This window comes from Mytilus galloprovincialis, chromosome 12 (genome assembly GCF_965363235.1).
Source record: "Mytilus galloprovincialis chromosome 12, xbMytGall1.hap1.1, whole genome shotgun sequence".
NCBI lineage: Eukaryota > Metazoa > Mollusca > Bivalvia > Mytilida > Mytilidae > Mytilus > Mytilus galloprovincialis.
In genome coordinates, this window is record NC_134849.1 from 24,560,411 (window position 1) to 24,632,499 (window position 72,089).

General features: G+C 31.7%; 2 protein-coding genes and 1 long non-coding RNA gene across 3 annotated transcripts in view; 1 reads left to right on the forward strand and 2 right to left on the reverse strand.

Moving 5' to 3' along the window:
• Positions 1–9,840: 9,840 nt before the first annotated feature.
• Positions 9,841–11,855, reverse strand: LOC143055375 (uncharacterized). Its single transcript, XM_076228509.1, has 3 exons — positions 11,786–11,855; positions 10,883–11,191; positions 9,841–9,987 (listed from the first exon to the last, which is right to left on the reverse strand). Exons 1-3 carry the CDS (start codon positions 11,839–11,841, stop codon positions 9,942–9,944), a joined length of 411 nt encoding a protein of 136 aa, XP_076084624.1. The 5' UTR covers positions 11,842–11,855; the 3' UTR covers positions 9,841–9,941.
• A 141-nt stretch (positions 11,856–11,996) lies between these two features.
• LOC143055264 (uncharacterized) lies at positions 11,997–34,499 on the forward strand. The gene is made up of 11 exons (XM_076228394.1): positions 11,997–12,102; positions 18,101–18,249; positions 18,925–19,154; positions 20,951–21,096; positions 28,753–28,922; positions 29,236–29,314; positions 29,464–29,592; positions 30,295–30,461; positions 30,851–30,923; positions 31,686–31,820; positions 34,489–34,499. The coding sequence occupies exons 1-11, from the start codon at positions 12,009–12,011 to the stop codon at positions 34,497–34,499; spliced, it is 1,383 nt and encodes a 460-aa protein (XP_076084509.1). The 5' UTR covers positions 11,997–12,008.
• Positions 34,500–70,280: 35,781 nt separating this feature from the next.
• Positions 70,281–72,089, reverse strand: part of LOC143054056 (uncharacterized) — a 4,510-nt gene continuing 2,701 nt past the window's right edge. The window contains exon 3 of the long non-coding RNA XR_012971552.1: positions 70,281–70,376. This is a non-coding gene — a long non-coding RNA (uncharacterized LOC143054056). The remainder of the gene's footprint in view (positions 70,377–72,089) is intronic.

Genomic DNA, 72,089 nt, shown 5'->3' on the forward strand with positions numbered 1-72,089 from the left:
GGCCACAGAAAGCTCTTTTAGTAAGAGCCTAGGTGGTCGAGTGGTCTAGCGCATCGATCCTAATGCAATGCAATTTGGGGCTACGATATCTCAGTAGCATGAGTTCGAATACAGGTTGGGCATGTTATACAATAAATTAAAATTCTGGATTTGTAAGCATTTACATGCTTTTACATGAATTATTTCTCCACTTTTAAATTTGTTTGATTTACCCGTTTAAAGATAGTTATAGTTATCTTTACAACAAATTCCACATCTTGGATCTCTACATGTTTTCAATGAAAAAAACTTTCGATTGAAATTTCGCTCTTGTAAAATTGAGAAAGGAAATGGTGAATATGTCAAAGCGACAACCACCCGACCATAGAGCAAACAACAGCCGAAGGCAACCAATGGGTCTTCAATGTAGCGAGAATTCCCGCACCCGTAGGTGTCCTTCAGCTGGCCCCTAAAATATGCATAATAGTACAGTGATAATGGACGCCATACTAAACTCCGAATTATACACAAGAAACTAAAATTTAAAATCATACAAGACTAACAAAGGCCAGAGGCTCCTGACTTGGGACAGGCGCAAAATTGCGGCGGGGTTAAACATGTTTATGAGATCTCAACCCTCCCCCTATACCTCTAGCCAATGTAGAAAAGTAAAAGAATAACAATACGCACATTAAAATTCAGTTCAAGAGAAGTCCGAGTCCGATGTCAAAAGATGTAACAAAAGAAAATAAATAAAACGACAATAATACATAAATAACAGCAGACTACTAGCAGTTAACTGACATGCCAGCTCCAGACCTCAATTAAACTGATTGAAAGATTATGTCTTCATCATATGAATATCAGGTACAATCCCTCCCGTTAGGGGTTTAGTATCAAATTCTTTATATTTTTTTTAATAATTTTCCTCATCTCTCGCTTTCCATTAAAAAATAGACATAATGTAATTATGTGTTTTTAAGCGTGCGAAGATGTTATATTATTATTTTATGCACAATATTTTTTTTTTAATTGTCAGCAATCTAACTCAACAGTTTTTATAAACCGTATGGGATAATGATCCTTATTTTTGCTATGTTCCGTACAATAATTTCACCGCGAAATTAATCATTTGCTAACATATCACTGTCCATTTAAATTTCAATTCAACGTGCAAAGATGTGAAATGCGAAATATCAACATGGCAATACTTTACATACACCTTACATCTCGAATAAAACACGACTGCCAAATTTCCAGATATACATTAATATATGTTTCAATCTAAATGTGATAATCACAACAAAAGCAAAACACGTATTCTATAACTAATACCATCAGTTACCGTAGCAGACGTTTTATGTTAAAACTGCAAATCGTGCCTTTTGTTATAAAAAGGGAATGATGTTAGCTATGTATGTGGATTCGTTCTTTTCTGAACGTGCTTTTAAATGTTTAAGGTTAGTACATACTTTTGCCTAAAAACTCCCAACGTTGTTAAAAATGCGTGTCATGAATAATTGAATTAAATGTACAACACGGGGTGCGGTTATAAATTATACCATGGCGGTCAGCCATCTTTCAATGATAAACAAAATGTTATTAAAAATATATTTACCTTAGGATCATTTATCTTTTGTTTTTATTTTACGTGTGACGCATCGGTACTCATAAGAATGATGTACTGTGTTGGCAAATATTCCATTATTATTAAAAACAGTATAGTTCACATTAAGGGTTATGTGAACTATATTGTTTTCAATAGTTATTGAATATTTGCAAATATAGTACATCCGAACGTATCGAGTACCGATGCGTCACACGTAAAATAAAACAAAAGATAAATGATCCCGAGATAAATAGCTGTTCAATAACATGTCGTTTATTGTTGAAAGATGGCTGCACCCCGTGTTGTAAATTAAATTCAAATATACATGACACACATTTTAAGCAACGTTAGGAGTTTTTTGCTTAATAATGTACTAACTGTAAGCATTTAAAATCACGTTCAGAAAAGAACGAATCCACATACATAGCCAACATCATTTCTTTTTTATAACAAAAGGCACGATTTGCAGTTTTAACATAAAACGTCTGCTACGGTAACTGATGGTATTAATTATAGAATACGTTTTTTGTTTTTGTTGCGATAGTCACATCTACATTTAAACATAAATTACTGTATTTCCGGATATTTGGCAGTCGTGTTTTATTCGAAATCTAAGGTGAATGTAAATTTTAGCCGATTTGATATTAGATATTCAACGAGGATTTGTTTTCTCTCAATCGATTTATGACTTTTGAACAGTGGTATACTACTATTGCCTTTATTTGCTCATTGCATTAAAAAGGACAGTGACATGTTAGCGTGTGGTTCTTTGCGCTGTAAAATTATAGTACGGAACATAGCTAAAAGTATACACCTTTCCAAAAAATATACGTTGACATTATTTTATAGAACTATTAGCCTTGTATAGTTACATCTATATATTGTTATTAAGACATATAAGTAATTTTGTTTTGGAAAATCAGTGAACTATTGTTAGCAATATATATATATATATATCTGCACATGTGGACTTTATTATAAATTTATTGTTTGCAATAGTGTAAATTATTAAAAACTAACGATTTTCTTATCCAAGGCAGATATTACCTTAGCCGTATTTGACACAACTTTTTAGAATTTTTGGTCCTCAATGCTATTCAACTTTGTTATTGTTTTGGCTTTCTTACTATTTTGATCTGAGTGTCAGTGATGATTGATATATAGACGAATAGCAGGTCTGGCATATCAAATTATAAGCTTGGTACCCTTGATAACATATTGGGTAACGAATTTTAAATGAATAGTTGTCTCATTGGCATTATTTCCACATCTCCCTATCTTTGTATAGTAGTTCATCAAAATGTCATCGAAGGTTTATTTCTTTTACTTTTGTGTCAGGATCTCTCATGCGCTGGTTATATGTTTTCGGTTACCTTTTATGTGTTTCGTCTGAATATGAACTGTAAAGCTTTGCCTGAAATGTCTGATCAAATTCGTATCAAATAACAGAAAAAGAAGACACCTTGGAACAGCACCAGATTAAGATTATGACATCTCATACTTGTATAAGAATACAAATATTTCCTTAGTTATATTTTTGTGTTTTAATTGTGTATTAATAAACCTTAAGGATACGTATATTGAAAGGATAAATGCACTTACAAGTATGTTTCTAAACTAAATGGATCCAAAAACCACATACTTGAAACATTAAGATGTGGTACCCGTTTTTAATAAGTTTATATTTACATCCATCTGTTTACTGAAGCTTTTAAGTAATACGTGGTAACGAAATCCTTGACATAATAATTTACCAGAATTACATATGTAACGTTCTTCAAAATTCATAACGTCAAACATACACATACATAATGTATATACGGAACAATAAGGACCATAAAGCTAAAGGAACAATATCGACAAAAAAGGGAAATAAACAAGAGAGAACGAATACTGTGTAAATTGTTGTATTAAAATGCCAACCGAAGTGATACCGTATATTCTATAAAATTCCAGATATGTCAGGATCGTTTTTACCCTTAGGAAAAACACCGTACAAGGGTCAAAATTATCTCTTAGAAATTATGTTGTTTGGTTCAGAAATAATTTAAAACAAAAATCTGGATAAACAGGATAGAGATCATCCTTCTTTTAAGTTCTTTATACAGATTAAAACATGGTTAATAAGATATGCATTTACATTACTTGAAATATTGAACATGCTGATGAAGTTTGGACAGGGCTTGTTGTTAGAGCAGCTGAATATACTTTGAATATTAATGTAAAATATCTTTTATTGGTAGCAATTACATACATACCTCTGATTTGATTGAGGGACAACAGAACACCAAAGAAAGAGAACCATTTCTCGTTATTTGTTTAATTGCAGCATTTTCAAAGCTCATGCAATATGAAATAATTTAAAAGATCCAGATCAGAAATTTTTTTCTGAGTGCAGATATTCACCTATTGTTATTCTTTTGGTCGATATAAAAAAGAAAAGAAAAGTAGGTAAGGTTTTTTTTCAAATGGGTAATTGAAAGGATTTCCCGAAACAGACAGACAAAGACGTATTTGACATCTTGACCACTACAACTATAACCATAACTACATTGATATATCAGCAGGAAGAAAAAGTCCTAAGTTATGGGGAGAAGAATAGTTGAACTAAATCTATCAAATACAGTAGGGCCAAAGTTACTCGGTCTTAGCAGTGTTTTAATTATCTTCCCTTCTCCTAGAAAGAAAAATGGCCTAACGAAAGAGAAATGACGTCATGTGGTCTATAAGAAATCCAAAACGTATGCCAGTCCTGTCTTTAAACTTCTACAAAATGATCTGAATGACTTCAATCAGAACTTTGAGTATCCTATTGTAGTAGTTAGTCTGACTTTTTTACCACATTTTTGTTTTAGATACGCAGAGAGGTTACAAAATACGCCTCATGTTTGTATCAACATAAAAGTAAAATCGCCTAACAATTAGAAAATAACCATTAGATTCAGTCCAAAAATAGTTATCAAAGGTACCAGGATTACAATTTTATACGTCAGACGCCCGTTTCGTCTACATAAGACTTATCAGTAACGCTCAGATCAAATAGTTATAAAGCCATACAAGTTTAAAGTTGAAGAGCATTGAGCGTCAAAAATTCGCCAAAAGATGTGCTAAATACGGCTAAGGTAATTTATGTTTGGGATAAGAAAATCCTTAGTTTTTCGAAAATTTCATAGTTTTGTAAACAGAAAATTTATTAAAAAAAATGCCTATCTAATTGATATCCATGTGAACAACGGTGTGTCGACTACTGGGCTGATGATATCCTTATACCTTACTCAAATCATTATACAGAAACTTATAAGAATTTGGCAATCTAACATCTATCTAAATAAGAACAACTATGTCTTTCAACAGTCGTTTTTAACTTTATCGTGACAGTGTTCGGAGATAAGCAGGTGTCTTCTATACCATCCGTAATAAATGGGGAAAGAAAAATCTAAATTTAAAAGCATGGTTGAAACGGAAAACACACATGTATGATAAAAATATAACATGTCGTTTCTGATTTATCAAATTATAATTTTGTAAGGATATCAAAATTTTTTTTCCTTTAATTGTGGTTTTGTGTATTTTTTCGAAATTTGAAGGTAAGGTTTCCTTCTCATGTCTCAATTCAAGAAAAATGACTGAATAGAGTATAAGGGGGGGGGGGGCATCAAAATAATTTGCTTCTTGTAACTGCAATTTAATATTTGTAGGAATGAGTGCTGACATTAGTTTATACTTACAATTTGATAACCATTTTAAGATTGGTTTGTGTTAAAAAAAAAAAAAAACCAATTGTATCACATTTTCATAACCTCTTTTGGAAAAACTTTTTCAGTTACATACGTTACGAACTTCATTATACATGTGGATCTCGCATGGTCATCTATATTCTGGTTCAAATATTCAAGAGCTGTGGTTCTTTGCTCCAACAGATTCCTTTTTGAATCGTATATCAATTTTATTGGTAAATCTGTTGACGAACAACATAGAAAATCTTGATAATGTAAAACTTTCTGCCAATTTTTATGATTTTCAATATGTATACCTTGTAAGTTTGGAGTCTCATAATTTAAAGAGCTCGTATCTCAAGAAACAAAAACTGTTATTCACTTTTTTAATTTTGTTTTCTGGTGTGCTTTACAGGCAGTATTCGTTTGTAAATAAAAAAAACCCAGATCTGTGAAGTAGTTAATTAGATATACTTAGCCTTAAAAGAAGCATTAACGTTTTGTCTTGATAACAGATAATTTGTGTATTTCATATTCATGGAATTTGTTGTAATATCATTATGTTTGTATTTCCTTACGAAATATCGACTCTAAATAAAACTTTGAATTCAAATGATTGGATTAAAAAGTAAGCAAAATATCTCAGGCCTAGGTCAAAATCCGTCGTCATTGCCTGTTCCATTTTTTCTTTAAAAAAAACATATTCGTCCTCGCGGTAAAAGTTCAAGGTCATATGACGTTCATAATTGAAAAGGTGCGAACGACATAATAATGATACATCGATATGCCATAGATTTGAGGCCTATGTCGAAAGACGAAAGATGTATGGCCTGGTAGTGTTTCTTGCGAAAAAATACATTAAGTTGATATTGAGGTCAAATTTGAAGGTTACATGAAGGTCATCATGACACAGGATATTTAACCTCATGAATAGACATCAACATGGTAAATACCTAAGGCATAGATCAAAAGACAAAAAAGCTATGACCCATATGTACTATATCAGAACGGAACTTACGCTATTTCTCTTTAGGGTGAAGATGTATTATAAACTTTAATAGTAAAAATCCTGGTGGTAAAATGTTTATAAATTAAAAAAAAGTGTTTGCAATTCTATCAGACTGATATAGCACTACAAAAGGTATTTTAAAAATGCAAACGACACATTTAAAAAAAAAAAAGAAAGAATGATCTCTGAATGACTCTGATATCCCCCTTTTATGGATCCGACAAAAAGTTTAAATCTAGATTAAAAAAAAATTACAAGTAAAGGATATAAACTATGTTATTTTCAATTTAGTAGTAACTTTTTAAATATAAACAAATGTACCTCTCTAGTATGCATGTCGCCTTTTTCTTAAACTGACAAGTTTGACCGATATTAGCATGTAAAGGACGCATATTTCCATTGCCAAATCTTTAAAACTAATCGTACAAATATTTTGAGTATGAATGAGATGTTTAGCGAGGCCTATTTTTTCAGTGTGAAAATAAAACAAGAAAAATTAAACGCCAGGTTTATTTTGGATGTAAAGAGTTGGTTATCCCCTTAAGATATTTTGGTTTCTAGTTCTCTGAAATAACTTGGTGTGAAGTGTTTTATTTTTAATTGATACTTTTGAGTCTCATGAAGAGAATAAAAAAGAAAACAACATGCTATATATGGGTCCGGTGCGCTTGTCTGGATTTGTATTTTTCAGGAACTCTCTACGCTAAATATTTAAAAACCAAGAATGTATAATAATCGAAACAGTTGAAGCGCTGTATGACCAACAAGGACATAAAAAAATAACCAAATTGATGTAAGATCAACTTAGACTGAGGGGTTTGAAAATTTAATTTCTTCTAGTTTCAAAATTAACTAACAGACAGGTTTGCTATGCATCATGTCAATAACGAATTAATAATAACTGAGATGACGATACCCACGGTGAATGAAAGTCGACTAGCAAAGGAAACATGGAACTGTCGTACTTTTAAAAGTGTCTTATTCATTATCAGAATAAGTTTATCAACTTTAACGATATATCACATTATATCTTTCTTATAACTTTTCTTCATTTTTCATAATTAAATAAAGCTTGATTGTCATATCTGAATTTTAATGACCAAAGATCTCACTATTATAGCATTTGTATTTTGATTAAATTAACATGTCTGATAATCGGTTAAAAGAAGATGTTAAACATTCGGTTCACCTAACATAAAAGTAATGTTCAGAAAAACTAACAAATAATGTTTAACAAAGTTACACTCACAAATTATAAATCCATGTTTGTTGGATGACAGGGTCATCGGATATATTTTTCAATCACGATACCCTTTCACAAATTGTGGCTTTGTTTAATTCTGTGTGACCCAGTAGAATGAATGGGGAACATTTTTGTAAAGGTTTACACAAAATTACGAAAAATCGTGAAAAACTGACTTCTATAGATAACAGATCAATGTGATAACAATAACAATGATAATTCAATAATATTTAATAGAAGTATTAGTATATTGATTATAAATAGTATTTATGTTAGAATTGTACATTTAATTTTTTAAATCACAAAAGCACAAAGAATATATATACGTTTTCTAAAAGAATTGAACAAATTCAGTGTTAAATATTTATAACAGGCTATACAATTGTTACATCAATGACACCTTTTAATAGTTGAATTCAAAATGTCACATTTCATACATTATAATGCTCAAAGCCAATTATCGTGCTTCTTTCATATCAATACCGCTTAGTTTAAATGTTTAATTTATGCCAAAAAATATACAAGGGACTCCTATTAAGAAAAGAAGGAATCTTCTTAGCAGTGAGCTACGTAAATCTAATTTTACAACCAATATTGCTGAAAAGGGGCTAATTATACAAAATAAGCATCATTTTCAAGTTTCCATTCTTATTGTATCAAAAATTACTACATTCTATAAGCTCCAAAATACGCTAGAATTTGTTTCCTGGAATAAGATAGTTTATGTGATAAATCTTAATTGCGTCTGTATTGAAAATCTTCGAACAATGATATGTCCACAAATCAACAACTGTTTTATTAATTAGACGCGCAGATTTGATATAGCGTTTCCTGTTATTGCTTGACGACAAAAAGGAGACAACTTTATTTTAGCAATGTTTGTTACACCTGACGGTCATATTCCTAATTTTAATGCTTTATCAGTACAAGTCGATCAATCACCTGTCTTGTCCACTGACAACAACTAGTGACAAAAAAAAAAAGTGGCTGTCAGATAGCAACCATTTATCTGAGACATTGTAAACATTTTCTGTTTTGTACATAAATTTGCTTAAACATAGCTGAAATGGTTTTAACAAAACAAAAACAACACAAATAAGTTTTTTTAATCTTATTTTCATAAGTTCACGTGTAACACATTTTTTAAATCCATTTTCCTTAATATCGCGAGCTGTCCCGATACAATACAAATGTAATGTCGGAATTTGTTAGGTACACAATGTTCACTTTTACGTTTCTGCCCTTTTAGACAGTTCAAAAAGTGTTCCAAAATATTTGAAAGCGACTTTCTCATTGTGTATCAAACGAAAGAAAATCAAGTAAATTCATTTCATTTTACAGCCATTAAAACTGTGTAACCCGTTTGACTAAAACAAAAATAAAATGAATTAGATGATAATTGTATGCGACCAAAACGGGATTAAAAAAAACATTTTAGATCAACATTACCTGAGGGTTTTGGAACCTGATCAAATGATGTCTGAATTCATTCAAATCCTTTTATAATTCATATTTTACTTATTTTCTTTTTAATCTTTTCTCCATTCGAGTACAGTTAACTATATACTCTCACCCATCTTTAAAATAGAGGAAAAGATGCCCGAAAATGAAATCTTTCCAAGCGTGTACAATTAAAACTTTCCGACAGTCTCAACAGCCATTCCTACAAGATTTTACGGAACAAAAATGTTTTAGGGCGTATTTTCATCTAAATGGTGTAAATGCTTGATGAATTTTTGTGCGTTTTTAAATCGTTCTCATTTTTCTATTTATCTTTCGTAATTTGGCTTTACCTGAGATTTAGCGTAAACGACTTGTGTTATCAAATCACGGGTTGCACTGAAATCCTGGCATCACAGCTATTTTGGAAGATCTCAAACCGATATTAGAAAGAAAAAAAATCAACACAAATACCAAACTTTAAAAAAAAATGTATATGTCACTTAAACCTGAAAAATCCGAACGCCCAACTGTATCAACTGAAAAGACATTTCCAACTATAATTCATGTAAACACCTTTACAAATACTTCATTGTTAAATGGATAATACTCGGCATAACGTTGATTTTGCAAGTTTATTATAAAATTACGTAACGTTTGTACATAACTCACAAAATAAGAGCAAATATTGACTGAGTACATAAAAACAATCTAGTGTTCTCAAAATTCTTAACAGCTAGAAAAGTCAAAAGAAAGGCATATAGAAAACGAGACATGAAAAGATTATTAAGTTACTGAATATCTACTATTTGATAGAAATATAGATGCTATTGCGTAATAGATAAAACGCATAACATTGTTGACATATTATATGTTTTCAGATTGAAAGTCCGTTGATATTTTCAGTAAAAACTTATAGAGTCACAGGTATCCATTTAATATTGGTTACCTCAAATCTGAGTCTTGATCTTCATCCGAATCGTCCTCCTCCCTATTTTAAAAATGTGCAAAAAATAAAATATTTACTCAGTTAATTTCTACCATAGCTTTTATTCAATAATCGAGATACACTGCTTGCAGGAAATATAATTTGCAGTAACTAAATAATCATTGGGATTATGATTTGCATAATAATATCGTTATAAAACTCTTGACGTTTCGTAGAAGATTTAAACTCTGTTGTAATATTTACATTCAAGAGAGGCCAAATGAAGCGGATATTTAAAAATATAATCCTCTATTTGTCTTATATTTGACCATCGTTAAATGTAATAAATTATGATAATCTTTTTTTCCTAATTCTCGACAATACGTTTAGAAGATTATTGTATGAATTTAAGGATCATAGCTATTATCAGCTCACTGGATGAATAAAAAAAATTGTAACAGGTGTTAACGAAATTGACAACTTTGTGAAAATCACTCATAGTGGATTTTGATTTATCAAATAATGAACATTGATTTTGTAAGGATTCGAATAGATTTTAACATAGTTACTCTGGAGTTATCGGATTTATCCAATCTGTACATTTAAAGTTCGGGAATCTAACTAATCCACCGTTTTTTTAAATGTAAAAATCTATATGAACATCATCTACAATTTTATTTGATGTATAAGAGATAAATTGTTGTGTAGTAAATTTTGTAAATTTATTTATGATTGTAAAATTATTGATTTCTCTGTTTTTAAATAGTCGAAAAGGTTGTTATGTCCTTTATCAAGAGCGTTTGTACTAGCTTCGAATGATATTATATATATTGTTTAGTATATTGTATGGTAATATTTAACATATCTTTATACCTAGGTATGTAAAAAAATAATGAAAATTCTCAAACGCAATATATTTTTTTTAACTCATGCAAATGTCGAAGCAGTGACTACGTACCCAAATTGATTTCCAAGTTCCAAAACTAAAGCTGCTATCCACTTAGCTTTTCCTTTTGCTTTTACCATTTGTAATGCCATAGACATTGAAAGGAGAAAGCTTTCCTTGTCTGCCTCCATAAACCGCATAAAAGAATGATGTTCTCCACAGTCCCAACGCCAGTTGCAAATTTGGTCGTAATGAGCGTATTTATTTGCATCGTTAAATGTCATATATTTCACAACACTACTACATCGAATGTATCCTGTTTGTGACATGTATACTGGAGTGTTATCAGCTGAACATGACCATTGTTTGATTTTCTTATCACTGAAAAAATAATAGAAATTGTTTTTCTTCAAATAGTGCTGTAGACAAATATTGCTGTCTTAATCAAAACAGAACCAAAACGATATACAACTTTGTTGATTTTCCAGATATGACATTTATAGACTCGTAGAAATAGCGACATCGATATGGTACAAAAAACATACATGTGAAAGTTCCAATTCAGGGATTACGCCCTGATAGCAATTGTAACTTTAATTTTGTCTGTCTTTTATGCGAAAAAACCCCACCCAAACATGTCCATTTTAAAGATGACAACTCATTAGTAAAAATAAAAATAAATTGATGTGGTAAGATTTCGAATTCTTAAACAAAATTATAAAAATATTTTTCGGAAGCATATGACCGAATTTAAGTTATGCTTTTTTATTTTACTTCATTAAGACCAGAACATATTTCTTTAACCATCGATACAATTATGCAACACACATGTATAAGAAAAAATATAGAATGAAAAATATTTTAAAGAAAAACATTACAGAACAGATAATCATTATTATTTGTATGTAATATACTTGTAAATATTGATTATGTATGGCCGAATTGAAATACATTAAAAAAAAGGTGTAATCTTACTTGCAACAGTCTTTGCCTGGACATTGAAAATTTTCAATTTTAACCCATGTAGTCATATTGGCAGTAGACAAGTTAAATGAATTTCTTGTGATTTATTTAGTATTAAATGCATACAAGATAGCATTTAGTTGTTTACTTTTCTTCCAATGAATTTAAAGAGGCGTGTTTTATAAAACCTATATAATAAAGACCGCGTTAATTACATGAGTTCAGTTTTTTAATAATGTCTCGCTACAACAATAGCAGGAACCAAGATTCAATGATGGATTGGACAGGCCCAGTTCAAACGCAGAGTCAAAAACAGCGTTCTATGGAAGGTAAATTGTTTTATATTACTCAAAATTGAGGTAATTTCCATATGATAAGACCTTTCGGAATATATTGGCATGCATGTAATTTATAACTAATAGTAAAGTTTGAATGAACAAATTTCCTTTTAAAGTTATTCAATTACTTTCATATTCGATATTGTGAAAAAAATATAAAAGGAGGTAAGATTTCTTATATAAAAAAAATATAAAATCAAAATAAACAAACTTTTGTACGAAAGAAAATTATAACATCAACTTTGTTAATACAACTTAGGATTACGACAGTTGTTATCCATTCATTTGATTTGATTCAGTTATTGATGTTGCCATATTACTTAGGACTTTCTGTTTTGAATTTTCCTCGTAGTAAGGTATGTTTGTTATTTAACGTTTCATGTAAATATTTTCTCAACAAGAGTGTATTGTTTCAGTGTTTACAAAACATATAAATTCTATATCAAGACAATATATACCAGCGTTCTTTTTTGTAATTGATACATCAAGACCGATCCTGCTCAGTTATTATTTCTTTAAAATGTTGTTCTCGTTTATTCGTTACAAATGTTTTATTGACAAATATGTAACATGATTGTGTATCACTAATATCATACCTTTGTTTATTGTGTTGCCTTTGGTTGTTACCTGCGTTGTGATTTGTTTGCTTCAGTTGTTTATTTTCATACCTTAAGCAAGCTTTTAGTATTTGTTATAACTTCATTTACATGATCTAGTTAACGATATCTATAAACAGCCGTGTATTTATGGAAATGATCTACTTCTTCCGAATCAGTTATTATTTCTTTAAAATGTTGTTCTCGTTTATTCGTTACAAATGTTTTATTGACAAATATGTAACATGATTGTGTATCACTAATATCATACCTTTGTTTATTGTGTTGCCTTTGGTTGTTACCTGCGTTGTGATTTGTTTGCTTCAGTTGTTTATTTTCATACCTTAAGCAAGCTTTTAGTATTTGTTATAACTTCATTTACATGATCTAGTTAACGATATCTATAAACAGCCGTGTATTTATGGAAATGATCTACTTCTTCCGAATCATTTAAAAATACATTTCCATGTTTCCTGACAAGGTGCTTTATGTGCTTTCTCGCCTTTCGCTTTTCAAATGTGGGAATTACATTTTTTTTTTATTTTTTTTTTTGCTTTTATTGAAAATTTTCGATTTCTGTTGTTAAAAGTAAAAACAAGATGTTCGCATATTCTTTGAAATTCTCCCGAACAAACCAGTAAATCAGAAAAAGTAATAATCAGGTAAACGATATAGGACATTGTTTCCTTCCGATTAACGATAGGAAACGTGAAAAAATCTATATGGAGCATTCGGTTATGCCGTTAACTCTGCAAACAGCTTGCAGCATCTCATAGATTCAAAAATGGAAACTACAAGTATATTACTCTTGTTTCGTTTCTTTTACATTGACAGTCTTTGTAATTGTACCGTCATAGATTATCTATGCTTGATTCGTTTAGCGAACATCATTATGTTTTTAACAACTGATTTTGTTATTTTGTATTTAAGAAAGAGCAAATTTTATCATAAGGAATTTATTTCCATTCGCTGTCCGTAATGCATTGCTGTTTTGATCTGAAACAAGCATGAAGCCAAAACATAAAATCGTCTACTGTTATTGCTTATATGTATGAGTTTTTGTCATGTATATATATATATATATATATACTAGTAATATTGTTAAACGTTTTAATAATGACAACTTTAATCTTATGCTGAGAATGCGCATATGTCTTATAGAAAAAATGCACATATGCTAAGAATAAAAGCGCATATGTCTACTAGTATTTAAAATTCACTAATGTCCTATTAAAAAGCACAAACAACTAAACTTTTGTATATTGCTTCCATGAACAAGTATAGGCATACCAATACGGTTTGCAATTTTGTACATAAAAATGGGTCAACTGTAATCTCCTGTCTATATTCAGTTGATAATTTATTTCAAGTAAAAATGCCCCCTCTTCCGCCACATAAAAAAAAATAATACACGGCCAACATTCGGCTAACTGAGAGATTGGTCAGTTAATCTATATTGAGTATGCGGCTATATGGGCGATTGGTCTGTTAATCGGGTTGGTTATACGTCTGTTAAGAGTAAAACGCTTAATTTAATGTTAAACTCGATTAAATTTACAGATTTTTGGCATGTTATAAGAACCAAATAAAAAAAAAAGTGTCTGACAAAATGATATCTATCATAGAACATTTTGCACTTGTAAAAACATTTCTTAGTCTGCGCAGTTTTCAGGAAAACTAAAAGGCGTCGCGCAATTATGTAATATTTATGCTTATACGCATATCATTTAAAGGACAAAAAATAGAACTGTGGTTTTAAAAAGTAAATTGACAATAGTAAATATTTCATAATTGTAAAATAACGTGAATGATATCACGTTTTAGTAAAAATTATGGGAAAAAAGTCTGTTAATGGGTTGGACAATTGAAATTGTGTCAGTTAAGATTTATTCAGCCACGACAATAATTTTGCTACCTTTATATTTTCCACTTGAAAAATTGAAGAATGAGATGTTCCTGAGTAAATAAATTGGACAATACGGTGCCACAGTATCCTAGAAAGAGCATTTTTATTTGACTTTCTTTGCATTTTATTGAAGGGTGTGTCACTTCAATATGGCGTGATATGGATTGGCCTCTGAAATATGCATGAATTTTTTATTGACGTTTTCAATCAGCCTTAATTTTTGGTCTGTTCGAAGTAGCACGTTCTCAATTCCGACTGAAAGTGTCTTTCTAATATAACACAGGATACATATAACGTGTTCTCGTTTACATATGAACATGGTATGATTTTTAATTTTAGTTTCTTGTATATAATTCGGCGTTTAGTATGACGTCCATTATCACTGTAATCAGTATACATAGTTTTAGGGGCCTGCTGAAGGACACCTACGGGTACGGGGATTCTCGCTACATTGAAGACCCATTGATGGCCTTCGACTGTTGTCTGCTCTATGGTCGGGTTGTTGTCGCTTTGACACATTCCCCATTTCCTTTCTCAATTTTATTTTATGATATTTGTCACTGGACGTTAAACCCTAATTTGTCAGCATCATCCAATTGGTTCTTTTTTTCTATTACTTAATCATATGTTGTTTACAAATCACTCAAAAGAAGTAAACGGAAAGGAGCGAATGCAGCTACATTTGGTTATTTTAAGTTTCAATTCATTTTATTCCGTTTAGTTCCTTTCTACATAAGTGCAGAGGAGAACTACAGTTGTCTTTGGTGGCCCGTGAAGTCCATTTCGCGTTTTCGCGATTTCGCCTTTCATATTCTGCAGGGCGAAAACGCGAAATCACGAAAAGGCGAAATCGCGAAGTCGAAAACACGAAGTCGAAAACGAGAAATCGGTTTCGCGTTTTTGCGTTTTCGACTTTGCAATTCCGCCTTTTCGCCATATAGAATATGTAAGGCGAAAACGCTAAAGAGCTAAAACGCAAAATGGCATTAACCTGCCACCATAGTTGTCCGCATGTAAACTTCTAGAATTTGTCACCAAAATAAGTACATCGCAATCCGTTACTTTTTCAACAGCCATCGGTGTTTCATGTATGTATTCTTAAACGAAGTATTATTTTTCTCTCGTTTTTAGCAATGTATCACCCTCTACTGTCCTTATATATTATTCTATATTCTGCGTTTCCATCCAGATTCACGTGTATACCATGAGGGTCCGGATTGGGGGTATTGTTTATTTCTGTATTCTTTAAATTGTTATGTCATTTTGTTCTACATTTTATTTATCTTACTCATTATCCTTTCTTTATTTTTCATATTTTGTCATCCCAATATATTTTACTTACTGATGTTTAGTTACATTACGACGTTTATCTCTGATTTATATATTGTTTACGAATGTAGATGACAAATTTGTGTCATTCACGACAATTAAACAGAATCAACATGAATCATTCTTGGATAAAATTAATATTACTTTAATATTACACTTTTTGAAACCATTTTAACAATTTTCAATTTCATGTGTTGTTTCCGTATATGTTATATTTCATTGCTCATGTGTTGTTTTCGTATATTTCAGCCGCTCGTCTTGAGCCTACTCATTTGATCCGATAACACCCAATATAGCAATAAAATTATACTTTTATTGCCATTTATAACTCTTAACAGACCAATTAACAGACCGGGTTTTATACATCCGACCCATTAACAGACCAAGTTTTATATAAAGATTGATTTATGCCACCAAAATACAGATTTTCGTGTAGATTTTTCACACAATGATATCAATATGGTTAACAAACATAATGCCTTCTTTTTTCGATGTTCAAAATATTGAATGCAAGTAAATTTAACCAATGTGTCATTTTGTGAACATTTTATGTGTGTAAAATGTGTATAAATTTTTTTGATGAGTAACCCGCCTTTTCATTTTATAGATCGCACATCGAAGCTAGAAAAATGATAATTACACCACTGAATTCAGTACATTAAATTGGTTTGTTAGACATGAATACTTTTTATGATGAAAATATATTTGGAAAGTTATACAATGTAACATGCTGAACTTTAAATGATTTTCTCGATAACACCTGATTAACAGACTTTAGCCAACCCGATTAACAGACCAACCGCCGATATAGCCGCATACTCAATATAGAGTAACCGACCAATTTCTCGGTTAGCCGAGTGTCGGCCGTGTAATAGCTTAGAGTATAACCAACATGAATATAATAGTGACAATACATGGTAGTCTCATGTCAAGTCTATTTCAATACCATATTCCATTTACACGGTATTCAAGATATTGCAATTTATAATAAGACTTTGTAAAACGTCACCAGTATCTGAGCAGGAAGTTGCTACCAGGGGTATGCCAAAGAACATCTTATCGTTCGTCGTAAGGTACCAATACCTTGTTGATAGATATTCCGTATCAACGTCACATATAAAACACGATAGTCTTAAGTATAGATTATGGTTACTGATGTTGTGCATTATCTCAATAAAGTGTATTCTTTTATTTTTAATTATGAATATTAGTTTCTTCTATTTTTTTAGTGATATCCATTTGATGTTACTCTGTACTTATACATCCCGTCATTATGTTACTGCTCTTTGATATTTTTGTATGCTTGTCTTTCAATTTGTGTAATGTGTTTTGTATATATGCCTTTTTGTACTCCTTTTTTTGTTACATATATTTTGTAGTGATTAAGATTAAAAAACAATGTTGACTGCTGTACCCCTATTTTTGACATTTTGATCTATTACTTAGTATGTCTGTTTGTTTTGTTTGCAGATCACTATCAATATAATTATGCGACATTCATACAAGTAACACGCTTAACTAACTATACAAATATGTTCAATCAATCATTTCTACATAAGACAATGCATGTACCAAGTCAGGAATATAATTGCTGTTATCCATTCGTCTGATGTAATTAAGCTTTTGATTTTGCCATTTAAATAGGTACTTACCGTAATAAATTTTCATCATAGTTCACATTTTTATAATTTACTTTTCATATCAAGGTTTATCAACCTTGATAATGACCTTGTGAATGAAGCTTAATCTGGAGAAATTGAAACTATTGCTTTTTTTTAACCTTGAAAATTCCAAAATGATATAGTACTCATACAGGGAATGGTTTGTTAAATGTCAATACAATATAACCATTGAACGCTCAGAAAATGAACATAGTGTGAATATGTCAATAAACCTGTACAGGTTAAAACTATTTTATACCTTTGCAATGCGTCTTAGATCTTTTAAGGATGAACACATTTTTATCCATAAAAATTATAACATATTTCTAATGTTAATTATGACATCAAAAAAGTCATGGCATTTGCCATGAAATTCGTAATTTTAAGACCATTTGTTTTTGTGCTCTTGACGCTTTTTTCTATACTTACAACAAAACTTCAGTGGAACAATGTATCCCTTTTTTTATTTTTAATTGAACATAATTACTTATTCACAGCTTCAAAGGAGAGGATTTATAAAATTCATGGCAACGTTATCAACATTTTAGAAGAACTAGAAGAACGGACTCAAAGATCACGTGGGAAGAAACCTTTGCCAAAATCGAAAACTGACTACTATGATCACAGTGAAAAAGATGACGAAACAGTATATTCATTTTTAATATATTTGTTAAAGTATTAAAATCTAGGGAAATGCGTAATAATAATCAGACCATTAATTCTGCTGAATTATCAAATAGTTTCTAAAGAACAATTCAAAGGTTCAATACAGGAATTTTAAAAATTATACAAATAACCTAAACAACACTATGAGCATGCAAAAAAAAACATACCTTCTTCTACAATAACTGAACGGAAACCTTGATTTAAAATTGAAACAGTAAGAACAAAAATACACATGCATTTGCATGGACATATGTATGCCTCCCCTGCTGCATGAATGCTTACTTCGAAAACAGAGGCAAAAAGTGTTGCTCTGCAGCTGCTTATGTTTAATCTACATTTATTATATACACCTGGAAAAATGTATTGCAACCCAAATGATACACATTCTACAATCATGTCATTTTACATTGTTTTCAATGGAAGTGTTGCAATACTTTTTTCAAGGTGTATATGTGAAACAACTATATAATTTATGCGTTTGAACAGCAGTATACTACTGTTGCCTTTATTTAATACAACATGCTCTTTTAAACAATCTTGACTTCTCATTAAGGTATTGCACGGTTGGAATATAATAAACGAAGGACTAGAGGTGGTGGTAAAAGAAGGCACTGTTTCTTTGATCTTCGGGTAAAAAACAGACATTTTATTTTAGGTAGATGAAGTTGTACAGGGACAGCTTATTACATTTCAATCAATTATCAAAACATGTGACCCAAGAGTGAAACAAAGTGTAAAAGATGAGCTAGAAAAGAAGACAAAGAAATGGATGGAGGTGCGTCGCCAAGAAGGCGCAGATAGAGATGACATAGATAGATATGCACACATGATGTTGGACATCATTACACATGGACAAACGTCTCATTCAAAGGATTTCCTCAAATCGTAAGTACAATTAAATAAAAGCAACAGTAGTATACGCTGTTCAAAACTCATAAATCCATGGACAAAAACTAAAACTGAGGGAAACGCATTAAATATAAGAGGAGAACAACGACATAACGTTAAAATGTAACACACACAGAAACGGACTAAGCATTAGACAAAATCCTATGAGAATAACAAATATAACATCAAAACCAAATACATGAATTTGGGATAGATAAGTACCGTGACACGTCTTATAGTAATGTGAATAGAATTAAGTTAGTATAATGTTTAACAGGTTTATTTAGAAAAATAAAGTTTATTCGCTAATCATATATATATATAAATATATAAACATCGAAAGACCATGTTGTCGGAACTAATTTTGTTACCATTACTGCGATTTATTACTAAGTTAAATTTTTGCATTGGATCCGGGGGTTCTAATTCGTAATAGAGGAAATAATGCATTAATGCCAGGAAAAAATAAGTATCGAAAATATGAAAAAATGCGGATAATTTCATTTAAGATTGTGGCGCTCTAACATCATGGTGTGACTTACGGCATGTGACATGATGACGTACGCATGAAACTATAATGCTTAGGGTTAATTTACGATTCAAATTCGAATAATATCTTATTAAAATAAAGTTTTTGAGGTAATTGTTTTTTGATATTTTTTTTCATTATGTATTATATCGCATTGATCGATCATTCATTAATTTCAGAAAGTGAATATGGCGACTAACTGCTTTGATATATCAGCTTTTCATTTGATGCTTGATAGTTTTTATACTTTTAAGGCATAAACTCATTTTTTTTTCAAAATATTATTGATGTATAAAATTGGTCTTTGACTTAAAAACTTAAAATTACTTTATTCTGTTTGTCAATCTTCCTAGTTTACACACCAATAATGTTAATGCTAGAATATATGTTCTCGTTTTTTGTCGTCTTATCGGCTTTTCAGACAGTTTGTGAATGTTTTTATATTGTAACTTAGCAACACACGATTGAGCAGTCGCGTCAAATAATCTTATCTAGTTAGGTTGATTTTTCAAGGACTGGTAATGTTATGTCTGTCAGATAATCAAGGATAATCTAAGTTCATATGGAGTTCAAATTATGACAAGAAGAAAAAGACCAACACATTAACATATAAAAACTATGAACTTGTCTTAAGTCTACATTAAAACCATAGGTTTGATATTTAAATTTTAATCAATAAAAAATCCTTCTAGGTTTCATTACTGAGGGAATGATAGAACTAACTTTAAAAGACACATTTGATTTCAATTATCGAAATGATAACAACAAATCTATTCTTCTTAAAGAACAACGTCCAAATTGCTAGCCGTCAGAATCAAACTTTATATTTTACTTGTATAAGACAATAGTGTTGATAAAAAGTAACAATATTCCAGGCCCTTTTATTTTTCACATAAGTTCCGTTCCCAAAAGAATATGTCAACTTTAGTTAAAGGTTGTTGTAAGAAAACCAGGACGGGTTGAAACAGAAATTTTGGAAAATTGTGCACCTGATGACTTTATCAGATGATAGGAATACTAAAAATCCAGGCAAAAAGCAGAAGTAAATTTATTCAGTCACAGACCCGCTATGTCGCGAGTGTTCTACTTAATAATAAAGTTAATAACAAAAATGCCCGGTAAATTAGGTTTTGAAGCACACTTTAATGTTTGGTGAGGGCTTAAATGTCCTTCCATGTTTAATGTTAAGAAATTCTCATCTTACATACGAATTAATAGACATTTTATGTTGTTTATTGAAACATAATAATTTCAATTTTTGTAGGAAATCTGTGAATCACGATGCTTTCACACATGAAGATGTACAAACGATAATCACTGCAAGTCATAAAAGTGCGGCTGTAGATCGAGAATTTCAAAGAGATCCTAACAGAAAAGCCAAGCCATATGAGATTCGATCACCTGGAAAAGGCGAGTAGTAATAACTTTAAAGGCAAATCACTCAAAGGTGATGTCAAATTTAAAGGAGCAGAACATTGCTTAATTTAAATTGTAATTAACCTGTTTAATTGCGAATAACAAATATTGCCTGTGATACTTATCATAAAAGAGGGCCGAAAGATACCAGAGGGACAGTCATAAAGATCATCACAGATTTAAAAGGGGATTTGTATTTAGTTAACTTGCAGATTATCATTTTGAACAATATTAACTGTTCCTAAATTTTCCAACATATACAGAATTCCTCAGTCTCAATATAATTTAAGTTAGAATAGGTGTATTCTGAAAATTATCAAGTTAGTTGAGTCAGTTTTGATGTAAGATAATACCGTTTTATAATCTATGCTACAGTTGATTAGAGTGTCAAAGTAAGATTCGCAGTTTTTTCTATGGCTGATGATTTTAGATTCGTAGTTGTCTATATTGAAAGATTTATCATTGGAACACTGTTGACGGTTTAGCTTTAATTTACAAAAATGGAATGAACAACAGTTTAAACCTGGTTTTTTTTTATGAAATGAGTAATCTATGTCCTTCCATATGCATTTTTAAAATGGCCTTCGATCTTTGCCTAAATTATACATTAGTACCACAGCCCAATATATTCCGTCTAGTGTATGAACAGGAAGGTATAAAAGCTAGAGGAAGTCCAAATAAAATTAGGGAATTTATAACTAAAATATAAGGGTAGGACATAGTTAAGCAAAACCAATACTCTGTTGAAAGTAAAACTATATATTGTCGTGTAAATACAAATTTAATCATTTTTAGATGTAATCTAAATCTTGGACTGAAACACCTGATACGGGTTATCAGCCCGGGTGGGAAATTATGGCTTCTGTACTTCCGCTCATTACACATATGCTAAAGCTATCATATCAATGCTAAGTATATGATAAATTAGTTTATCACATATTTTGTACTGATATGTACGTTTTTGCATGGCCAATAATAGCCGGAAGTCAAGGTTGGTTATCAGCCCTCGGGGCCGATATCGATATCAGCCCTCGAAATCAATATCAAGCCCCCGAGTTTAACTTCCGGTAAACTGTCAATCAAAGACTATTTGTAAACAAGTTGAACACAATGAAAAGAAATTTAGAAAGTTACGAATCTGCTGTAGAAGAAAAAAGTAGAAATCAACAGTGAAAATCACAAAAGTTCCCGTAAAATTTTGACGTCATAAAGAATTTATAAAATATATGACGCCACACTGGAATGAGTAGCGTTATAGGATTCTTCTTAAGCATTTTTAACATTTGTAATGTATTTAAAGTCGTTTAATATTTGCAATTCTTAGAATTAATATATTTATTGTTAATCATTTCTGAAACTTTTCACAAAACGTTGTTTACCTACTGTGATACGAACTTTTTTAAACTCACAGTGATACATTTTTTATTTTATTTTCGTTAAATATCTTTTTGATTTTTGATGAAATATCAAACATAATTTGGTGTAAGCTATTTGTTTTCTCTTGCTTAAAAATATGTGATAAATAGATTATTACATGTCATTTTTCATATGGTCCCTGGTATCAGCCCACGACCCATATCAAGCCCTCGGGCTAAAGCCCTCTGGCTTGATATGGGAGTCTAGGGCTGATACCAGGGCAATATGAAAAATACCATGTAATAATCTATAAGTATCACACACTATTCGAGATAGAGAATTAAGATCGGTAGTATTGCAAAAACTATTTGAAAATGTATCTGTTTCCATTCTGTCTGCTATCTATATGTATTTTCTAGTAGCACATACTGATATGGTGCATATAATGTATGATTTAAACATTTGTTTGTTAGCAAGATTTAATCATCCACATTGTTTAGGCTCCTTTGAATACTTACCTAGTTTCACTATTATCATTATAAGTAGGAAATACATAATTTCAAACTAAATTCAAACAAGGAAGTGAGTGCACGGTCATATATTTCACGGCATTTATTTATGATGTTAGCAGACGTTATATCGTCAGTTGATCTTCAGACAAAATTTGACCTTCACAATTTGTCGGCTGTGGGATAAACACCTCCTCATGTAAAATCGACCTCTAGAAAGACGCAACCCTTATATTAACCATTAAAAGTGCATTCATTCTGCGCAATTAAATATGTTCAATAAAAAGGCACAATCATTTTATTTTGGTATATGACAACCTTTTATTATCAGACAGCGTGTCAAATTATGATTTTTAACGGTGTTTAATCTTTTTTAACATAGATTATTAACTGTTTATGAATATTTTAAATATGGTACTTAAAATGCTATCATGACATAATATTCTAGCATTTGGGAAGGTTGACTTAAAAAGATTTCCATCCCAAATGACTAATTTTTGCAACTTGAGAAAGTCAGGATATTTCATTAATCTAGTTTTATATGTTGCTGTTGGACTTATCGTCAATTCAGATCACCACCATCCATTCAAGTAGATATAGCAAATGACAAAATTTGAAACTTGAGGAAGTCAGAATAATTCATCAATTTTGTTTTGTATGTTGCTGTTTGACTTATCATCATGATGTGTGATGATATTTCTAAAGCCCTTTAGTATCTTATGTATATGGTTTAAATTCATTTCAAAGTTTTTCTAAATAATGATACAAAATTTTACTTATTTGAAAATATTTTAATGGATAAACTTTTCATAAAACACATAAGTCGCTTGTTTGACGACGTCAGTTGGTAACGGAACCCTTATAAATTTCAGAACACACGATAAGAAGTCCAAAATCAGCATCATATCCTCTACAAAGAAGGTGGTAATGATTAGAAGAAACGTGAAGAGAAGCAAAAACTTGAAAAAAAACAGATTACTTGATTTGATCTTCATGCCTTATTCTGATTTTTTTTATGATTTAGCGCAATCATTATTGAGTGACATGAAGGACATTTATATAAATGTAATTTTGAAAGTATTGATTTCATTTTTGAATAAAAAATTATAGAAAAAAACACATGGTTTGTCATTGAAACGGTGTAGTGATTTTAGGGCGAACGACCTTGTAAAGTTTTATCAAATATATTGTGTTTAAAAAAGCATAAACATAAAACACAAAGAAGTATTAAGGATATTGTACTTAGATCAAAACGTGTTTTATCTTATAAAAAAAACCTGGACTACACACCTTAAACTGTTTCATTTCGATTGAGTTGTTGATTTTGTCATTTGTTAGGGGACTTTCTTTTTCGAGTTTTCTATGGAAGTCGGTATGTTTTCTTATTTCAGTATTCACAAAATATGAATATGAACTTTCGGAAATGTGAAATGAAGATTTTTAACATTATTTCGCCTCAACATCGTTAGTGTTCCTGGTTAAGATATATCCAGACACATGCTTCGGACGCACTACATATATAAAGCGCTATAAGCTTGCGCCTAGTCTTTTTCTTTTTCATCCGTTTTTTCCCTTAATAATCCTAAAATTGTTTAGAATCTAAACTTCTAACTTACTTTATCAAACTTGACTTTTGATAGCTGTTGTTTGTTTTAACAGCCACGCTAGATTCACTCATTGAACATGTGTACACGGCGCATTACACTGTTATAATTCAATATAAACTTCATCTCAATCAATCTTCATTCTAGGTAAATCGTGTTTTCTTATTTTCTGCATATGGTAGTGACTATACAAATACAAATTAAAACTTTAATTCCTTTTCAAAGCATTTATTGACTCTTGCGCATAATGTTTTAACATTAAACTATCTTGTATATTGTGATCGGTATGAAATTAGAATTCATCCCCGCTCTTATGGAGGAATCCCTGATATAACCTTTCCGCGTGTGTCCTTTTTTCCGTCCGACCATCACTGTCGCATTTTTTTAGGCGCTACAAGTTAGAGCATCATCAAATTTGGTAATTGACTTTATTTGAAAATGACACACTGATGGTAATTATTTCACATTCATCACTTATCTATCACTGGTTCGAAATACCTGCACATATTCTTAAACATACTACGAATCAGAACGCTCTCAATTTTTGTATGATCTATCACGTGAGCATGCTTTACAATGTATGTGTTTGCACAGCCGTCATTCTTTGACTTCTTATTTTTGTATTTTTTCGAAGCATGATATTCGTTATGTCGTTTCTGTAGTTTTTCATAGATCATCATGATCATGGCAATAACACTTAATGTTTTTTTATGTTGAAAGGGAAAAGACAATGATGCATATCATTGTAAGAAGATTCGATACATGTGATCTATAAAATCTTATTTATTGACCTGTCAATTTATTCCCTCTTGTCCCCTTTTATAAAAAGAAAATATGTTCACGATTTTCGGGAAACGATGCATTTGCATGATCACCAAAATACGGTGTAAAATATACAATTCCTATAAATAAGTATGTTTGTCAATGGACAAATTTCAATTAGAAATCAAAGGAAGTATGTGTTAAACAAAATGTAATCTAGTTCGCTGAAAATGAACAACTTCATAACATATAAAGGAATTAAAATAAAATTTTAAAAAAGTACAAAACAAAGGCAAGAAACTCTTGACTTTGGCTAGGCGCTTAAATGCGTCGAGATTAAATATTTTTGTGTGAGAATCAGGCAAGAACAATCAAGTGAGCCCTGAACACTTCTTAGATTAGTCTAGATAAGACATTCAGTGTCATAAGCATCCTGATTATTGTTTCTCTGGCACATTTGTACAATACTGCAGATACTTTTCTTTTTATTCAACCAAATGAAAATCAGCCTACGTAGGAATCATGTGTCTTAAAATCAGATATCTTTGTGTGCAATTTAGTGCTGACTGAAAGAAAGACAATTAATAGTTAAATTAATGCGGGATTTTTTTCTGGGGGGGGGGATAATGAAGAGGGGGTCACAATGAAAGTTTTTAAGCTTGGAATTGGAATAGTTTTGAAATTCTTAAATTGAAACTAAAAATAATTTGACGCAGATGTTCAAGAACGATATTATTACTGCAGATGATAATTTTACCATCAAAATATTCCCAAGAGTGAAAGGGAGTGTCCCGTAAGATTTAAAAAATGTACTTTAAAATAAAAAGATGTATCTATTAGATATTAAGCATCTCTTGCTTTAACTTTAAGATTTTTTCAACATTAAATTTTGGTCTCAATGGTTTTCAGGTTTTTTCGAATGTGCGATAGAACATTTATATATTTCATGAATAAAAATAAAATATTCCTTAATTTTAATTGAAAATGAGTGAAAAATGAGTGAACGGAAAAAAATACCAGACAAAGAAATACTCCTTTATTTAAATATTGGTAATATCACGAACATTTTAAGTTTTCTGTCTCAAACACACCTTCTCTATAGTAATGACTCGTAACTAAGGTATTTAACTTCACCCATATATTTCATTTTTTTGATACTGTGAATTCTTAGTATTATCATATTAATCCAGTAGCCTTTATATATATTTATAAAAAAATCGAATCTAAAGCCAGATATAACAAACATCCTTTTTTATTTATGAGTTTTAGGACAAAACAATCAACGAAAACACGCCTTGAAAGTATAATGCGTACTCGAATGTCTCTTTACGATAAAGTAATTGCACATTTTTACCCCCCCCCCAACCCCCAAAAAAAATTGTTGTCGGGGGGGGGGGGGATGGGAGGGTCAGAGATTCAAGTTCAGTACAATATTTTATCTGTACGCGTATATATTTTTCATTTGAATTTATGCTTGTGCATATAAAAAATCCAGAAGTACCGTATTTGCACCTACCAAATCGGTTGTTTTCTTACATGTGCCATTAATTCAAAAGATTAATATACCTGGTAGCTTCATACTTACAATTGAGTATAAATAGTTATCAAAAGTACCATGAAAAGTTTATAAGATGCCAAAAAAAATCTTAAATTATACACCTACATTCAACTTTTAAAAGCCATAAAAGATTAAAACAATCCAAATCTACACACTTTACAAAACTGTTAGGACCACTGTCTGTTAATATATATTAAAGTTTTTAGTTTATATCGCAAAAGTTCAAGTAGTTAGAGCAAAACTTACCAAGGAAAAACATTTAAAAGACCATGCAATGCCTATCTACCTTGCACTTCTCATAAAATTAAAATCAGATAACGAAACTTTGTCCAGCAACATTTATAAGCAATATGAGATTTTGAACCACACAGTTTCCATTCAACACAAATATTCTTTTTACAACGAATAATTTTAAATGCAAAAACACCAGTTGCAGCCTTAGTTTTTTTTACATGTATATGAATATGATTATGAAAGACAGTAGGGTCACCAGGTGTGAAGTCCATGTCATCTGAAATAAATAGTTCGTTCTCATGTTGTACTGTTATACAACTGTCCTAGGTAAGGGGAAGGTTGAGATCCCGCTAACAAGTTTAACCCCGCCACATTATGTATGTATATGCCTGTCCCAAGTCAGGAGCCTCTACTTTAGTGGTTGTCGTTTGTTTATGTGTTACATATTTGTGTTTAGTTCATTTTGTACATAAATAAGGCCATTCTCGTTTGAATTGTTTTACATTGCCGTTTCGGAGTCAAACTTTTATTGTCGTTATAAATGTCGCTTTAATTTAAGCACCTTTTAAAATTGTTTAAGTTTACATGTTATGTAGAGAATCTTCAAATTTAGGGCATTCCATATCTTAAATAAAACTTTTCTAAATAGATATAGTTTCGTCTGATATTGGACGGAATATGTTTGCCTTTATGTAATATAAGTTACGATTATTTGTAAACGCTGATTAAACCGCTAAATGAATGCACAAAAGTAAATATATGAGTCACAGATCCGATTGAATACAATTATCTGCCCAATGATATTGATTTTCTAACATTTGTTTCAAATATGACCAACTTTTTATCCAAATCACCAGCACCCTATCAGAACCCACCAGCACAATGACAGGACCAACCAGCACAGTATCAGGACATGAATAAACTGAGAAAATGCAAAATGTTGATAAATTGCATTGGGTTTTTCACAAAATAATTTTGTCATGTAGATTTTGGTATAGAAAGCGGACTCTAGGAGCATTTTGGTTTTTTTTTCAGTTCTAGATTTTCTGAAAATGAGCATTTGTGTGCTACGCTAACTGAAACAGTTCAGAGGGTCACATGTTTAATGGTTTGCTTAAGATCCCACAAGAAACAAAATTAAAAAGTCTAAACTGTTTCCTCCCAGTATTTATAGAGAAAAAACTTCAAAAATCATCATTCTCGTCTTTGTTTACATATTTTCAATGATAACCAGCACCGAATCACCAACACAGAACGTTTTATCGCAGGACAACCTTACCCACCGTGGAATATAGACATCTAAGACTCAATTATTTGTCATGAACGTCAATTATGTATATAACCAATTGCTGTCTTAAATCGTAGTTGAGATACATTTAATGTGTTAAACAATTTAATAAAAGCAAACCCTTTCTTATTTTGGTGAATGACAGTCAATGCACGACCGTTTATGGATTTGTATTCACGTTCATTTCGTATACATTATTTGTGGCGCCATTATCGTTTTTGCATTTATTGACTCTAGTTTTTTACTTGTAGTAGTACTAGTAAGTTACTAAGCATACGCGTATTTTACCGTTTTTTTCAAGGCAAACACTTTATTTTGAAGTCAACGTCTGTTTTGCAGATACTCGTTTTATAAATATTTCTGGATTTAATCAAAGACTTTTGGCACTGATGAGTGACGGAAAAGTTCTAAGCTTTGAAGATGAAAGTGAAAAATGGAAGATAGTATTACAAGAAAACGAACATACTATTAGGCTCACCCAAATATATGAAATGCCAGGAGATCACAAGGTATGATGAATACAAACAGTGATAAAGTCATGAAAAAATAGTATTCAAGATACAAATATTGTGAACTCAATCTTTCTGAATGTTTTCAAAATTTTATCATAATTAGCTTTGTATCAATTCTTGCAATATGAGACATAACAGCTAAAAGCATTATGTTTTTCTTTCATAAATTATGTGTACACCTGACGCATAAATACATGTAAACTGTATTGCCATTCATAACATTGCAATATAATGTTTGTGTCATAGTAAACTTGTCGTTTTGTTTGCTTATATGCTCCTCATGTGAAAAGTTTCTTTGTTTAATTCCTAGGTAATAGCGGTAGACGACAATGGTGGGATTTTGAACTCAGATCGTACTTTAAAGACATGGAGAGACAACTCAATACCAGGTACAATAATGTTGTAATATTTAACATATTTTGATGTTGTTACAGACATGAAAAAGAAGTAAAGGCTTAATACATCGGTTATCTTTATTTATTAAATTCCGTTATATTAATATAAGTGAGCTACCATTGTCTTGTATTTTTATTTGTAGAAAGAGCAGTTTTGCGGATAGTTGTTGGTTGTGAACAAGTACTTGCAATTGATGAAAAATCCGATATTTGGCAAGCTGAGGACACTGGTGACGGTTTATTAAAATGGAATGTTTTCACAGCTTTTCAAGGTAAAGAGTTAAATTTAATCATATCATATCATGTCAAAATAAACATAGACATGTAATTTGGTTACATGTCTATGTTTATTTTGTTATAAAGCATGTATGAAATATAGATTCTTACACTGCAACAAGTGTATTACGATATTTCTCCACTCGAACAGTTAAATTTTATTATTTAAAGCGCGAGGCTTGCCGAGCTATTAAATAATTAAAATTTAACTGTCGAGAGTGGAGAAATATCGTAATACACGAGTTAAAGTGTCGGAATCTGTTTCTCTGATGACTTTTATCATTCTTTTTCAAAGATTTTTAGAAACTTGTATTCTTTATATGCTACGTCATCAGGCGAGGTCGTCTTTTTTCATGACTTCACAATAGGAAAATTCATTTTGACGTCAAAATCAAATTCCGACTAATCATTTGCCGAGAACAGATTTTGCACTAGTGAGGAGAAATATTTTTCTCACACCGGACAGGAAATGTGAAAATAGCACAAAAATTAGAGAATAAGGATTCTCCGAACATTCTAAATTTAAATGATTTTGGAGAAAATGAATAAAATGCAGATTTTGATTGAGATTTTATTTGATAGACACAGGGATAAAGTTGTAAACTAATTTTCAAATATTATTGATACTAGTTACTAAATTGCATATATACACATGTATTTTTATTGTTTGTCTTTAATTTCATCATTTTCTATATCAGTTTCTAGGAAATTAATTAGTTTAGCAATAGGAAAATATGAGTCGTGGGCTATCAACGATGAGGGCCGGATATGTAGATCAGATACTACCAATTCATGGACAACTATCACTTCTCAACCTGATGGAAAAAATTTCAGTGATATATACTGCAACGCAATAAACAACCAGGTTCATTAATTTACTCTGCATTGCTGTATAATATAGAAATATGTTATGAAAAAAGTGGATAAGATGTCTTATAAGATATATCAATGTACTAACTTTGAATTAAAAACGATTGAAAATATGTTTATAAATTAGAAGTGTATTACAGTGTTTAACAAGATCTTGTGAGGTAGACGAAATTGACCTTGATTAACGAAAAATAGGAAGATCGGACTTATTTTGATTTTATTTACTGACTATTTTAGTTTACAACTAAGTGTATTCATAACATTTAAATGAGACTGAAAAAAAAAACGATACGCAATTTTTAAGCAAATATATTTTGTTCTTATATTTGCGCTCGTTCTCAAAATAATTTACTTGGGGTTAATTACACTTTTATTTTTTCGTAGGTATGGGTGAGAGATGAATCCGGAAATGCGTATTTATACAACAAAGTTTATAATACTTGGACTATGGAAAAAGGTAAACAAAATTCAATAATTTCTTCAACATTTTTTAAATATTTGATAAGCAATAGATCAGATTTCAACCGTTTATAATTCAAAATACTTTGAAATTATTCTTATGTTTTGCATTCTATCTTTCTTACTTTATTTTGATATTCTTTTCCGTTATTAGTTACACACACTTATATTTTCACATCCTTTATACGACTTTAAACGTGTTTCTAGCAGAAATTCAATCATTTCGGCATTTTTGTGTTAAAATGAAATATATAAATATTGGTCTGTTCAATTGGAATAAATGTACTGCTTAGAAAAGGTCAAAGCATTCGAAACACTACGGTTTTCTACACAAATACATAGATTGCCTAAGTGGTATTTGGCTTTTCAATTTGTTTTCGTTTTTCTTTCTAATCAAATTTGTGTTTGATCTGGCCTTTCAACTGTGTTGATTAAAGCTTCACGGATGAGTCAATATCTGTGATACAATTTAAGAGCTTCACATATTTTAGTAATGCTTTTTTTTTGCTGTAGACTCAATAATGCCCTCACGTTATCTTTTAGTTTCTTTTGTAATTTGTTATGTAGATGTCTTTTTATATACATACCCCATGTCTACTTATATTCAAAAGTCATGAGTATGTTTGAAAAAACTTTTTAAACTGGTGAATATCAATTGAAAGTAAATCTAGTTTTTACATTTCCATATTTGTGCATTTTTCGAAAACTTGTAACTGATAAAGTTCAAAAGAACACTTTGGAAATTATTATCTCATTTCAGGACCTAAGATTCAGACTTTAGCTATTCTCAATGGCAGTGTTATTGGTCTAGATAAAAATAATGACCTGTGGCATCGAAAATCATCAGGTATTGAGGTACATTGGGATCGCATGGATTCTGCAAAGGATATTCTTGGTGAGTCGAGATACAAAATAGCATTCAAAACTTTCTTCTTCTTTTTTTTTATTTTGTAACGGCAGATTGCACAAATAGGTTTGAACAAAGCCGATTTTTTAACCGGATTTTTGTGACAAAAATGTCGGTTATTGATATGGGGATGTACGGCGGACGGCCGGGCAGTCGGTCGGGGGGTCGCTCGGTCGGTCGGGCGGACGGCAATCAATTGTTGTTCGTGCATTAACTCATGAACCGTTCTACCAAAGCTTTTAAAATTTTAATATGTTGTTACTGACAACTAAATGAAGGTCAAGTTCAATAATGGCGATTTTGACTATTACCGTTCAGGAGTTATGGTTCTTGAAAGATTGAAAAAATGGAGTTTCCAGTCGTGTCCGTGCATTTAAGCATGAACTGTTCTACCAAAGCTTCCCAAATTTTAATATGTTGTTACTGATGACAAAATGGAGGTCAAGTTCAATAATAACGATTTTTACTTGTACCGTTCAGGAGTTATGGTTCTTGAAAGATTGAAAAATGGAGTTTCCAGTCGTGTCCGTGCATTTACGCATGAAGAGTTCTTCCAAAGCTTCCCAAATTTTAATATGCTGTTACTGATGACAAAATGGAGGTCAAGTTCAATAATGACGATTTTTACTTTTACCGTTCAGGAGTTATGGTTCTTGAAAGATTGAAAAATGGTGTTTCCAGTCGTGTCCGTGCATTTTCTCATGAACCATTCAACCAAAGCTTCCCAAATTTTAATTAGCTGTTACTGATGACAAAATGGAGGCCAAGTTCAATAATGACGATTTTTACTTTTACCTTTCAGGAGTTATGGTTCTTGAAAGATCGTAAAATGGCGTTTCAATTTACGTTGTTGCATTTACTCATGAACCATTCAATATAAGCTTTTCAAATTTTAATATGTTGATACTGATGACAAAATGGAGGTCAAATTTGATATTGACGATTTTCACTTTCACCATTCATCAGTAATGGTTCTTGTGATATTGCCAGGACACAAATAAATGTAAATAAATCCGGTTTGCTGTCGTTGTGACAGCCTCTTGTTTGCATATGGCTTAATCAAAATACTTAGCTTATAGCCTCGTGGTACCAGCAGCAAAGCAAAATATAAAGAGGTTTCATCAAGCTGTATTAGGCAAAACGTTTTGGAATGTTGGTCCTCAATGCTCTTCAACTTCGTACTTCATTAGAGCGTCACTGATGAGTCTTTTGTAGACGAAACGCGCGTCTGGCGTAAAAACAAAGTGTAATCCTGGTATTTATAATGAGTCTTTTGACGACTTTTTGTGCAAAATAATGTTTATTATACATAACTGACATTGCTATACTTATTATAATCGAAAACTGGAAACGGAAGATTATATTGTCAGCTGAATTTACGTGACTGTATTTCCTTTTTGTAATCAATATTAGGAAAGATCTAAGATATACAATAAGGTTAATGAAAATTAAGCTGTTGTATATCATGCTGTAATGTTTTTAAAAACAAATCAAAACAGAAAAAAATGGTCTTTATTTATTGATTTGAATTTGTTTGAATTTGTTGCATTTTCTATTGACTTGACAATTTTTTTAATTTTTTGTAGCTTCCTGTTAAAAAGATGACGCTTCATGGAATCCATAAAAAGTGGCTCTGTATATCATGACTGTGAACATTTGTCTATAAACACTGTTTAATTTTTATAAAATACTAAAAAGGTTATTGTATAAAGCTCTTTTTAAATTACATGAAAAGGCTCTTCTAATTTGATCGAAAAAAATCGTTTACTGACTAGTTCAAATATATACTTTCAATGCACCACCGTGTACTACATACGATTTAAAACAATTTATATATATTAATGTACACATATAAACTTGTTACGTTCAAAAAATTCATTTACATAACATCATTTACAAGGTGTACGCACAAATTTAAAGTGTTTGAATATATATGAAAGTGAAGGACGTTTTAGGTTACTTTTATATTTTATCATTTTGTGATATGTTTTCATCCTTGTCAATTGTTTTGTACCTCCGTTAATTTCTTTAGTAATTATTTGCAAGTATAAAATACCCCTTAAAAAGGCTACCATAAAGTTTTGTTATCTTTTTTACAACCAAATATTAGGAAATGAAAACATACTATTCTTATAAATCCAAGTGTACTGAGAATGATGTAGCCACATTTAAATCTTTGAAGTTTGTCATCTTAATGCTTATTTTGTTAGAAAATGTAGAAATTAGAATGTAACCAATAAAGACAATTTTCTGTTGATTTAAATTTAACAGACGTATATATTGTATTTGACGAAAAAGCAATATGGATAAAAAAGGGGTGAAATATACCAGAGAGCCAGTAAAACTCATAGATAAAAAAAATAGATTGGCATGGCTAACAAAGAAAAAGACAAACAAATAAACGTTAGATGGCTCACATTCTTGAAAAGGGAAGGGGAGTGAAGTTACGAAAATATCAACCGGAAGTGACCTTGAGTAAACTGGAAGGAGCTATTTTGGAACCTATTTCATGTACAAGTAATTAGAAACTAATTATCTTTTTAAATATGCATACACAAACCTATCATTCGAGACCGGAAGCAACTTTCCCTATATTGGAAGTACCTAAAATCTACTTTTTTACAGGAAAAAGTACTGAGAAACCATCTTTTTTTAGAATCAGTATAAATAAAGCTATCATGTGAGACCGGAAGTGAAATTTATATACCGGAAGATGACAATTATCTCCCTTATGTCAGGCAAAAACATTTAACATCATTTATGTATTGAATCAATATGAAGAAACCTATCCTTGGACACACATAGTAACTTTGAGTAAACCAGAACTTATCATCAATAATTTAGAAAATTGATTTAGAAAGACCTTCAATTATTTTATGTACAATTTTTTTTTTAATTTTGATATTTTTTCGTTTTTTCCCTTGTTTGTTTCATTTTTTGAGCTAAAAAAAAATCTGAATATATCTTTGATATATTTCGACCTGTCTATCAACAGTATGTTCATGTGAGTAAACTAACCCTTGTGGAATAGTTTATGATAAATTTTGTTAATTGTGTAGGTTCAATCCGTCCACTGCGTTTACCGGTAATATGAGGCAGACGTTACCTGTGAAGGAAACGAAGTCCGTATACATTTTCTTTTTCATTCTAAAATATTTCAATGTTAAAAACGAACAGGAAAACCGTAACGTTTCGATGTTACTTCTGTTGTTTGGTATACTCAAAGTCTCACGACAAACATGAACGGAAGAAAGAGATATCTTCGCAAATGCTGGAAAATAAAAAAGTTAGAAAAAAAAGAAACAACTTTCAGTTCATATGTACATTGGAAATTTGTTTATTTGTTTTTTTAATTTAATTTTATTGATTTTTCTACCGTTATAGGGGGCTTCGTCCCCTTATTAAGTAGACCCTAGTATAATTGTGTTTTCTTACGCATTGATCTTTATGAAAGAATACTAACCTGGTTGACGGAGGTAAAATATTAAACACTTTCATCGGTTATAAAGGTCAAATGGTCGATTCGAAAATAACGTAACTGTCCATGAAATTAGAGATCCATTTGTACGATATTTTTTTCATAATGAGAGGTATAATTTTGCGTTCAAAATAAACACCAAGTTATCTGTATTAACTATTTAAATAAAAACTGTCAAATTCCTGAATTGGTTCAGTGAAAATGCTGGATTAAACCTGGTTTTATGGCTAACTTGACCTCTCACTTTTAATGGCAATTGCATACATGTACGTCCGAAATGGCTTTAGTTTTCTAAATTATTATTTTTCATGTCGGGGCCTTTTACAGCCGACTAAACTGTATATGTTTTTTTCTCATTTTTGTTGGTCGCATGGTTGCCTTTAAGTTGTTAAACCCACTTCAAACTTTAGTGGAAAGTTGTCTAATTGGTAAACACACCCCATCTCTATTTCATCTATATTGATACGATAAACATTGTGAAGATAAATTCCAAATAGGTTTAGAGCAAAACTCGAACCCCATATAAATTTTCTGACCCCACATTTATCGTTTAAGGTCAATAACATATTGTGTAAAGAATTTATCTTACCTGCTACCTGAACATATATCATTCAGACAGGTGGCTTTTAAAAGTTATCAAATCATCAATATTATTAATCTACTTCAGTTTGTCGATAAAAAAACAAATCGAAACAATAAAGACTTGTCAGTTTTTTAAAATGTGTGTACTGCTTTTATTTCAATCGTTCATTTATTTCTTCGTCCGTTGAAACATTTCAAATTTTAAACACAACGCCGTGTTGTTTTTATAAAGGGACGTAACACACTACTAACCGTGTGTTGAAATAAACCAGGTCTTCTAACCCCATATGAAATATACACGATCTCAACCCAGTTGCTTTTAACTAACCATATTTCCAGAACTGTATAGGAAGTAAGACAATATTGGTTAAACAGTGTGTTAGCGATTTAAAACAATATTTACGGTCAGTAGATTTCATTTGATTAGAGCTTCTCTTAGATGTTTAGCGTATAAAATCATAAGCCTTTATACATTTTGGCTTTAAATTTGTGTTTTACTTTTTCATGACCCGTAATAACTCTATTTTTATTTTATCTTCTACGTGTGTAAATTTGAAAGTCGGTCATTATTTTAAAAATTTTAATCCGATCCCTCGTCTAATAATATTTATACTGCCTGACTCTTGACATGTAACACATTCACAGCAACAGGTCTCTATGTGTCTGTAGATTGAAAGATGCTGCAAGTTGACTAGTTAAAAAAAAACCGAAATAACATAAGTTTTGTCATGATTTTACTGCACCAGATGCTCATTTTGACAATTCATGTTGTATATGACTTAATGGTAATAGTTCAATCTTCGAAGACTGCAAAAAGAAGATTTAAACTCTTTAAAACATTTTTTGTGTCTTGAATATGGATGTACAAGACGATTAACATAAAAAAGGTCAACTATATCCGAGATGATTCTTACGTTTCAACAACATCCGCCCACCAACATACAACTTTATTGGTGATCTGAACATTGTCAAAACAATTCTCTACAAAAGAGGGACGAAAGATACCAGAGGGACAGTCAAACTCAGAAATCGAAAATAAACTGACAACGCCATGGCTAAAAATGAAAAGGATAAAAAGACAAACAATAGTACACATGACACAACACAGAAAACTAAGGAATAAACAATACGAACCCCACCAAAAACTAGGGGTGATCTCAGGTGCTCCGGAAGGGTAAGCAGATCCTGCCCCACATGTGGCACCCGTCGTGTTGCTTATGTTCAAATGTATTAACCCATGTGATAACATACCGTGGGCCTAAGGCCGTAAATTGGAAATACAATTTTGAAAACTAATGAATTCAGTTGAGGATTTTGTAAGGCAATGGGCTAAACACTAAAAAATCGTAGATCCTTAATGCGTTTATGGGTTAAAGCTGTATGTGGAGTCGTTAACACAAATTAAGTAAAAAGATTCGGAGAATACTAGTTTCAATTTTTCAAGACATGTCTTGCCACCATAATAAATATTTCCCAGCATATAGTGCTCCGATGTATCCGTACATCACGTTATATAAACTGCATGAATATAGAATTAGGTATAGACTATTTACTCAGACTCGACATATAAGCCATTTACTAAAGAGGAAATGCTGAACAATTGTAGATTTGTTCTCTGTTTTATTTGAATTTAAACCAAAGATAACTTCTTGATTTCCCTTCACTGTTCAGGGTACAGAAAAAACAAAACGTTTCATCACATACAATGGTATATTGCTTGGAATGCAATAAACCTCTTTGCATACTATCAAAATAACTTTTCAGTAACCCTAGTGACTGTTTAACTACCTACTGTCTGGGCGGTATGAAACAGATGTAGATAATAAAATAAAAGATTATCGGTAAGCATTGTAAGAGTAGATACAATCAAAAGTTCTTGCAGCTTGCAATTGTGTAAAACATTTGACTTTCCTACCGTTAAAGGTACTAGGATTATAATTTAATACGCCAGACGCGCGTTTCATCTACATACGACTCATCAGTGACGCTCAGATCAAAATAGTTGTAAAACCAAACAAGTAAAAAGTTGAAGAGCTTTGAGGACCCAAATTTCTATAAACTACTTTTTACCTTTCTATGCTTCAAGACAGATTACTAGCCCATTTTTGTTTTATCAAAACAAATGGCCAACAAAGATACACAAATATTATTTTAAGAGAGAATACATAATTTCTGAAAATAAGCGCTCAGATTCAAACAAAATAATCATGAAACTGACATCATCGAAATGGTTGACCTACAATACACTTGTAACAAAACAAATGACATTTCTATAGACCTATCTATGCCGATCTTGTTTCAGGAAAAAGGATAATTTGAGTTTCCTACTTTTCATTGGTAATTAGCAGTTTCTATGTAGCAACATAATAGCAGCGCCTTCATATACATATAGAAATGGTAAGTTATGGTATAATTGCAAATAAGACACCAATCCGACAAAGTTCAAATGAAGGGAAGTAAGCAATTATAGAAAACCGTACTGCCTTCAGCAATGTGATTATATCTCTGATATTATACAATATTACAGAGCTTGCGTTCAATTCGTCGCAACCAAACTATGTCCTCGTGTCCTCGATTGTGACATCACAGAATAAAATAATGATTTCTACTTGCATGGTTGCGACGTACGGAACACAAGCTCAAAAACCTACACAGAAACTATAGTTTGAGCAACATAAAACCCACCAAAAGCTTACATGTACCAAAAAGGTGTTTAGTGCTTGCTTCACATGTTGCGCTTGTCGTGTCCTCGATTGTGACAGCACATAATTAAATAAGGATTTCTACTTACATAAACAACACGACGCGCGCAACATGTGTCGCAAGAACTGAACACCTTTTCGGTACGTGTTACCTTTGATTGGTTTTAAGTTGCTTAAGATTTGCTTTTCTGTGTTGTATTTTGTGGAATTGTTTTTCTTTTCATTGTTTATCGCTTTTGTTGTGACGTTCGACTTCTGCGTTTTGAATCTTTCGTCACATGTGTTACCTTTTTTTATCATTGCATGATATGATTAAATAATGGGATTTTTTTCAATATTGCCTGCACCGCAGCGAAACCTGCATGCACGACAATCAACATGACGTCCCTCTTGTAATTTAATGAAGTTAGTGAGGTTTAAGAGTAAACTTTGTTTCACCCATACGTTTGCAAACGTCTTGTATTGTTTTTATATTAATAAGACTTTTTCATACAATTGTTTATAAATTTAAGAAAATGATTGAAAGTTAAAGAAACCAAAGGGACATTCAAAGTCGAATATAAACTCACAAAGCCAATGCTAAAAACAAAATGACAAAACACACGTACAATCGTACACTAAGCAGTCAATTTTGTTTGTTTCTGACCTTAAAATGTTAAGTCTTGCTAGAATTATTTTTATTTTCCAGTTATTTTCTTATTCTAAATTCGATACCGGAAAGACAATGTAACTTCAATCAATATGTTTGCTTTCAGATCGTTCAGTACAATATACAAGCTAATAATTACTACTTAACAGTCAAAAATAGACTGAATATACATTAATTTACTACCGTATATTTGAACAGCGTTGATTTATTAAAACCCGTTCAGGTTCGATAACTTGTCTTAAAGACAGATCATTATTTTAAAAAATATTTGTTCAGTATTTGAAGACTTTTTCGAGGACCCCCAATTGTTTGTGACAAAAGAGAGTGTTTCAACTTTCCAAATGAGAAATGTTGTAACAAAATTTTATAGGCTCGATTTTTTTTAGGGAGATGGCTTCTAATATGGAAACAATTGAACAAAAGATTCAAATTGGTGATAGTGAACTCATGGTTTATTCCCGAAGAAATTTTAAGATTTAACGGACACCGTCAGGAGTTTGTTGACCATTATGTAAAACATGTGTTACATATGACCACATACATGTTCAATCGTCGTAACCACAGTCCCGTCTACTTTATTTCGGTGGTGACATCAATGAATGATTAGTACAGAATATTTGTTAAAACATTTTAATAAGTTGGGTTTCACATATGAAGAAGATTGTGTTCACCCGTACGTATAATATATAAAATCAAAACATTGCTGATAGTCGTAATAGTAGTAGACATTTGTTGGTCTTTTTTATGTTTTTGTCTTTTTGTCTATTTCTTCGCGAATTATGATGAATCCTTGTCCTTTTGACTGATGTTTATTTTTGTATTGTGAATATTACGCAAAAGAAAACGCTTTAAAATATCAGTGATCTTATGCTAATTTCAACCTTGAGGAGTTTATATTTTCATATTTTCTCGCTGCACAAGTGTTTCTTTTGTTTGAATAGGCTAATTATAATAAACAAATAATTATTTTATTATAATACCAGTTGATAGTTTATAACTCTCCTTTGTTTAAAGTATTCTTAACGACAAAAAAGACTTAATACAAATATCATAAATATGGATGATTTAAAGATAAATATCGGTTAAAAATAATTTAGTTAATTTACAAAATTTTTAAGCATTTTATACAGATCACGACTTTTAATCAAATATAAATAACAAATGTCATATTATACACCTCTCTGCGGGAGTACACGAACCCCTTACATTATGGTTATTTGATACGCCGCTGGAGGTGGCAATATCTGAAAAGATTTTATCTGCATACAACTTATAAACATTATTTTGAATGCGTTTCAAGGCGGTTAGATAGAATTTGAAAATCTTCCAAAATGTTTAGATTATTCATTACTACTGTAAAAAATACAATTGACAACTCTGTTTTGTAAATCGATTGACCTAAGAAAGAGATGTTTTAAAAGTAGATTTTAATCACGCATTACCGAAATCTATACACACAAAAATTTAAAGCATTCAATATTATGTGGGTTCAACAAGAGCAAATGCTGAATAACAAAGATTAAAAATGTCTGCTGACTGTTACTCAATCGGAACCTTTTAATGCATTGAGTTTAGCATATGTTTCTCAAATTTTGTTTTAGTACTATAAAGTGCGAAGTTGAAAAGCATTGAGACAAAAAATGTCCTAAACGTTATGCAAAAATACAGCTATTTTAGGTAATCTAGTCCTGAGGTAGAAAAGCCTTAGTAGTACAAAAATTCAAAGTTTTATAAACAGTTGATTTAAAACTATGTTAAAGATAATTCATGTTAACACAGAAGAGCTGACTACTTGGCCTGTGAAACCTTTGAAGGACAAACTCCACCCGCAGAGGCATCGACCCAGTGGTTGTAAATAAACTCATCATAGATACCAAGATTGAAATTTTGTATTTGCGCAAGACGCGGTTTTCGTCTACACAAAACTTATCACTGACATACGAATAAAATAGGTTTAAAAGCCCAAAATAAGTACAAACGTGAAGAGCATCGAGGATCAAACATTCCTAGCAGTTTTTCCAAGCAAACGCTAAGGCAATCTATTCCTGAGGTAGAAAAGCCTGAGTAATTAAAATTGAAAACTCAAAGTTAAATCAACTTACCATAATAATTCGTAAAAGATATCTGTTGGTATAAATGAATTTTGCATACCAGGAATAAAATTGATAAACGTCTTTTATGATGAGAATGTTGCAATTCCTTTGTTTGACAAAGATTAAATCTGGTTTAGTAACATTTACTTGCAAATATTATCAATAATTATTTATGAAATAAACAGAACAAAAACGACTCGGAACATACTCCGATAGATATGGAACATTTAGTATGTCTAACGTCAAACATTGGCTTTAAAATGGGATAAAACATCACATTTATTAGAGACATAAAGCACGAGCCAGTGGTCATTTAAGGAGCTAACCTGCTGAAATACAGAATTTGATTGTTCAGCAGGGGACCAGATTTGAAAATGACATCTTGCATCAAATATTTAACAGTACAAAATAAGATTGTTCTTGTCCTTTGTCAGTTGTTTTTATGTGCATACTGTTAGTTTTCTCTATAAAAAAAAATATTTGTTTATCCCTTCATTTACATTTTGTACATATCAAACATGTGTCAGCAACGATGTATTTCGGTATTATCAAATCGTTATATTTGTTTACAATGGCATAACACTACGATTGAAACCATTTCATTAATCACTCCAACATTTCTATTGCCTTCCTGCTACGTATTTTTTACTTATGAAAGCTTGGACAGTGTATAGTTCGTCAATGGCAATGGATTTACCATATTTCACCAATGCTATACAAAACACTCATATTTTCATCTAAAAGTCTTCTTTTTGTCAAATTTTATTACGTTCTGGTGCAGTCATGAATGTCTTATGTTAAAGTAGAAGATTACATGAACTCAAAATTTAACGCTATCGGATGTGTCAGAAAGGTATCGTATCCTGCTATGCATACAACACTGCCATACGAATCCATAAACAATAAAATACCAAAAAAACATCAGACTTATATCATCATTTTTAAAACGACGAAGATAATACCATTAATGATCTTCATAACATCCTATTTAGGTCTCCAAAATTCTTACGAAAGAGTCTATTTCTCAATAAAAAAAAACAAGTTCAAAGAGGTTTATACTTGATGTTCAGTAATTGTCGTATGTTGGTGTGTTTCATAAAGACAACAGTTGTTTACCGCTCGTCTAAAGTCGTACATCGATTGAGAGACAAGTGTTGCTCGTGTCTCGTTTTTTTTTGTAAATTAGACCGTTGGTTTTTCCGTTCGAATGTTTTTACATTAGTAATTTTTGGAGCCCTTAACAGCTTGCTGTACGGTGTAATCCAAGGCTCCGAGTTGATGACCGTACATGTACTTTGACCTAAAATGGTTAACTTTTACAAATTGTGACTTGGATGGAGATTTGTCTCATTGGCACTCATACCACATCTTTCTTATATCTGTATAAAATAAAGATCCCAAATTAATTTTATTCATTTATATACATAAGATTACGATTGAAAACAAAACATAAAAAGATCAGAGAAGTTTGTCTTGATGAAGGCAAATTAATAAATTTACAAACTCAATTGAAAAGGTGTAAACACATACTAAAAAAATGCAAACATTAAAAGATACGTTCAGATCAGCCCCTACAAGATTTTAAAACATAATAAAAAAGATGTGTTAATGTTAAAAAAATGTTTTTGAATATTTTATAAGGCTATTTTGTGGAAAGACCTAATTTTGTCTTCTTTCGGCAAATTTCGAAACTTGTTTTGAGGTTTCGCAAGATGTCGCTTAGATTTTTTGCAAATGATATCAAACAGTTATTGCGCTTTTGATACTGACCCTGTTAAGTCGAATACTTTTTATTGTAAGAGTTATCTCCCTAAACACTGTTTTCTTTGTGCTGAGATTTCCTCCGTAACAGTAGATAAAAGCGACACATTTATTTTACTAAATTGCTCGTTATATCCTCAGGATGATTTTTAAATTTTAACCGAATCAATTTGTAGACTCAATATGACAGTTATTTCTCCTTTTGATTTCGACATAAGTGATATGTCAATGTATCACACGAATGGTAAGTAATACAGACCTGAGGTACGTGTATTTGGGGTCCAGGGTTCTTAAAAATAAATTTTAGGTCACGGTCAAAGGGTCAAAGTCATGTTCTAAATTTTAACTTTCCATTGTTCCGATATCTCCTCCGTAACTGTAAAAGAAAGCGACCAATATATTGTACTAAATTGCTCGTTATATCCTGAAGATGATTTGTCAAATTTTACCGAATCAATTCGTAGACTCTATATGACAGTTATTTCCCCTTTTGAATTTGACATAAGTGATATATTTTAATGTATCACATGAATGGTAAGTTATACCGACCAATAGTATGAGGTCCTGTGTTCATAAAAATAGATTTGAGGTCAAGGTCAAAGGTGAAGTTCTCATTTTTTACCTTTCCTTGTTTTTGTATTTTCTCCGACACCTTAAATATAACAATAAAAGAACATGTGCCAAATGTTTGCTTTATTGTAATTGCGATACGTTTTGTCTGAAACAATGTTATGGTATCTTATAGGACTCAGTGCCACTGAAATGTCTCAATATAAGGTTAATTGATAATTACTGCAACTTGATTAATTATAAAGCCATATGACCTTTAAAAAAAGGTGGGTGACATATGACCTTGAAAATTTCTAGCTAGAGTTGTTTCCCTTTGTCGGCATTTTGTAGGGCAATGCACACAAAATCCTTCATAAATCAACCAAGTTCAAATTGTAATAATGACTTTCAAACTTAAGAAAAAATTGTTTCAATATCTATTATTTGTTTAACACCATGTTGATTTATCTCATTTTACTAAGTAAGGATCTTTGATCAGAGCTGCCTATACCACAAGTTCAAACTTGATTTGTCAGATATAAAATGAAACTCCTTGTCCTACAATATGAGTGCAAAAGGAAATTTACTCGAAATCAGATTGTGTCAACGGAAAACTATCTATAATTTTCAATTTTGTCATACATAGTTGTATTAGGGCTTTACATTTAAGTTCAAAACTGTGAAAGCTCTTTACTCGCATATTTACCTTTTCAATTGTTCCTTAATGTAAAATCCCACTTTGAACTCAACTTATTACACATTACTGAAATTGTAATTCATTTGAAATATGAGATTAGTTAAAAATAACTAATTGATAAACGGATATATATCTCCCAAACATATAACCTATTTACTCCAGTAAAATAAAATAAAATGCACAAAGATGAATAACTCCCTATAGAATTAATGCCTATTCTTAGTGTCTAATATGTGTGTTATTTAAGCCCTCAGGTTGGCAATTTGTTCATATTTACCTTTGTTTTGTAGATGAAATTTCAAATTGTAAAGGGGAAAAAGCAAGAAAAGAAAAAACGATTGAAATTAATTGTATATTTTTCAAATTAGATGAAAAATTCGTACGTAAATTCTCTCTTTATTCTTATTACTCTCAAAATATACATTGAATTATATTCATTGTATAACATATTTAAAATGGGCTCAGGTTTTAAGTCATTATAAAAAAAGTCAAATGCTTTAATTGAAATCAGGTCATTTTTTTTTAAATGCTGTTGTCTGTTATGCAGTGTACGATTTTAACAATTCCTATTATTTGGTTCCACAAATGTATGACTGAAAGTCACGAGACAGAAACTCACAACTCTGTTTTGGGATAAATGAAAAATAGGTTCTAAATTAAATTTGTATTTTACTAAAAGAATAATACAATTAACAACTTTGTAAATCAAATTCATTGTAAAAAGATGAATTATTATCATATTACTATTAACAAATTAGACTGTTTACATGTGTTTTTGTTAAACTACAGGCCTCTTTGTTCCTTTGTTTTTTGTCAAGATTTAAAGTTTAATTTAGAGGCGATATTCAATAAATTTCATAAACACAATCTCTAGTTTATTGAATATCGACTTTCAACAAAACTTTGAATCTTGAAGAAAAAAGATACAAAGAGTCTTTAAATATGATAAATGTATTGTTATTATTGTATGATTAATCTTGATAATTATTTAATCAATAATGTTAAAGAATTAATTTTTTTTCATAAAAAAAGAATTTTTCACGAATTTTCACTCTCATGGTTTTACATTACTTTTGTTTTTAATTTTATTTAACAATGACTTTTGTCCTGTCTATTCTTATTATAATTATACTAATTATACTTTTTTTTTAAAATAGCGTATTCTTTATATAAATGATAAACCCCGTCATAGTAAATAATTAGCTGGCATACTTTATTTTACTTTAGTTACATGTGTATGAGAGTTATGGCAATTTTCCCTTTCGGTATATAAACCCCTCAACTCAGAAATTTGTTTTTAAGCACACATATAAAATTTGCATTGTTTTATCCAGTGCAATCATAGGTTCGGACGTTGTTTTCAATTAAGCATTGTACATGGGTTTTTTTCATTTGGGCTTGTGTCATATTTGCCTTCGGGTTTATGAAATCCGTTTTTCCTATTTCAACTCTTCAAAAAAAATTCTAGTTATCTTGAATTGATGTAAAATATAAGGCCTTCCAAAAACATTTTCGATTCTTCCTAACATCACTGAAAAGGCATCAATTTGCCGTAATCCGGATATGATGTACCTATTTTTGCACGTCATGTTAGATATTTCCCGCTATTTTTTTGTTCCCGTTTTGTGTTAAATCTATCATTAAGATCAATTTTGTTGCATCTTGTGATTTGTTTATTAGGCAATCGCCATGACAGTCAGCAGTGTTTAAGAACATCCGTCGTTCGACCTGCTAGTCAAATTCGTTTTGTTAAAATATAATTTTTAACTTTGATATTGTCCTATGTGTATCTTATTTAATTGTACATTATTCATTGTATATACTCTAAGACGCATTTGTGGGTACCCTGCCTGCAAGTTCCCCCGTTGTAAAGGTGTAGTTTCTTAATAAATATAGATATAAAAAAGGAAGATTAAATAAAACTAGTGAAATATTATGAGGTGATCAAGAAAATTTTAGTTAGGTTTGGTTTCAAAATGACCAGCCATTCTTCCCAAGTGATAATGATCCTAACGGTGTTTTTTTTTTGTTTGATCCGGTTTGTTTCGTTATTATGTGCTGTTTGATTATTAGTTATATCATTGTTTACCCAATTAGTACATTTAGATCATGAGATTAATTATTGTATATAATTTCTAGGGCATTATTTAGTTTAACCTTATCCGATAAGGTGGAGAGTTTAACTTTCATTAGACATCGTCTATAAAAGCATAAGATTGTATCCAATAGTGTTCCCATTTTGTTGATATTTTTCCATCCAAAACAAACGAGTTCTCGATAATTTACTCTTCTTAGAGTTGAAATACTTAATATATAGAATCTTCTTTGTATTACCACACTAAAAAATAAGAGTAATCAAGTATGAGCAAAAACTAATTATTTACTGTTCAAAAGATCTTTTCCTTTTCATTACCACTAATGTGTCATTTATATATGATATATGTCATATTAGTGACTTATTTCAGCAATTATGCACCAATTTCTTTCAAAAATATAGTTATAACATCAGCTTCCTTTTCATTAAGTGAATTAATTGTGCATCAAAGAATCATTTTTATATTGAATTAATATAATTATATCCACAATATTATAAATTTTGTAGTATAAATGCATTGTTGTGTTTGTGTTGTGTTGACACATTCATATTTTTGTTTGTTTGGTAAATTAATATTCATTAGAATAATAAACAATAATTTAATTGGTAAAGATACTAGTACAAATAGAAAATTGTTTAACAACACCGAATATTAAAAAGCAAAGGCTGTATAAGGAGCGCTCTTTAATTGTCTGTTTCAGTAACAGACAATTGAAGAGCTCTTTGATAAAAAAAAAAAAAAAAAAGACATAAAAAAAACAACGGAGGGCTTAAAGCCAAATATTTAAAAGCCAAGGATTTATAAAAGCCGAACAAAAACATTAAAGAGCTCTAAGACCCCCCCCTTTCCCCCCTAAAAAAAGACATAAAAAACGGAACGCTAAAAGCTATTGTTTGAAAGCCAAACATCTATAACAATCGAAACAGACAATGGAAGAGCTATTTGACTAAAAAAAAACATTATGTTTGTACCTGTCCCAAGTCAGGAGCCCGTAATTTAGTGGTTGTAGTTTGTTTATGTGTTACATATTTGTTTTTCGTTCATTTTTTGATACAAATAAGGCCGTTAGTTTTCTCGTTTAAATTGTTTTACATTGTCATATCGGGGCCTTTTATAGCTGACTATGCAGTATGGGCTTTGCTCATTGTTGAAGGCCGTACTGTGACCTATAGTTGTTAATGTCTAATGCATTTTTGTCACTTGTGGACAGTTGTCTAGTTGGCAATCATACCACATCTTCTTTTTTATATTTAACAACGGAATACTAAATACCCAATGTTTGAAAGCCAATGATTTATAAGAACAGAAACAGACAATTGACAACAGCTCTTTGATGGAAAAAAAATTACATAAAACAACGGAACACTAAAAGCCCAATAAATGAAAGCCAAATAATATAAGAACCGAAACAATTGAAGCGCTATATGATCGAAAAGAATATAATAGATAAGCCAAATCAATCTGAAGCTAACTTTGCGAGAGAGTTAAAAGTTTAGTTTCATTATTATTCTAAGATTTATCAGCACACAATTCAAGAAAAGTTTTATATAAATCATGTCAATACCGAAGTACAGTGTAAATTTCCCAAAATAACGTGTATGTTGTAATGGTGTATGTCATCTGGTAGAATGAAAGAAGGTGTATGGTGCCATGGTGTATTATGTAAGGGGAATGGTGTAATTGTGCAACATGCGTACGCGTTCTGGAATGGTGTGAATGAATGGTGTACGACATTTAAACTATGCAAAATATTGTTGAGAACTGATTTTTAAATCATACATGAATTTAACATTGTGATCAAAATTCGTTGGTTTGTTTTAAGTTAATAAATATTTTAGTTGCATGCTTTTAAATTCCAGTATGGTGTTATGTGTAAGATGTGTGGTGCAGAGGTTCAACGTGTGTAGTGTTATAACACAGAGTGTATGGTGTAATGGTGTATGGTGTAATGGTGTATGCATTTAGTGGGAAGTTTACACTATCCAAGGACTGTACTGACTATCAGGCTGATGATACCTAGACATTTATACAAAAATGTAAAATAACATACATACCGAACTCCGACGAAAATCAAAAACGGAAAGTCTTTAATCAAATGACAAAATCAAACACACCAAACGAATGGATAACAAGTGTCATATTCCTGACTTGGTACAGACATTTTCTTACATAGAAAATGGCGGATTAAACCTGGTTATATACCTAGCTTACCTCTCACTTGTATGAAAGAGGGACGAAAGATACCAGAGGGACAGTCAAACTCATAGATAGCAAATAAACTGACAACTATGGCTAAAAATAAAAAGACAAACAGACAAATAATAGTACAGAAGACACAACATAGAAAAATAAAGAGTAAGCATCACGAAGCCCACCTAAAATGGGGGCTTATCTCAGGTGCTTCGGAACGGTAAGCAGATCCTGCTCCACATAAAAAAAAAATCCCGTAAAAAAGTAAACTTCGGTAGGTCACATTCGTGAAAAAGGGAAGGATATTGTATTTATGACATAAGGAACATATCCGATATCGTCTGTTAAACGGTTATTCTATAACGGTCAATTTAACTCGTGATGGCGTCCGTAAAATTAACGAAGGGATGATTTCAACTTTACTATTTTGGAACTGTTTGTTTAATAGCTTCCTTTTGAGCTACAATCCTCCACCAAGGAAATCATGATAGGAAATACAACCCCGGGCATATCGTATCAATTGGGAGATATATACTAGTACTCCGTATGCAGGCGCTGCTGGAATCTTGCTACATTTGATTGGAAAGTTCACAATTGGGAAGCTGAAATTATCTCTTTTGTTATAGTTCGTTTCTGCGTGTGTTACATTTAAATGTTGTGTTTCTGTTGTGTCGTTTATCTCCTCTTATATTTGATGCGTTCCACAGTTTTAGTTTGTAACCCGGATTTGTTTTTTTTTCTCTATCGATTTATGAGTTTCGAACAGCGGTATACTACTGTTGCCTTAATTTGTCGTAAAGTTTTGTTTTCCACCGACCGTCATTGTCAACTTTTAGATGTAAGTGAAGATATTAAGTAGACTTAGCTGTATCTGTAGTATCCTTATCTCTAGTTCGATGGGATAGATTCGTTCAACATAGTCACTAAATTGTGTATACAGATGAACATCATCTGTATAGCGGAACGTAAAGATAAAGGATATTGCTAACTTCTTATCTTTCTCCATAAGAGGTTCCTGTATGAAGTCCGCCTCATAATAATAAAGAAACAAGTCAAGAAGAGGGGCATAATTGGTTCCCATTGGAATTCCGACAGTCTGTTGAAAAACATGTCTTCCAAACGTAACAAATATGTTGTCAATCAAGAAATCAAGCATCTTGATAATGTCAGTTTCAGAGAATGTTTTGTTTTAATCAGAGTGATTCTTTACAAAGTAGGATTTATCCCTCTCCAAGACAAGATACGTGTATCTACGTTCGACATTCTTTTTAATAAAACAAAGTAATACCAACTCTTCCAATTTGTCTTTTAGTTTGGAATGGATATACATGAAGTCGCACAAAATATATTAAATTTACAACTGTGTGTGAACAAAACAAATAGACATAATAGGTTCAAATGTAAAAAAAAAAGTAGGAGTACAGCAGTCAACATTGTGTTAAAGTTAGTTAATCGTTACCTTGTTATGATATTCTCCTAATGCATTTTTTTTCCAAGAAAACTAGAATAAATTTGTATTAACAAGTTTATAAGTGATAATGATGTAATGTGTCAGAACCGTGTACGTAAATGATACCTGATTAAAGTTTAATCCATGATTTACATGTTCGATTATTTCTTCATCGTACACAAAGTGGCAAAATATTTTTAAATTTTCCCACATTACCTCACGAAGCAGAAAAAAGGTTTATTTATTAACTTATATATAAAATATAACTTAATTAACTTAAACATTGTAAACCAATTGTAAAGACAAAATGGTTATAACTGAATAAAACTAAGTCCATGATGTACATGTTCGATTATTTCTACATCCTACACAAAGTGTCAAAATGTATATACTTTATTTAGAAATTATTCTCACATTACCATAGAATTAGAAAAAAAACCTTTTATTTCAATCTTCAGGAGCATTATGACGCCATTTACTTTTACACCTTTCCAAAGTAGAGAGCCGTGGTATAGTGGTTAGCGCATCGAACTACTTACTAACACAAAGGTTTCTGGTTCGATTACCGTTCTGGGATGAAAATTTCAAGGACATGACACCATTTGTTTGGTCATGAGGACACAATGATAGTCAGTTGGAAGGGGACGATAAATGGGGGACCCGTGATAAGAGAGAGTTATATCTCTGGCAAATAAAAGTTACCCTTGTAGATTTTGAAAAAGAACAGTCTAATGCCGCTACAAGGCGACACCCGCAAAGTAGAAAGGGGTTGATATAAATTGCAATAACTTGTTTTCCATTCCACTATAAATAAATTTGTATAAACTAAAGTGAACTGATTTGTATATGATTACAATTCATCTAATTATCCTTGATAGTTGTTTGATCATTATAGACTGTATATGTTTAAGGATGTCAACGAGTATTCAAACATTGAATACTGTAAATAACTTAAACAGTGTATAAAGTGATTAGACAATATGGTTATACAGTTTGGCCATTGTAAGATGTACTATAAATATAATTTAGTGTCTCTTCTTCACTTGTTTTGTTTGAACTTAAAAATATGAAATTTTAAGAGCATTATGTTTGTAATAAAAAAAAAAACATTTTAATAGCCCTTTACGTAAACATAAAAACTTACATGTTATTGTATACCATAACAAAATAAATAATACAGGGCAATATATAATCAAATTGGACACACAACACCAAGGTAACTATTTGGCCAATTAGTCTAATGCTAACAGAGTTATTGTCTTAACAGAACCATTGGTATAAAGTTAATACCCTATTTTTTTGGCAAATGATTTTTATCAATGGGTCAATTACATTTCAAATTTTCTACAGAGTTCACTTTTTTTGTGATTTTTACCTTTTAACTACTTTTCTTATTTATTAAACTTTATGCTAAATTGGAGTTCAATAGTGTGTATCGTTATTTTTGTAGACTAGTATATGACTGAACCCAATCCAGTTACATTTCAAAAAATGGTCACACATAAAAAAAATCATGTTTTTTTTTTATTATGAGTTTTGAGAATCGTAGAATTATTTATATTAAAAAAATGAGTATGTTTTTTTATGCGTACAATAGAAAGAATTGTGTTCAGCATTTATCGTTAGACTTAGTTATCTGTGTAGCAATCAGTTGCAATAGTTTTAGAACCTCAAAGTTCTTTACTCTATACAAACATTGAACTGTGATGTGAGTACATGTAAAATGATTTTGTTAAATAAAGGCAACAGTAGTATACCGCTGTTCAAAATACAATAATCGATAAAGAAAAAACAAATCAGGGTTACAGACAAAAACTAAGGGGAACGTATCAAATATAAGAGAACTACGACACAACAGACACATCACCGAAATGTAAAACACACAGAAACGAACTATGATGTAACAATGGCCATTTTCCTGACTTGGAACAGGGCATGTTATGAAAAAAATTGTGGGTTGAACTCGGGTTTGCGGCATGCTAAACCTCCCGCTTTAATGGCAGTGTTAATTACATTTGTATAACATTAAAATGACAACGTTACACCACAGGGCTACAATAAATAAATGGGAGAAAATATAGGACAGAGAAACAAACGAATAATAGCCATCAAAAGGTAACATGTTGAAAAATATTTTTATACACCAGACGCTCGCTGCGTCCACACAAAACTATGCTCAGATGAAAAAAGTTTGAAAGCCATAACAAAATCGGCACCACTGTCCTTACCTATTTTTCATTAATATTTTACAATCCTGACCACTTATAACATGTTTATTATATATAATGCTACTGCAAGTTTATTTAGTTTGATGAATACTGTGGTTTTAAATATTTTCGTGGGTTAATAAATGAATGCATTTTCATGGATATTTAATTTTGTGATTTTGACACAGTGTTTATACAAACCTTTCTATTAAAATGGCAATCCGTAGAACATTTGAATTCGTGGTACACCTCTACCCATGAAATCCACAAAAATTGGTATCAAACGAATAATTATGAATCAACAGTAGAACTGTTTTGATGTCGTTGATTAGTAGTTTCTTCAACTCCACGTCTACATATACATAAACTGTGAGGAAAATCATGGAATAAATTGAATGAAATTTAACATCATACAATAAGCTGTTACACAATATAGTTATTAATACATATTTAAAACTTTTTAAAGTAGGAACCTTTAATTTTTATCAAATTTATATTATTATAACCAGTTTATCAACTTTAAGTTGCTATGATCTATCATTATACATCACAATTGCAATAAACGACACTAAATACGAAAAAATGTGGTTCTTGTTAAATTCGCCCACAAAGTGTAAGCCACAATTGCTGGTTTGTCCGGTAAAACGCGGATGAAGAAAAAAATGGAACGGTTCTTGGGCCAGAAAAGTGTCTGTCTGGTTGAACGTCTGCAATTACCGACGGCCTATTGTTCAAAATTGTGTGTGACTAACTGAACAACTGAAACTACGGACGGTAAATGGTTACGAGTTGTGTCTGATTGGTTAAACGACGAAAATAATTATTAGCGCACAGCTGTTTCTGATTGGATAAACCACGGAACAGGAGTTCGGCTAAATGATCAACTATGAATTGTGACCGAATACTTTGATGCAAAGAGATCGTATTCTCATTCTGAACTCCTTCACACAAAAGACGTAAATTGTTGGATCAAATAATGGCTTAAGGATTAAACAAACATTACATAAAAATAGAACAGTTAATGTGGATTCTACTGGACCTGTATATAAAGAGTAAAATGACATTACTGATCTTGGTATGCTCGCCATAAGTGTAACAATGATAATAATTCCAAGTGTTTTAACATTTCTCCTCATTCCATGTCCACTTCCGGTATCAATGGTGTCGCTGTTGTTAGAATTTTCTAACTTCATCGCGTTTACTCTATTTGTTCGTTTGATTAAACGAATAATTACAATAATATATCCTAAAATAATGGATGTAAACACAAATGCCATCGGAATGTCAATTATAAAAACCAAACTTGGTGTCGCTGTTTCTGCGACTGTGCACTGTTTACAGTCTGTCGATATAGTATAAAAAAAGTGACAAGTTATTCCAATTTGCAGGAAAACAATGCTGAAGGCCATCCCTTTATTTGATGTCAGGAATAGCAAGATTGTTTTTGTTTCGGAAAATGTTGCCATTAATCGTTCCAAACAGATCAGAAAACACTGGTACGTCGAAAATTGAAATGTTGCAATAATTAAGTGTTGTAGAAACACACATAAACATGTATTTTCATCCTGTCTGTTGAATATTTCTTGCACTAAACCAAGCAACGGTACTTCTGAAACAAGCATAACGTTTGTGATACTTTGGCATAACACAAGTTTTTGAAACTTAGACTTTCTTAATTTTTCCGAACTTGCTAAAACTATAAGCGATCCAATATTCAGTATGAGGCAAACTAAACAAATAATAAAACCACAAATTTTAAATCCATCCATATCGTCATAAATCGTTTCAGTAATTCCTTTCTTATTATAATAGTCATCGATATATATGTATATACAAACAGTTAATACCTGCGCGACTACTTTTATCAGTTATGTCGTACTTTTACCTGAATATGGTAATATATCATACAGGTGTGCCGTTGGTGGCGTAATTTACTTTCACACCTTTCCAAAGTAATTTGATTCGTAGTAGATTTAACTATTTATTCTTAATTATGAGTGGTTAATCATGGTCGCCTGTGTTAAAGATGTCAACCAGTTTTTGAATATTTCTATAGGTAGAAACGAGACTGCCAATTAATACTCGGCTAATTGGTTTCCTGTTAGAATGATGTTGCTTTCTAGTAGTCTAATCCATTTTTGAGAGCGTAAGTCGGAATTAGATAGCAATCTTTGATTAATCAAAATTAGAATATGTTTCAAATCTTAGCGCTGAATGATCGCTTCGAATAGAGGTATGCTATGCTTATATATAAATACGTTCGTTTAAGCCATTCCATAATTTTTCTACTGTCAGAGCAGATATTGTCATCTTTATGATTGTTCAGTACGTTACAAAATTGAAAACATGGCTCTAACCAGAAAAGTTGACAAGAGAACTTTTCCAAAGAAAAAACAAATCTGTTGCATCCTGTGGTCACCATTGATTGAGTGAATCACCCTTTCGTTGATTTCTTAATGTGTTTTCTTTACATTTATTAAATCGGTGTGACTTTGTGAACTTTTTACACTATTAATGTTGGTGTCCTTTATAGCTTCCTGTTCGGTGTAACCAAAGATGCGTGTTGAAGACCCTACTTTGACCTATAATGGTTTACTTCTTATCAATTATGAATTGGCTGGAAAGTTGTCTGAATAGCACTTATACTGTATCTTCTTATATCTATTTGAATCTTCGGATGTTTATTTCTTTTATAAGATATGTAGTTTATAGCACAATTATTGGATATGAAAAACTATCACAAAGTCAAACCAGATAAAACAACAGAATTTTAGTATTCATCATGTTCATAAAAGAAAACACATTTGCAAATCAACAAAAGGGTGATGAATAAATCAATTATTATCTTAGAGTGGCCACATGATGCAACGAATTTGTTTTATTACGAAACGATTTCTTTGGCGTTACTGATGAGTCTTTTGTAAAAGATTAAAAAGAGAAAAAGATTTTTCCTTAATCTTTCCTTTGCCAACAAAGGTCTCGATGGCGTCAACTTAGGCAATATCGATCATCATAAATTAGTTCAATCGAAACAACCTCCTTATTTCAAAGACCAGTCTGTACCAATCATTGCTTATACCTATACCAAACCTATTGCAACTGAAGTTTTCAATTACAAACACGTTTTGCAGAATCTCGATATTAACGACTTCAAGTCTAAACCTCCTGATTGCACTTGTGCTAGTTCCCAATTCACATATAATCCTGCAGGCCACATTATTACCGGTGACCTCAACATTGTTAATAACTCTTTTCTGTGAAATGTGTTATCGAAAGGTCCGAAATATCGTGAGCCTAAATCCATCAATTGGAAATACAACTTTAAAATTTTGATGGATTCAGTCGAGGATTTTGCCAGGCAATGGGCTTGGCCTGCAAATCATAGGTCTGTTCTATGTTCCTTTGGAATTTCAACCAAAGATGAAGAACTGGATCTTCCATCACTGTATTGGATATCTAAACTACATAAGTGTCCTTACAAACAACGGTATATTGATGGGTCTTCCAAGTGCTCCACGAAACCTCTTTCTAAATTATCAACATCTTTTTTATCAGCAATCACATACGGGCTTCAAAGTTATTGTGAAACTGCCTATTCTAGAGGTGGCGTGAATCAGATGTGGATACTTAAAAATTCCTAAGATCTTTTAGAGTACATACAATCGAACTCTCTTTCATCTTGTAACAGTATTAAAACATTTGACTTTTCTACTCTTTACACAAGTATTCCACATTCCAAACTAAAAGACAAATTGAAAGAGGTATTGCTTTGCTTCATAAAAAAGAATGGCCAACGTAGACACAAGTATCTTGTCTTAGGGAGGGATAAATCCTACTTTGTAAAGGATCACTCTGATTCAAACAAAAAATTCTCTGAAACTGATATTATCAAGATGCTTGATTTCTTGATTGACAACATAATTGTTACGTTCAGAGGACATGCTTTTCAACAGACTGTCGGCATTCCAATGGGAACAAACTGTGTCCCTCTACTTGCCGACTTGTTTCTGTATTATTATGAGGCATACTTCATGCAGGAACTTCTTAAGAAGAAAGACAAGAAGTAAGCAATATCCTTTAACTCTACTATCCGCTATATAGATCTTGTTCTTTCACTAAATAATTCAAAATTTGGTGACTATGTGGAACGCATTTATCCCACTGAACTAGAGATAAAGGATACTACAGATACAATTAAGTCGGCCTCATATCTTGACTTACATCTAGAAATTGACAATGAGGTTGAAAACAAAACTTTACGACAAAAGAGATGATTTCAGCTTTCCAATTGTGAACTTCAACAGCACCTGCATACGGGGTATATATCTCCTAATTGATACGATATTCCCGTGCTTGCATTTCCTTAGGGTTGCTGCTCACAAAGAAGCTATTAAATCAAGAGTTCCAAATGGTGAAGTTGAAATCATCCCTTCGTAAATTTTACGGACGCCATCACGAGTTGGTTGACCGTTATAGAATAACCGTTTCACAAATGATATCGGATATGTTCCTTACGTCGTAACTACAATCCCCTTCCCTTTCGAATGTGACCTACCGAATTAGACTACTTACCGGATTTGTTATCAAATAAACAACACGACGGGTTCCACATGTGGAGCAGGATCTGCTTACCCTTCCAGAGCACCTGAGATCACCCCTAGTTTTTGGTGGGGTTCGTGTTGTTTATTCTTTGTTTTCTGTGTTGTGTCATGTGTGCTATTGTTTGTCTGATTGTCTTTTTCTTTTTTAGCCTTGGCGTTGTCAGTTTATTTTAGATTTATGAGTTTGACTGTCCCTTTGGTATCTTGCGTCCCTCTTCTTGTAGACGAAATGCGTGTCTGGCGTATATACACAATTTAGTCCTCGTATTGATGATGAGTTTATTGTCAGCTTTTTTTTAACAGAGCGATGTTTTCAATTTTGTAACGTATAGAACAATATCTGCTCTAGTTGTAGAGAGGTGGTGGAATGGCTAAGACGAACGAATAAGCATAGCAAACCTCCACTCGGAAGAATTGTGACAATTCAGCGCAAAGAATTGAAACATATTCTTCTTCTGATTAATCAAATAGTTATCAAAAGTACCAGGATTATAATTTTATACGCAAAGATTGCTATCTAATTCCGACTTCAAAAATAATTTTTACTAATAGAAATCAACATCATTCGAACTGGAAACCAATTAGTCGTATATCAATTAGCAGTCTCGTTTCTACCAAGCAATATTCGATTACTCATTGGCATTCTTAATTATATACATACTGTCATGGTAATCCAATTATAATTAAGAATAATAAGATAAACCTACGAATCAATTTATTTTTGAAAGGTGTAAAAATGAATTGCGTCAGCAACCTCATACCTGTATGATGAGAATCATTGAAAATACTAGTAAGGCATAACTGATCAGGGAAGTGGTCAGCAACTTCAACCTGTAGAATGAGTTACCATTGAAGGTACTAGAAGGCATAACTGATCAGGGAAGTGGTCAACAACTTCAGACATGTAGAATGAGTTACCATTGAAGGTACCAGTAAGGCATAAATTATCAGGGAAGTGGCACACTTACTGTTTATATATTTAGATGACAATGATAAAAGATAGAAATTACTGGAATAATTCCTGACAATATGGATGAATTAAAACTTAGTGGTTTCGTTATATGTATGTTTTGCCTCATACTGAATATTGGATCGCTTATAGTTTTAGCAAGTTCGGAAAAATTAAGAAAGTCTAAGTTTCAGAAACTTGTGTTATACCAAAGTATCACCAACGTTATGCTTGTTTCAGAAGTACCATTGCTTGTTTTTGTACAAGAAATATTAAACAGACAGAACGAAGTTGCGTGTTTATGTTTGTTTCTGCAACACTTAGGTTTTGCAACATTTCAATTTTCCACGTACCAGTGTTTTCTGATTTGTTTGGAACGGCTTATGGCAACATTTTCCGAAACAAAAACAATCTTGTTATTCTTGACGTCAAATAAGGGGATGGCCTTCAGCATTGTTGTCATTCAAATTGGAATAATCTGCCACTTTCCTTATACTATATGGACCGGATGTAAACAATGTACGGTCGCAGAAACAGCGAAACCAAGTTTTGTTTATGTTATGGATATTCCGATGGTCTTTGTGTCTACATCCATTATTTTAGGATATATAATTGTAATTTTTCGTTTAATTAAACGGACAAATAGAGTAAATTCGATGAAGTTAGAAAATTCTAACAGAAGTGACGTCATTGACACCGGAAAAGGTCATGGAATGAGGAGAAATGTTAAAACACTTGGAATTATTATCATTGTTACACTTATGGCGAGTATACCAAGATCAGTAATGTCATTTTACTCTTTATATACAGGTCCAGTAGAATCCACATCAACGGTTCTATTTATTTGCAATGTTTGTCTGATCCTAAAGCCAATATTTGATCCAATAATTTACGTCTTTTGTGTGAAGGAGTTCAGAATGAGAATACGATCTCTTTGCATCAAAATATTCGGTCACAATTCATAAATGATTATTTAGCCGTACTGCAGTTCCGTGGTTCATCCAACCACGAACAGCTTTGCGCTAAAAATTGTTCATTATTTACGTCGTTTGACCATTCAGACACAATTCGGAACCATTACCCGTCAATTGTGTTCGTTGTTCAACTAGTAACGCACATTTCTGTACAAAAAGGCCACACGTAGATTCCATCGTTTAATAAGTAAAACACATTTCTGATTAATAGGCCCCCTATAATTTCAGTCGATTAATCAATCACATACATTTCTGAACAATAGACCATCCTTAGTTCAGCCTTTAACCAGTTACACACATTTTCAAAAAATAAACCGCCCATAGTTTCAGACGTTCGATCAGTCAGACACAATTCTGAACAATAGGCCGTCCGTAGTTTCAGTCGTTCAACCACTCACACACATTTCTAAACAATAGTTTCAGTCGTTGACCAGTCACACACATTTCTGAACAATAGGCCGTCCGTAGTTTCAGTCGTTCAACCAGGTCACACACATTTCTGAACATTAGGCCGACCGTAGTTTCAGTCGTTCAATCAATCACACACATTTCTGAACAATAAGCCGTCCGTAAGTTCATTCGTTCAACCCGTCATACACAGCTCTGGCGAAGAAAATAATATAATTGTTTTTCCTTTTTGAATAGTCATTGTTTCTATACTTCAAAGTCTATTTGATGTATTTATAAATCATTACATTGTCTTTTCCATATTGGCCCCTGTTATCAGCCACAGAATCCCATACCAAGCCGGAGGGCTTTAGTTGAGGGCCTGATATATAATAGGTCGATGTTTTATACAAGGGCCAAAATGGAAAAATGACATGGAATAATTCATGGATCACACTATTTCTCAAGCTTGAGAAAAAAAGCATATATCAAATTTTTGTTTAAATTTTCATCAAAAATCAACAACAAAAATGAATAAACAAAAAAACTGTTTCTGAATGACAGGTTACCGAATGTCTTATTCGGAGGCACGATATGGATTTTCGAGGGCTGATATCGATATTGGCCACAACGACAAAAAGCCAACCTTATTAATATTTTTCAATTGACAGGCTATCGGAAGTGAAATTCGGCGGTATGATATGGGTTTTCGTGAAATCGATATTTGGCCTGACGGCAAATAACCAACCTTGATATCCGGTTTTCATTGACCGTACAAAAACATACATATTAGTACAAAATTGGCGATAAATGTTTTTAAAATATAGTATATGATATATTTTGAATCATCACTCAATCTTCCATTATGTTATTAATGTAATAAATATTTAAATGTCTGTTTTATATTTAATTGAACGTGGTAAACATATAATGTTATGGTTGATAGGTGTTTCTCGTTTTGCTTTTTTTATAGATTGGACTATTGGTTTTCCTTTTTGCAATGTTTTACATTAAGTCTAGTAATGTTGGGGTCCTTTATAGTTTCCTGTAAGGTGTAACAAAAAATGCGTGTTGAAGACCGTACTTTGACCTATAATGGTTTATTTCTTATCTATTATGAGTTGGATAGAGAGTTGTCTGAACAGCACTCACACTGTTTCTTCTTATATCTATTTGAATCTTAAGATGGTAAAGTTTATTTTTATAAGATATGTAGTGTATTGCACAATTATTGGATATCACAAAGTCAAACCAGATAAAGCAACAGAATTTTAGTATTCGCAAAAGCAAACACATTTGAAAATCAACAAAAGAGTGGTGAATGATTCAATTATTTTTTTAGTTTGGCCACAGAACGCAACGAATTTGTTTTATTAAGAAACAATATCTTGTCAGCTTTTTTTTTGGACAGAGCCATGTTTTCAATTTTGTAACATATCGAACAATCATACAGACAATAATATCTGCTCTAATTGTAGAAAGGTGGCGGAATGGATAAGACGAACGAATAAACAAAGTAAACCTCCACTCGGAGGAATTGTGACAATTCAGCGCAAAGATTTGACATATTCTTTTTCTGATTAATCAAAGATTGTTATATAATTCCGACTTGCGCTCTCAAAAATAATTTTTACTATTAGAAAGCAACATCATTCCAACCAGAAACCAATTAGTCGTGATATAATTAGCAGTCTCGTTTCTTTAGAGCAATATTCGATTACTCATTGGCATTCTTAATTATATACCTGCTGTAATGATGAACCAATTATGATTAAGAATAATAAGATAAAAGTGAATTGCTTCAGCAAAATCAGACCTGTATGATGAATTACAATTGAAGGTACCAGTAAGGCATAATTGATCAGGGAAGTGGCTAATTACTGTTTATATATTTAGAGGACAATGATAAAAGATAGAAATTACTTAAATAATACCTGACGATATAGATAAATTAAAACTTAGTGGTTTCATTATTGGTATGTTTTGCCTCATACTGAACATTGGATCGATTATAATTTTAACAAGTTTAGAAAAAATAAGAAAGTCTAAGTTTTAGAAACTTGTGTTATGCCAAAGTATCACTAACGTTATGCTTGTTTCAGAAGTACCGTTGCTTGGTTTAGAACCAGAAATATTTAACAGACAGAACGAAGTTGTCTATGTTTGTTTCTACAACACTTAGATTTAGCAACATTTCAATGTTCGAAGTACCAGTGTTTTCTGATCTGTTTAGAACGGCTAATGGCAACATTTTCCGAAACAAAAACAATCTTGCTATTCCTAACATCAAACAAGGGGATGGCCTTGAGCATTGTTGTCATTCAAATTGGAATAATTTGCCACTTTCCTTATACTATATGGACCGGATGTAAACAATGTACAGTGGCAGAAACAGCGACACCAAGTTTTGTTTATGCTATGGATATTTCGATGGCCTTTTTGTCTACATCCATTATTTTAGGATATATTATTGCAATTTTTCGTTTAATTAAACGGACAAATAGAATAAATGCGATATAATTATAACAACAGTGACATCATTGACACCATAAGTGAACATTGAATGAGGGGAAATGCTAAAACACTTAATATTATCATCATTGTTACACTTATGGCGAGTATACAGAGATCAGTAATGTCATTTTACTCTTTATATACAGGTTCAGTATAATCCACATCAACGGTTCTATTTATGTGTAATGGTTCTCTGATCCTTATGCTAATATTTGATCCAATAATTTACATCTTTTTGTGTGAAGGAGTTCAGAATGAGAATACGATCTCTTTGCATCAAAGTATTCGGTCAACATTCATAAACGATCCATTAACCGTACTCCTGTTCCGTTATTTTGTACAGTTTCGGGCGGTAACTGTTATAGAGTCCTAGAAAACTATGTTGAGGATTTAACGTCCATCAGAAAACAACCCACATTACCAAAACGGGCAATCCCTCGGAGAAACTTGATGCTTTGTACATTTGATTAAATGCTTCTATGTTGTTTGCCTTTGACTTTCTAGTGAAATAATTATGGAATTACATTGAATATTCAACACATGTACAATGACCACTTTTTCGATATATGCTGTAACATAATTCACATATATCGTTTTTGTACGTAATTTTTGAAAATTTATTTTCAAGCGCTGAGCCAGGATCTTCGTTTTAGACAACTGTGGATTCTTTTATTGTCGTTGGTACCAATTTTGGTTAATTGCAGAAACTTTGCATTTTCGTGGATATTTGATTTAGTGGTTCTGTCAAAGTCTGGATAAAACTTTATTAAATTATTAAATCTGGTACCTTTGATAACTATTTACACCACTGGGTCGATGCCACTGCTGGTGGACTTTTCGACGTCCCCGAGGGTATCACCAGCAAAGTAGTCAGCACTTCGTTGTTGGCATGAATATCAATTATATGGTCATTTTTATAAATCTGCTGTTAACAAAACTTTGAATTTTTCGAAAAAAACTAAGGATTTTATTATCCCAGGAATATATTACCTTAGCCGTATTTTGGCATACATTTTTGAAATTTTGAATCCTCAACGCTCTTCAACTTTGTACTTGTTTGGCTTTATAACTATTTTGATCTGAGTGTCAATGATGAGTCTTATGTAGACAAGACGCGCCTCTGGCGTATTAAATTATAAGCCTGGTACCTTTGATAACCATAATGTCCCTCTGGCTTGATATGTGAGTCTAGTGTTGACGCTAGGCCAAATGTTAAATCACAAAAATACTGAACTTAGAGGAAAATCAATTCGAAAAGTCCATAATCACATGGCAAAATCAAATAACAAAACGCATAAAAAACGAATGGACAAGAACTTTCATATGCCTGACTTGGTACAGGCATTTTCAAATGTAGAAAATGATGGATTAAACCTGGTTTTATAGCGCTAACCCTCTCACTTTGATGACAGTCTCATCAAATTCGGTTATATTTACATTGATGCGTTAACTAAACAGACGCAATAAATAAAATAGTCAAAATATGGGTACATCAGTCATCATCGTATAACAATTTTAAAAGGAACAATTTAACAGAACACAAAAACATCCATCTACAAACACATTCATTGATTTGTGTGTCTGACGTCAGAAATTTTTTTACGTCACATAAATTTGTCGTTCAATGTGCATGCAAACAATTTTAAAATTTGCATAGGCAATTTTAGCATGTAGGGTTAAAAAATCAAAAGTATGTAAGAATAAATATCAGAAATAGACCGAGATTGAAAATAGTCCTAAAGTTATATATAGAATTTATAAGAACTCAATATAGATCCAAAACATTCCGTTTAGAATTACTTTTAAAATACATAGTTTGACAATAACAATTAGGGAGAAATGTCAACTTTTTAAATGAATGGTACCAGTAACTTCTTATCATAACGTTTCTGTATCAGGATTTTAATAAATAGTAATACGGGCTGGTAAAAATGTACGGGAATCAAGTTTGTTTTCTGTAATAATGGGGGTTCATCTCTAATGAACATTTATCAACTTTTGAATCTATAAGTATATCTTATGCAATTGGTCTAAAAATTACAGACTGAGTGTTATTTTCGTACCAAACCAAAACTATTGGTCTAAAGCTAAAACGTGATAAAAAAAAGATAAGATTTTTGCAAATTATTTTTTTTCATAGAATAATTGAACTGTTTTCCTATTTATTTTCTACATTTGAAAATGCCTGTACCAAGTCAGGAATATGACAGTTCTTGTCCATTCGTTTTTGATGCGTTTTGTTATTTGATTTTGCCATGTGATTATGGACTTTCCGAATTGATTTTCCTCTGAGTTCAGTATTTTTGTGATTTTACTTTTTCCTATTCATTAAACATTGTAAAATCTTATGATGATGAAAGACTTGTGTATCGTTACCTTTGTTGATTAGTATATAATATGACAGAACCTAATCCAGTTACAATTCTATGTAAAAAAAAGTTAAACATTAATTTAGCATGTAGTTTTTTTTAACTTTATTTTTGAGAATAATAGAGTTATTTGTATAGAACTATATATATGTGGTTTTTAATGCGCACAATAGAAAACCTACATTGCATTTATCATAAGACTAAGTTGTGTTCACACCAAACTCCATGTACAGTAAACTTGTTTACAGTTAGTTTAATGTACTGGACATTGGTTTCACATTAAATTTGTCCACATTCTTTACACCTTGTTTAATTACCTGTACATAAGATTTGTTCACATTTGTATACTCTATGTCATTTAAATGTTCATTACGTAGAATCGAATGAAACGTTTTCGGACAACTTTTCTAGCAGTAAGGGAACGACCATTTGACTCTAAATAGGGGGGTGGAAATATTCCCTACCCAAATTGGATAAAGAAACAATTCTGGTTCTACAGATAATAAAAAAATATTCTGAATCAAGAGTTTCCCCATACAATATAGTGTTAAATGTTGAAGAAAAAAAAATTGATTACCAGCATCGAAAAAAAACGGAATAAAACGTTTGAGCAAAACAAGTTCTGACTCAGATAAATAAACAAAATACACCCCCCTAATTTTGAAGTTAAGTGGTTGCTTCTTTATGAAAGCCATTTTGATGATTTGCAGTAGTTTAAAGATACTAAAGATATCTCGATTAAGCATTAGAAAACGTAGGCTGCAACAGCGTGCTTACAGACGAAGAAGAAGGATTGATATATTAGGGATCACTATATTTCTATCTTTTCTGTTTGCTCAAATGGTATTTTGTCTCCTAGAAGTATTTGGCAAAGGGAGGGGGTATTGTTTTTTTTTTTAACTTTTTAAGTGTAATTTCACGGATCCGAGATACTAGACAAACAATACATTTACCTCACACTTTTTAAGTAATGCATTTATGAGTGAATCGTTGTTTAAGTAAAAACCAGTGGCAAATATTCCTGTGTAAGTCAAGTCGATTCGGAAAGACGTTAATTTTCAAATGAATTATGTGTTCGGCAATGATGCTGCTTTGAGTCTTGATAAGGGCTTAAATAAGCTACGTTAAAATATTCTAAACAAAACAAATAAATATATCAAGTTTAGACAAATATTTCAAAAATCGTTTCTTCCTTAAATACGCACGGTGAAACTAATGTTTCAAATGCCTACTTTTGTGTACACTTAATCTACACAAGGCCTAAATCGAGTATCGACTGCATATAGACAAAACATGATTTACACTACATGTAAACATTGAGGTTTATCAATGGGAACGTAATTTGATTGAGTTTACGTGTGAGTTACCGAATTAGACTATTTACCGGATTTGTTATCACATAAGCAACACGACGGGTGCCGCATGTGGAGCAGATTCTGCTTATCCTTCCGGAGCACCTGAGATCACCCCTAGTTTTTTGGTTGGGTTCGTGTTGTTTATTTTTTAGTTTTCTATGTTGTGTCGTGTGTGCTGTTGTTTGTTTGTCTTTTTCCTTTTTAGCCATGGCGTTGTCAGTTTGTTTTAGATTTATGAGTTTGACTGTCCCTTTGGTATCTTTCGTCCCTTTTTTTCTTTTACACTTACACAACACCGAGTTTAGGTCAATGTGAACACGGCCTTAGTTTTCTGTGTAGAAATAAGTTCCATGACACTGGTTGTTTTCGATCTATGAGTTTGACTGTCCCTTTGGTATCTTTCAACCCTCTTTTGTAATAAATTAAGAACCTCAAAGTTCTTTACCTTTTTACACACATTAAGCTGTGATGTGAGTACAAATAAAAGGATTTTGTTAAAATCGGCCCTACTGGCCTTACCTATTTTCACTAATGTTTTATAATCCTGACGACTTAGAACATGTTTATTATATATCATGATACTGCTAATTAGTTTTATGAATATTGTTGATTCATTTATTTTCGTGGGTAAGAATTTTCGTGGATTGATGAATGTCTGCATTTTCATTGTTGTTTTGTTTTGTGTTTTAGACACAGTCTGAATACAAACCATAATATAAAAATGGAAATCCGTTGAATATTTGGATTCGTGGCACATCTGTACCCACGAAATCCACGAAAATTGGTATCAAAAGAATAATAATGAATCCACAGTAGTATTGTTTTTATGTCGTTGATTAGTAGTTTCTTCAACTCCACGTCTACGTATACATAAACTGTGAAGAAAATAATGTAAAAAATTGAATAAAATTTAACATCATACAATAAGCTGTGACACTATATAGTTATTTATACATATTTATAACGTTTTTAAAGTAGGAACTTTTAATTTTTATCAAATTTATATTATTATAACCAGTCTACCGACTTTAAGTTGCTATGATCTATCATTACACATCACAATTGCAATAAATGACACTAAATACAAAAAAAGGTTTATGTTTAATTCGCTCACAAAGTGTAAGCCACAATTGCTGGTTCGTCCGGTATAACGTGGATGAAGAAAAATATGGAACAGTTCTTGGGCCAGAAAAGTGTCTGTCTGGTTGAACGTCTGCAATTACGGACGGCCTATTGTTCAGAATTGTGTGTGACTAACTGAACAACTGAAACTACGGACGGTAAATGGTTACGAATTGTGTCTGATTGGTTGAACGACGAAAATAATGGACAATTATTAGCGCACAGCTGTTCGTGATTGGATAAACCACGGAACAGATGTACGGCTAAATGATCATTTATGAATGGTGACCGAATACTTTGATGCAAAGAGATCGTATTCTCATTCTGAAATCCTTCACACAAAAGACGTAAATTATTGGATCAAATAATGGCTTAAGGATTAAACAAACATTACACAAAAATAGAACAGTTAATGTGGATTCTACTGGACCTGTATATACAGAGTAAAATGACATTACTGATCTTGGTATGCTCGCCATAAGTGTAACGATGATAACAATTCCAAGTGTTTTAACATTTCTCCTCATTCCATGTCCACTTCCGGTATCAATGGGGTCGCTGTTGTTAGAATTTTCTAACTTCATCGCGTGTACTCTACTTGTCCGTTTGATTAAACGAATAATTACAATAATATATCCTAAAATAATGACTGTAAACACAAATGCCATCGGAATGTCAATTATAAAAACCAAACTTGGTGTCGCTGTTTCTGCGACTGTGCACTGTTTACAGTCCGTCGATATAGTATAAAGAAAGTGACTAATTATTCCAATTTGCAGGAAAACAATGCTGAAGGCCATCCCTTTATTTGATGTTAGGAATAGCAAGATTTTTTGGGGTTCGGTAAATGTTGCCATTAACCGTTCCAAAGAGATCAGAAAACACTGGTACGTCGAAAATTGAAATGTTGCAATAATTAAGTGTTGTAGAAACAAACATAAACATATTTTTTCATCCTGTCTGTTGACTATTTCTTGTACTAAACCAAGCAGCGGTACTTCTGAAACAAACATAACGTTTGTGATACTTTGGCATAGCACTAGTTTCTGAAACTTAGACTTTCTTAACTTTTTCGAACTTGCTAAAACAATAAGCGATCCAATGTTTAGTATGAGGCAAAACATACATATAACGAAGCCACCAAGTTTTAATGCATCCATATCGTCAGGAATTATCTTAGTAATTCCTATCTTTTATCATTGTCATCTTAATATATAAACAGTAAGTATGCCACTTCCTTGGTCATTTATGCCTTACTGGTACATTCAATGGTAACTCATCATACAGGTATGAGGTTGCTGACGCAATTAACTTTTACACCTGGCAAAAATAAATTGATTCGTAGTATTATCTTATTATTCTTAATTATAATTGGTTTATCATTACAGCAGGTATATAATTAAGAATGCCAATGAGTAATCGAATATTGCTCGGTAGAAACGAGACTGCTAATTGATACACGACTAATTGGTTGAACGACTGAAATTACGGACGGCCTTTTGTTCAGAAATGTGTGTGACTGGTTAAACGACTGCAACTACGGGTGGCATATTGTTCAGATATAAGTGTGACTGGTTGAACTACTGACACTACGGACGGCTTATTGATCAAGTAATGGCTTAAGGATTAAACAAACATTACACAAAAATAGAACAGTTAATGTGGATTCTACTGGACCTGTATATACAGAGTAAAATGACATTACTGATCTTGGTATGCTCTCCATAAGTGTAACAATAATAATAATTCCAAGTGTTTTAGCATTTCTCCTCATTCCATGTCCACTTCCGGTATCAATGGCGTCGCTGTTGTTAGAATTTTCTAACTTCATCGCGTTTACTCTATATGTCCATTTAATAAAACGAAAAATTACAATATATCCTAAAATGGCTGTAAACACAAATGCCATCGGAATGTCAATTATAAAAAACAAACTTAGTGCCGCTGTTTCAAATAATGAAACCACCTATTTTAAATCCATCCATGTCGTCAGGAATCATTTCAGTAATTTCTTTCTTTTTATTATTGTTATCTATGTATATATAAACGGTAAGTACGCGACCATCTTAATCATTTATGCCTTACTATTACCTGAAAATGGTTATGCATCATGCAGGTCTGTTGTTACTGATGCAATACACTTTTACACCTTGTCAAAATAGATTGATTCGTTAATGATTACAATTTTATAATTATACTGGATAATAATTGGTGGATCGTGGTATCCTGTGTATATTTAAGGATGTCAACGAGCATTGCTCGGTAAAAACGAGAATACCAAGATGATAATCGACTAATTATTATCCTGTTAGACTGATGTCGCCTTCTTAAATAAAATTGATTTTTTATAGCGGCTGTCGGAATTAAATAGCAATCTTTGATTAATCAAAATTGAAATATGTTTCGAATCTTTGCGCTGAATTATCACTAACAATTCCTCTGAAAAGAGGTGTGCTATGCTTACACATTTTTTTCTTAGCCAATCATCCACTTTTGTGCAGTCAGAGCAGACATTGTCGTCTGTAGGACTGATTATTACGTAACAAAATGAAAAAAAAACCGGCTCTGTCCAGAAAAAGCTGACAAGATATTTTTTCTAAATAAGAATAATTCGTTGCATCCTGTGGTTACGCTGAGATAATGATAAGATTAATCATCACCCCTTTGTTGATTTAACAATGTGTTTTCTTTACGATTACTAATTACTATTGTTTGATCTGGTTTGACTTTGTAATAGTTTTTAATAGGTGTTCATCAAATTATTGATTAGAATATTGTTTGCATGATTATTATATGTAGTAAATGAGCTATCAATTATGGTGTGCAATTCCTGTGACTATTATTTAGTCCTGAATAATTATGTTGAGGATTATACGTCCATCAGACAACTATCCACATAACGCAAAATGGACATTATTTTGTGTTTCCATTTTGTAGACATTTTCTAAACGAGTTCTCGAGTATCACTCACTAAAGCCAAAGAGTACTCGATTAGTTATGCTTCTTCGAGTTGACATCCTTATTTTGTTCTTGTATTTTCATTTATCAAATGATTATCGTTCTTATTTTATCATCGCTGGAGTATATGTGCACAAGGATAGACCACTTTTACTCTACCCTATTTAAACTGTTATTTTCCAAACCGTATATGCCTTTTTTTACCCCCTACGGAGACACTTGATACTAAGTGCGTTTTATTAAATGCTGTCGTTGCTATTGACTTAATAGCAAAATAATTATGGAAATACATTGAATAATCAACACAATGACCCTATTGATTTGTCAAGCACTGAACTAGGTTCTTCGTTTTTGACTAGATTGAAATATAGAATAGGGAACATGTTCTGAACAGGAGAAGACATTAAATACCGAACTAAAGAAATACAATTACAGTATAGGTGTTCAAGACCAGATCAACAATTATTGCTTTATGTTGACGTAATGATTGTGCGAAACACCACGTACATTATTAAAAATGTTAAACTAGGGCATCCTAAGATTAGAAGAATACGACAGAAATTTGAATATTTATTATATACATAACATAATGAAAGATCAAGTGACAATTCAGAAAAAATGTATCATATACTATATTTCAAAGATATGAACATCAAATTAATATCAAAACATGGAAATAGTTTGAAGTATAGAAACAATTATTATTCAAAAAAGTAAAAGTACCGATCTCCAAGCTATATTTAAAAGGGGAAGTCCACAAAAATTGACAAAATCAATCAAATCAATCATTTATTGATTTAATGCCTGCCTTCATCATTTATTACCATCATCATATCTTCTTGAAATGTTTGCTATTTAAATCTGCAAAACAAATTTTGAGAAATGAATAATTATTGATTGAATGATTTATGGATCACCCAACATATATCGTTTTTGTCTAATAAAATGCACACATAGGATACTCTCTTTTGACATCGTGTTTCTTTCGCTTTGTTTTTGCTTTTTTTTTAATATTTACTATTCCTTTAGATATAACACATGAATTGTCTTATATTTACAATAAATATTTACCAAAAAATCTTGCTTTTTTAAATGAAAGGCGAAAGATTCCAAAAGGGACATTCAAACCAATAAGTGGAAAATACACGACAACGCCATGGCTCAAAAGAATAAGACAAACAGACAAACAATAGTACACAAAACATAACATAGAAAACTAAAGACTGAGCAGGGAATCCCACCAAAAACTTCGGGTGATCTCAGGTGCTCACGAATAATCAGGGAATCCCACCAAAAACTTCGGGTGATCTCAGGTGCTCACGAATAATCAGGGAATCCCACCAAAAACTTCGGGTCATCTCAGGTGCTCACGATGGGTAAGCAGATCCTTCTTTACAAGATTTATGTTTTAGAATTTCTTCGTGAGGATAACATCACGAACAACTCCAGATTTTATTTATTATATTTTTTGCTCACATACCTTTCTGTAAAATCATGATCACTCTGCAGTTCAATAGGAAAGTTATGCTCTGATATTTTGATTGATACATTGCATCATGGGTAATTTCATTGTTCGTACCCCAAAATGAAAATAACGTCACGTCATTGGTTAAATTTCTATTGTTTGTGACATTTTTAACCAATCAGGACGTTTTGGTGTACACTTTTGAAAATATTATCCATGATGAAACGGCGAATTGAATCGTTAATTTTTCTCAAAATCTCAAAATAATCTTACTTTATTCACATACAAATAAAATACGGAGATGTAGTATGTTTGCATTTTGCAGCTGTTCTGTCGATCGGAATGTATTTAGTGTTTCTTTCATAAACATATTTAAGTACCCGATTTTATTACACATTTTGCTTTTGTTTCAATTCAAACTTTGAGATATTTAAAAAAATGATATAATTAGATACATCCCATTCATATCACTGAATAGTTTTAGAAGATACAGTACTCATATTTACAAGAAAGGAAGAGAGAAGATGAATTACCCCCAATAGAATCATTTCATGTCATAAATTTCAGTCCAGGTTTTACTTTATGTAAAAACTCGTTGCTATTCAGTCAAAGGTCTCTAGTTAAAATGTTTAAATTAGCAACTTATCAATGTCAAACAGCCATCAAGAATCTCGGTATAGAAACGAATATGTGTACATGAAAAGCTTATACAACTGTCTTGACATAATAGCGTATCTTAACAGGCATAACACGTTGAGTGTAACCAGTGAAGTAGGGGCTGCTGATCCTTCAATGTCACCTGAGTTCACTCTAGTTTATGGAAGGTTCGTCTTAATCTGTCTTTTTTACTGTGTAATGTGTTATGGACTATTGTTTGTCATTTTGTTTCAAATATCAGCTCCCTTTTTTTACCGTAGATAACACAGGATCAATGTATGCCAATGGACGTACTGTTAATTAAATTACTCTTAAAAGTCATAATTGTTTTTAATAGATTAATAAAACACTATAAAATTATATAAAATCACATTTCAAATTGATTAGGTCTTTTTGAAACTAACTAGATTATTTTCAGACCACTGTGCTATATATTCAGAACGAGCCATTAG

Excerpts from the sequence above, each read along its gene's own strand:
- LOC143055264 (XM_076228394.1), top strand. The coding sequence starts at position 12,009 with ATGTCTCGCTACAACAATAGCAGGAACCAAGATTCAATGATGGATTGG. Across the intron at positions 28,923-29,235 it reads AAATGCCAGGAGATCACAAG|GTAATAGCGGTAGACGACAA; the intron begins GTATGATGAATA and ends TTTAATTCCTAG. Across the intron at positions 30,924-31,685 it reads TACTTGGACTATGGAAAAAG|GACCTAAGATTCAGACTTTA; the intron begins GTAAACAAAATT and ends ATCTCATTTCAG.
- LOC143055375 (XM_076228509.1), bottom strand. The coding sequence starts at position 11,841 with ATGACTACATGGGTTAAAATTGAAAATTTTCAATGTCCAGGCAAAGAC. Across the intron at positions 11,192-11,785 it reads CCAGGCAAAGACTGTTGCAA|TGATAAGAAAATCAAACAAT; the intron begins GTAAGATTACAC and ends TTATTTTTTCAG. Across the intron at positions 9,988-10,882 it reads GAACTTGGAAATCAATTTGG|GGAGGAGGACGATTCGGATG; the intron begins GTACGTAGTCAC and ends TTTTTAAAATAG.